Source organism: Necator americanus, chromosome III (assembly GCF_031761385.1).
Source record: "Necator americanus strain Aroian chromosome III, whole genome shotgun sequence".
Lineage (NCBI taxonomy): Eukaryota > Metazoa > Nematoda > Chromadorea > Rhabditida > Ancylostomatidae > Necator > Necator americanus.
Window position 1 is genome coordinate 38,031,275 of NC_087373.1, and position 70,858 is coordinate 38,102,132.

The 70,858-nt window shown below is 39.0% G+C and overlaps 12 protein-coding genes across 14 annotated transcripts in view; 5 read left to right on the top strand and 7 right to left on the bottom strand.

The window, feature by feature from the left end:
- Positions 1–17,613: 17,613 nt before the first annotated feature.
- On the bottom strand, positions 17,614–18,405 carry RB195_012244 (uncharacterized protein; the record flags this gene model as incomplete). The annotated part of the gene is made up of 4 exons (XM_064194016.1): positions 17,614–17,921; positions 17,993–18,013; positions 18,084–18,170; positions 18,309–18,405. 4 exons carry the CDS (start codon positions 18,403–18,405, stop codon positions 17,614–17,616), a joined length of 513 nt encoding a protein of 170 aa, XP_064051599.1.
- Positions 18,406–26,988: 8,583 nt separating this feature from the next.
- RB195_012245 (uncharacterized protein) lies at positions 26,989–27,219 on the top strand (the record flags this gene model as incomplete). Its single annotated transcript, XM_064194017.1, has 1 exon — positions 26,989–27,219. The coding sequence occupies one exon, from the start codon at positions 26,989–26,991 to the stop codon at positions 27,217–27,219; it is 231 nt and encodes a 76-aa protein (XP_064051600.1).
- A 2,300-nt stretch (positions 27,220–29,519) lies between these two features.
- Positions 29,520–30,044, bottom strand: RB195_012246 (uncharacterized protein; the record flags this gene model as incomplete). The annotated part of the gene is made up of 4 exons (XM_064194018.1): positions 29,520–29,572; positions 29,644–29,664; positions 29,735–29,809; positions 29,948–30,044. The coding sequence occupies 4 exons, from the start codon at positions 30,042–30,044 to the stop codon at positions 29,520–29,522; spliced, it is 246 nt and encodes an 81-aa protein (XP_064051601.1).
- A 1,839-nt stretch (positions 30,045–31,883) lies between these two features.
- On the top strand, positions 31,884–32,393 carry RB195_012247 (uncharacterized protein; the record flags this gene model as incomplete). The annotated part of the gene is made up of 1 exon (XM_064194019.1): positions 31,884–32,393. The coding sequence occupies one exon, from the start codon at positions 31,884–31,886 to the stop codon at positions 32,391–32,393; it is 510 nt and encodes a 169-aa protein (XP_064051602.1).
- Positions 32,394–33,490: 1,097 nt separating this feature from the next.
- RB195_012248 (uncharacterized protein) lies at positions 33,491–34,044 on the top strand (the record flags this gene model as incomplete). Its single annotated transcript, XM_064194020.1, has 2 exons — positions 33,491–33,605; positions 33,815–34,044. 2 exons carry the CDS (start codon positions 33,491–33,493, stop codon positions 34,042–34,044), a joined length of 345 nt encoding a protein of 114 aa, XP_064051603.1.
- Positions 34,045–35,588: 1,544 nt separating this feature from the next.
- On the bottom strand, positions 35,589–36,325 carry RB195_012249 (uncharacterized protein; the record flags this gene model as incomplete). The annotated part of the gene is made up of 4 exons (XM_064194021.1): positions 35,589–35,638; positions 35,712–35,732; positions 36,018–36,092; positions 36,229–36,325. 4 exons carry the CDS (start codon positions 36,323–36,325, stop codon positions 35,589–35,591), a joined length of 243 nt encoding a protein of 80 aa, XP_064051604.1.
- Positions 36,326–37,002: 677 nt separating this feature from the next.
- Positions 37,003–37,452, bottom strand: RB195_012250 (uncharacterized protein; the record flags this gene model as incomplete). Its single annotated transcript, XM_064194022.1, has 4 exons — positions 37,003–37,137; positions 37,271–37,291; positions 37,339–37,372; positions 37,436–37,452. The coding sequence occupies 4 exons, from the start codon at positions 37,450–37,452 to the stop codon at positions 37,003–37,005; spliced, it is 207 nt and encodes a 68-aa protein (XP_064051605.1).
- Positions 37,453–39,196: 1,744 nt separating this feature from the next.
- RB195_012251 (uncharacterized protein) lies at positions 39,197–40,348 on the top strand (the record flags this gene model as incomplete). Its single annotated transcript, XM_064194023.1, has 5 exons — positions 39,197–39,238; positions 39,512–39,525; positions 39,579–39,603; positions 40,146–40,250; positions 40,328–40,348. The coding sequence occupies 5 exons, from the start codon at positions 39,197–39,199 to the stop codon at positions 40,346–40,348; spliced, it is 207 nt and encodes a 68-aa protein (XP_064051606.1).
- Positions 40,349–41,133: 785 nt separating this feature from the next.
- RB195_012252 (uncharacterized protein) lies at positions 41,134–55,962 on the top strand (the record flags this gene model as incomplete). Of its 2 annotated transcripts, none has more annotated exons than XM_064194024.1 (19): positions 41,134–41,304; positions 42,192–42,245; positions 42,345–42,416; positions 42,468–42,591; positions 42,829–42,914; positions 42,993–43,178; positions 43,231–43,356; positions 43,425–43,554; positions 46,819–46,902; positions 46,959–47,112; positions 47,189–47,284; positions 50,656–50,780; positions 51,210–51,313; positions 51,617–51,691; positions 51,794–51,919; positions 51,996–52,080; positions 52,603–52,755; positions 52,816–52,951; positions 55,911–55,962. In XM_064194024.1, 19 exons carry the CDS (start codon positions 41,134–41,136, stop codon positions 55,960–55,962), a joined length of 2,139 nt encoding a protein of 712 aa, XP_064051607.1. The 2 variants fall into 2 exon arrangements, with proteins under 2 accessions (XP_064051607.1, XP_064051608.1); XM_064194025.1 differs by having other exon boundaries at positions 42,345–42,410.
- On the bottom strand, positions 48,265–48,927 carry RB195_012253 (uncharacterized protein; the record flags this gene model as incomplete). Its single annotated transcript, XM_064194026.1, has 1 exon — positions 48,265–48,927. The coding sequence occupies one exon, from the start codon at positions 48,925–48,927 to the stop codon at positions 48,265–48,267; it is 663 nt and encodes a 220-aa protein (XP_064051609.1).
- On the bottom strand, positions 49,550–50,383 carry RB195_012254 (uncharacterized protein; the record flags this gene model as incomplete). Its single annotated transcript, XM_064194027.1, has 3 exons — positions 49,550–49,746; positions 49,895–50,104; positions 50,194–50,383. The coding sequence occupies 3 exons, from the start codon at positions 50,381–50,383 to the stop codon at positions 49,550–49,552; spliced, it is 597 nt and encodes a 198-aa protein (XP_064051610.1).
- A 13,216-nt stretch (positions 55,963–69,178) lies between the features above and the next one.
- RB195_012255 (uncharacterized protein) overlaps positions 69,179–70,858 on the bottom strand; it is a gene marked incomplete at both ends in the record, with an annotated part of 19,593 nt that continues 17,913 nt past the window's right edge. For both annotated transcript variants that reach the window (XM_064194029.1, XM_064194028.1), the window contains one exon: positions 69,179–69,280. In XM_064194029.1, coding sequence (XP_064051611.1) covers positions 69,179–69,280 — 102 coding nt within the window. The remainder of the gene's footprint in view (positions 69,281–70,858) is intronic.

A 70,858-nucleotide genomic window follows, 5' to 3' on the forward strand; every position in this document is an offset into this window, starting at 1 on the left:
TGTTTGTGAACAAACAAATAAAATTAGCAGTGACGGACCACCACGGTGTGTAATTCTACCCCCGACCTATTGTCATGCTCGATTAATATGAAGCCGAACGAATTTCTATATATTGTTGGTGGATTCTCAGTTTTTTCTTTCTTTGTTCTTTTTTTTCCTCCAATATATTAAAACGAAGCCTAAAAAATGCATATTTCATGCTAGAATTTCATACGCTCACCATTCGAAACAAAACAAAAGCACTTATGTAGATTGTGTCTTCAAACCACAAAAAATTCGTAATCAGACATAGAAAAATTGAGGTATTCAAATCGTCGAATATTCGAATGAATAAGAACTCAAATTTGGGAATTCTTGATATCGATTAATCTATTAATTTGATGACGCTAATGGATCCAGAGGAAAACTCCATTCGCAGAGTTTTATGCCCTCCGAGACTCATCATTTATCTGAAGAAGAAAAAAGCCTGGAAATCAGGCACTTGCTGGAACTCATCCGTTCTTACCATAAACTTCAGAAGAGACTTTTTTTTCAAATTTAAGCATGTTCGAATTCTCGAAATATTCGAAAATATAAATATTCGAATTGATTTCCACGGACACGCTTTCTCGGATATTCAAATATTATGATTTTTTCTGGAAAAAAAGTCAATAGTTCTGAAATCATCAATCGCAATGAAGTGTTGATGTCGCTATTGATCGATCCTAGGTGTGACAAACACGGAAATTTCTTTTTTTTTTATAAAGTGATGAGGAGAATTCATATCAGATCTAGGCGCAAATATGGAAAATGGTTGATTTTCACAGTGAGGAAATATTTCTACGAAAAGTAAGCAGCTATCGAGTACAGACAAATCAATTACATTCTTTTTTCCTTCTATTTTCACATTTCCTCTCATTTACTCAAACAACAGCTGACGGCCGCAACCGATAATGAACGATCCTTGCGTCCGTCAAAACTGCTGCATCGTGTCTCCCCCATCAATCGTTCGGTGCTTGGTTGGAAGAGGAAGGATGAACCGATAAACGATTAGTAACGTAAAAATAGATGGAATTAATTCGTAAAACGTTATGACTACGGTAATCGAAATGGGACCGCAAGAAGAGAATAAACGCTTTTTTTCGAATAAAAATTAATGCAAGGTTCAATAAGTAATAAAAGTTCGATAAATAAAATAAGTAATATTAAGTTATATGTATAAGCGACAACAATAAATAAAGCGAATCATAGACAACAAACATGGGAAAAAAATTCCTATATCGAATCCGAAAAGTTCAACACATTCTCGAATATAAGTTTTGGTCCCAAGAAATAATGGACATTTTGAAAGTCGCAAAATACAAGAGAAGATGGAAGTCAAAAACATTTCTGACAACAACAAAAAAATTCTCAGAGAGAGAGAAAAAGGACAATATTCAGAAATAAAAATCAATAATAAAATAAGATCAATCATTAAGTGTTTATTTATTTCATTCGAACTTTATTTATTTCAGTGCGAAATCCATAAATAAGCGAACTTTGATTATTTAGCTATATTAGATTATCTTCTTTTTATTTGAATATTTTTGGAAATGGACCACTGAAAAATACCTCAAAGAATCTTTACGAGGTAAAAAAATACCCTTAGAACAACAATGATCACCAAATAAGTCAGAACTATTACTACTCGAGAACGAAATACTCCGCGAATGGATCCTGGTAGGCGTTAAAGACTGCTGCCGCATCCCACACGGTGGGCGGAGCTTCCCTCCAACGATGAATAAATTTTTTCATGACGACAACGAGTTGGTGTTAAATTATGGGAATTTATAAGTGTTGCGACATATCTTCAGAGTAGGTGCTCACTTTTAGGCTTTAAATTATTATTTAAATTTATTTTGAATGTATATTAATTAGTATATTAACTGCAGTACAATATACACTATGAGTCTTATTTTAAAGAAAGTAAGAAAAATTCTTTTCTCTTAAATAAAACATTAAATATTAAGAATATCAGAAAAAGCATCTTATTTTTTTATTGATTTGCTTGAGCTTTGGTCAAGATTGGAATTGATATTTATTTAAAAAAACAACGTATTCAACACGCCAAGATTCAACGACAGTCAAACACGGGGTAGTTTTATTTTTTAGCAGCATGAAAATTTCGGAAGAAAAACAGGTGATTTCTTTAACTTCAAACTTGCACCACTTTTAAGTCTGTGCTTCATTTCAAGAAACCTTAAGTAACTACGGCAGACAGCTGACTTGATTGAATTTCCTTTGTCCTTAGTTCAAACTTTGCGGAGCGGAAATCGCTTAAGTTCCGTAGAAATTTCCCTCGCAGTCGGAAGATGATAGGAAATCGACTGAAGCAAAATCCACATTAGAAATTCAACAAATATAAGACATTCATTTCATCATTTTCTCCTGAATGTTTATCATTCCGTCGTTGAATTCAATCAATTTCGGTATTCCCGAAAATAAGAGAGTATTCGAGTAGAGCTAGCCAAATAGCTTCGATGTGGTTGTGGAAATCCACAGAATTCCGCACTCAAAAGCGTATCGGAACTACATAGTTATAACCACGATTACGTCAGCAAAAAAAAAACGGTCACCGTATGGAAACCGAACACATCCACTCCAAAAAAAAGAGAAAAGTAAAAGGCAAAATTCAGCCGTAGGGATATTGCAATCTGGAAGTATAAATTTTTCTCGAAGAAAAAAGTAACCTAAAACGCTACGATATCAGGAGCATTATTTACCACGCATTTTAAGCACTAAATTATTATTGCTATTAATGTATGGGTGCTAAATTACAAGTGCTATTACAACTAACTACCAAGTATTGCGTAACGTAGAAAATTAAATCCACGATTATTTGTAAATTTCATGAAACAGGAAAAAGTGGTGTGGAAAATTCTTTTCATTGCTCAGAACGAAGAATATGCCATTCAGAGAGACATTAGCGCTGGATTATCGGACAACTTGAATGAAGAAATAACAGCTTTGGGGAAATGTCGCAAAGTTTTCCGAGAAAAAAAAGTTGTATACGACAAGATAAACGACAAGATAAACAACATTATGGAGCGAGAACACTACAATTGAAGAGACGAAGTGAAATTTTCCATTTCTGATATTTTCTCTGACTTTTTCCAAAATGTATATAGGTAAATAATAGTGAAATTTGGTTAAATTGGCGCTTTCCAACATGGTGCACTATAAGAAATGAGATCGAAGATTCCAGAAAAAAAAAACGAATCCACAATATCTGAATGTTTGTCGCTCTCACCCAATGGAACACCGTCGTTTGTTACACAAATCAGCGAAGGAAAGCTGAAATCAACGAAGAAAAGCTGAAAAAGCGAAGCAGACGAAGAGTTATCAAATGTCAGCAGCGCAGCGCTCGGCCGTGCCGTGTGCCGGATGAGTCCTGATTTCATTTTCTGTTATGTTACACTTGTACGTGACGTGACACTACAAATGCATGCATAAAACAAGTTCAAACAACATGTCGCGGAGATGCCGCATTTTCTCAGGCGTTATTGATTATTTTCGCCAACTATAAACTCATTACCTGCACATAATTAATATCTACCCTCACTCTGTGCTTTACACTGCAAAATTTGGGAATTTGTTCTTTACATTGAATTATTAGCAAAAATTATTAGTATTACTAGTATTATTTATTGTATTAGTATTAGTAGGAATTATTATTAGTAATTATTACTTGAAAAACCAGAACACAAGCTTAAAAATTCAAAAAGAAAAACACATTCTGGGTCGAAAAATTCAACGATCCTTAAGGATCCTTAAAAAACGACATTTACTAACGTAATACGACTTCTGTGACTCTCTGTGACAATTTTAAAAACACATGGGGAACAAAAGAAAATGAAAATAAAAAAAGATAGAAATACATGGTTCGAAAAACAAAGGAGAGTGAGGAGGTAAGGATAAATAAATCCATAAACAAAAAAAAGATAAATGCGAGAATTGATAAAACGTTAGTCACGGGAACGGTAACAAACTATTTATCAAATGTTGTAATCACGAGAAATTAATTACTTCAAATGAAGACGCAGAAAACTAACAACTGCTCACGGATTGCTTAAATCTGCAAGAAAATCCATGAATGAACTTCAACGAAACAGCTGTCAGTAACCTTGATTCTAGTGAGGTCATGAAAGAAAAATAAATAAGAAGGGAAATGCATATTACATAAAATACAAAAAAAGTGAGTTTAGTGTAAAGTATCGTATAAAAAAAGGTTGATGTTGAGAAAACAGTTTGTTTTGACCAAAATACCGGTGGATACAAAATAATCCGTAAAAGGATTGCTGTTCCGCCTATTCCTCATCTCATATTTTCCGGAATTCATCCATGACATGATACGATGATGGAAGTTCAAACGTTTTCATTCCAGCATTTCCACATTTCAACCCTTTGCCTCTGTTGTCGCCCTACGTGCGACACTAAAAATCTCCGGTAGTCTCCTGGTCTACTTGTGGGACAAATAATACAGTTCGGTGTTGTACAGATGGTATAGTACGAACGATTCCGAACTAGCTGACGTTTCAAATTGTTCGGTGGTATTTCAACGACCGAAACGGAGCTATCCAAGTCTGCTCTCCTCAGACACCGTTTAATGGCAGTGCTCATTTCATCGGAGATATGAGGAAGGCAGAGAGGTATCTTATCTGTGGTGGGGTTCTCCAATTGTCGTGCTCGTTCACGTCGGTATCGTCCCGTTTCAGACGTTCGTATTTATATTTATATTTATTTATTGTTTCTAATGTATAACCACTAGAAACATCAATTTCGTGAGCCAAAGTTAACGATTCCTTTCTCTCTTCAGGTCCACTACAAACAGTTGTTGCCGTTTCTAACCACAGCTTTCTTCATATGAGATGGATGAGCAGAAAGAAAATTAACCAAGATGTTTTTATTACTAGGCTTACGATACTATTTCGTTTTGTACATACCGTTTGAGACACAATCTGGATGTTCAAAAAAGGAAGTCAGTTGCCCTGTGGTTTCTCCCTAGTAAAATTTATGCGTTCGGACTGTCGGTTCAACAAGTCAAAACATTTGTTCATCTCCGCTTGGGTGGCGCAAATGGCAAAACAATCGTCAATTTACCGAGAGTAAAACAATGGACGTAGTTCCAGAACAGATGCTTCAATTTTGGCCATAAATAACATAGCTAAGGCAGGAGCCAACCTCTGCCCCATAACTAAACCTCTAAGTTGTGCAAAGTAATTTCCAAACCATCTAAAGATAGTGCAGTCGAGGAGAACCATCAATTGAGAGATTCACAATCCATGTAAATTGATGGTTCTTATGTTTTCTTTCGGTTGTTCGAACATAGCCTGTATTGCAGTCTTTAGATACATTCGTATACAGTGCTTCGACGTCGAACGACTCCATGACACATTCTCTTGTCAGGTGTGCTGCGCGTAGGTGGTGTAGGAGCATACCTCTCAATACTTGCGCAAATATTGTGTTTAGGAACTACCCTATCCTATCCGTAGGACGTCCTACTCTACTAATTATAGGTCTTACCTTGAATGTAGCAGGGTCAGTGGAAGCCAGATCGCTGCTGGACTGGTGTTTGTGTGTCTTGATAAGAAGATAGAGCACTGGACAGGTCAATCTTAAGGCGAGCAATGAAAGAAGGAGGAGACTCAGTGGATTTTGCTACCTTAACCCATTGCTCGTTTAAAAAACGCGATTTCTTCATGAACTCACTAACGGAGAATAAATGATATAGTGAAGTATTTTGCTTTCTGTTATTGCAGCTGGTGTGGAATGACCACAAACTCCCCACCGTTATCACTTGTGGATAACCTTATTTGTTTAGAATTAATCAACTCTCGAACTTCCTTTTCTGCGGAGCCTATCTTGAACTTCATGTAGAGCACAAGTGATCTTGCGCAAAACTACAATTGAAATGGGCTGCGATGGAGAAAGACTAGCTTCCAAAAATATCATACTTCGAATAACTTCAAAATATAGACAATTTATTATTTTTACTATTTTATAAACTAAAATAAGCTAGTAATGGTGTTTAGAACAAATAAATAAATAGCATTGCAATAACTGTATTTTCTGCTTTATAAAATATGTGACCTAGGAGTGGGATAGCGTTTGTAACGAAAAAGTGCTGGAGTTGCTGACGGGTGTTCCATGTGCCAGACCAGACTGGAATGCAAAGGGTTAGTTATCGCATTAGCGATTTATCGATTTCGGAAGTATGTAGACTTACTAAATAAGAAGCCGAGTTTCTATAAATCTGTCTTTAGACACTAGACGCGACTAAAGTCAGCTGTTTAATCCAATCCTAGTTGTGACGGGTGTCATTCGTTACTGGAATTGACCAAAAAAGTGTTTAGCAGAATCACAAGCAGTTTTGCGCACCTGTCAAATGAGTCTCACATCTGGTCGCCGCAAAAGAAAAACCAACGCCACATTTCAGCTATAATCAATTCACATTATCGACTAGAAAAGATTCTTCCATATGGTTTTGGACCTGTATAGCTCCGAGATGGGTCCGACTGACTCAGATGAGTTTGATTGCCACTTGTTCGTGGTGGTTCTGCTTACACTGAATACAATCTGAGGAATTTCAGCATACGTTCTGGGCACAGGAGCACATCACTTGCACAGTTATAAGGCAGAAGTTAGCCATATATTGCAAAAAAGGTGCTGTTGTCCAGCATATCGCCAAAGCCTAACCTAAATAGGTCCCAAACCTAGAGGGAGCATGGAACCGCTGGTAACAACTCTACGTTTCAAACTGTCGGACATTGTCGCGCTGAGGTACTCTGGTCACTAGGTGCCGATAGTACACGCGAGAACTCAACTCTTGCAGAACACGAAACAGTGACGAATGGATGGATTCAATGCACGCTCTTGCGGCCGATCGAAAAAGTTGAATGTTAGGCGAGAGCTGTGTCCAAAGGACGACACGCTTCGGCGAAGGTGCCGGCAACTGCGTCAGGCTATGATACCGGCCCGCCGATTGAGTGAGTTATAATATCTCAGACGGTGTGAAATAAGAACAGCTGGATTGAAGAACTTTTTTGTCAAGAAAACAACTCTAGCAAAAGCGGGACGATAGAAAACTATGCTGTGGCGTAATGAATTGTATTTAGTATAACTTGGTAAGGGACTAGTTAATAAGTTGCTATGCGATTCTTGATTCCACTTGTTTTCTGAACGAGTATATCTATTTTTTTTTGTTTATTTATTTATTCCGCTCAATGGAGTGTCAAGAGGATGTGGGAAGGATGAATATAAATAAATACAGAAGATACAGAGTAAAAAAGCAGCAAAAAGAATAGAATTAGTCTCATGTACGATTCCGGCACGAGGATGATTTAGTACTCAAACGCACCCAAAACTTCGGAAGCTAGGTACTAAGACGTGAGGAGTGTCAAAGTGTAGGCAGGCTATAGCGATATTAGTGGCATCCATGCATTTTGACTAGTAAAATGTCCTCTTCATAAAAGACAGGTACAGCACCGGCAGTTTGGCAAGCGGGTATATACTGGGTCACACCGCTGAACTGGAGTGTAGAGATGGGAAGATGCGCTAATGTTATAGGCTTGATAAAGAAGAGGCAGGCAAATATTGACAGTGTCAGACCAAAAATTAGGCGTACGGCTCAAGGGAATATAGTACTTGTTCGATCCCTGCTAATAAAGTAGAAAGCGGATGCTATGATTCAACGTAAAGTAAAAAATTTAAAAAAAAAATCAATCTGCTAGCGACCTAAAAGCGAAAGTGAAACGAAGACAAACAGCGAAAGACTAAAGAGAAAAACAAATGAATTAAAGGCATCGGAGGTTTAATATAAAGGCGAATATACATATTTATTTATTTATTTATATATAGGAACAATTGCGTTATAAATTATTATACTAAATATGTAAATATTGAATAAAATTATATAGTATATATTGAAGAATTTATAAATTCAATAGCAGCACTACTAAAGTGGGGATATGGATGGATACTTGTCTGGTGGAAGTAGAAGGTGCCCACAGCCAAACCTAAGCTTCTAGAGATGGGCCAGCGCCCGAGAGCTACATTTGCACTTGCTTCTTCGACATATAGCAACCAAGATCTAATAAGCCATGCGACCGCAACATAAAAAAGCCACTGGCGTGTCAATCCACTTGGGATGCGCCAAAGCGTTTCACTTCGGCGGCGGGTGTAGCGTAATCGGTTGGAGGTCCGCTGTAGACGCATGGTCGATGGTTCGAAACCGGCCTAACGCAAACCAAGCTTTTCATCCCTCCGGAGTCGATAAGTTAGTACCAGAGATGTCTTTGAGGATAAAAACACTGACTTGACACATCGGCTAGCCCCCGCAAGTCATTGTATAGCTCTAAAACGTACTCCGAAACCTCAGCAATTACAAACTGCAGACCGGAACAGCCCAGCTCTTTCAATTTTCCATGCGAATCGAAAAACAGAATCATCGATTTCAAAGTTTATAAAGCAAACAATCGCTACATTCAGCATTAAAATAAACCAATGTCTGCAACAAACAACAAACAATAAACAATGGATATTTCATTCTGGTCAGTTTTGTCGACATAGCATATGTATACAGCTCGTATTTTTGCGAAGCGCATATCTAAGCGACTGAATTGTAATCGGTATGCCAGGCCACTCTGGATTTGTAGGTAACAACAAGACTCGCGATTCGCAGACGCTGCAATTAGTAAAACTCGTTGAAGCTTTTCTCGGTCGCTGGAAAAATTGCTGGAAAATTTCCCCGGGACCTGTGAACTTGAGGTGTGTGATCTACCTTCTGTGGCACCAACGATGATCCAATCACGAACGTAGATCTCTCTTGATTCCACCCGATGATTGATCTACTTATCCATCTATCACTATAGGACCGGTAGCACGTGGATTACTTGACTTTTCAGTAACTGATTTCTTTAATTGAGCCAAACACGAGGTTGTTACTATCCTTTATTCGTGGCTAACGTTTTCGTAATATCGCTTTCTTTAGAGCCTGAAAAGGTGAAATCGAACGTGATTAATCTGATCAAACGCCTTATCCGCCCAACAAAGAAAGTCCTACGTTTATTGTTGGGCCTCATAGCTACCAGCAGAAGAGAAAATCGACTACTTGACTTTTGTATAGCAAAACCTATTAATAATTCAGTTCATGCCGCGAAAAAAATGTCGCGCTATATGTCTCTGTTCTCACAAAATTATTGCTTCGAAACAATGCCTCTTCATATTTCTTAAATGATATCATTTAAATATACATTATTTGTATTTTTCTCCTGATTACTGCTGTAAATTGTTGGAGAGCAAAAATTGGTCCAATAAGCTTCGAGGTTCAAAGCGCTGGATTTCAGAGATTATTCGGAATTCTGGTCACCAATTATCCGTAACCCGTCATGGAAATGCTAAGAGAAAAATTAGTAATTAAAATGACAGTTTGAGATTCAAAAAAATTGTTCTTTTGAAATAATTGCAATTTTCCTACATGGTTCTCAAGAAATAGATTTCAAGAAAACTAAAAAATAATTTTCTTAATCACTTAGAACTCTTCTCTATCTTTCCTGCAGTTTTTAATGCCGTCATTTTCAAAACAACAACTGAAGGCATCCATTACATATTCATGGGATGACCCAATACATCATTGCTCGGGGTAGGTGTTCAGCTCCATAACTTAAACCCTCAAATTTCCAGTGTTCAGTCGTGTGCAACAATGTTAGAATGAAAATAAATATATTTGTTTTTTCCTCTAACAATGAAATGCAGAATATTGGAAAATCCGTGTGAATTCACGTCACTGCTCGTCATTCTCCCATACTCGTCATTTAGTTGCACCCAAAACCCAATTACTTTTTTTGTGGTTTGAAATAGCTCATCCCATGAAGAGGTCAGAGAAAAATGACGGATTTCACCCATCTAAAAGTTGGATGTGTTTTCTCTTTAAGACAAATTTAGCGGTTTATTTAATACAAAAAGTTCCCCACAAAATGCAATAATTGAAAACAAAATTTCATTTGAAAAAGAAACCGGGAGTGGAACTCGTGGTAATAAATAATAGTAATAATGATAATAATAATAATTATTATTATTGTAATACTTTAACCACTCCACTGTAATGCTAGAAAATTTCCAAATTTACAACGAGTATCGACACTCCTTATCAGGAATAAGTCAGTTCGCCCAAAAATAGCCAGCAATCGCCTACGAATAGCCCCGAAATAAAAATAGCTCTGGGTTAGGCACATTGAAGAGAAGCATAGGTCGTAAAGTGTGTATGTATCTATATAAGGAGCTAGAAGTGCTATCCGTGAAAATACAAGAAAAATTACAAAAAAAACCTTTGACGCTATGACGCTCACCTTGAAATCGTTGTCAAGAAAGTATACGGAGTGGACTAAACTTCATCAAAGCAACTGAATTCGAGGCAACAACAGCTTGGCGGCCGCAGCTTGTTCACAAGCAACCGCGACGCGTCCGCTGCAAACCAGAACGATAACGAACTTCAAACAATATACGGTTTATCGTTTCTAGACATATAATTCCTTATCCATATGATGTTCCTCAACACTGTGGACCTAAAAAAATATGTTTTATTTATAGTTTCGGAGTATAAAAGTATTCGAGCCAGCAGAACTTTAAAAAAAAGATTTTTTTCCAAAAAAAAAGATTATATTGCTTATAAATATAACGAGAAAGTCTATCTTCTCGATGTGAATACGTCCATTAAGCTCTTCTCTACAGCGTCAATATTTATATTTAGCTATAGGCGGAGCATTGTGACATGACGAAAGTCCATTAGTCGACTGTTGATTGTTTACAGAATATGGAATCGCTGTTTCGCGTACGTAAAGGTTTTGACAGGGCACGTAGAGATTTCCTACGAATCGTGGATTGGGTCTTCATCCACCCAATTTAACTTCGCTGAAATAATCGCTAGGAAACGACTTAATAAAATAAATAAAATAGATATAAAATGTACCTGTTTTATATGCATATGTATCCAGTAGTAACTTTTAAGAAAAAAGAAACTTAAGATCTCAGAACAACGGATAGAAAAATATGGTGGAATTCTCAATATTGCGTAGCAAAGGGTGCCTAACAGAACTCAAATTCAGAAAAAAAAAGCCAAAAAATATAACATTCGGAGACAGAAATACTTTTAAAAAAGAAAACTTAAAATACCGGGCGATGGAAAAATATAGTAGAATTCTCAATACTGCACAGCATAGCATGCATAACAGTACCAAAGTTCAGAAAAAAACATCAAGAAAAGTGAAAAAAACATAACTAAATTTAGAAAAAAAAGTAGCAAAAGAAGTATTACATTCAGAGATAGAAAGCAATCAAAAGTGCAAGTTAAACGTGACAAGTCACTTTAGAGGCCGTTTAGTAACATGATATGAGCAGTTGAGCACACAAGAGAAAATGTGACAGTGTCAGGTAATTTCGTATTAGCTACCTATGCTGCCCTGAAGGGGCTCGCTAGGCCGCTGAGCTTCTCCAGCCTTTCCAGACCTAAAGGTTTTTGGAGACGTAGAACAACGATTGCAAAAAAAAAACGCTGAGAAAAAATAAAAGATTCTACCAATTCAAAGCCGGAGAAATTCTTGTTTCTTCTATATAATAACGCGCTGGGTCCCGGTGTGTGTGTGTTTTTGTTTGTTTGTTTAAAATGCAAAAATACTCCACAATGATGCAAAAATCTGAACCGGTGAGGTGCACCTGACATTGATAGGGCAAGATAGTTCCTCTCATATGTTAGTGAGGGTAAATAAACTTTTGTATGAATGTATACTCCCAAATTTGCAAACTATCATGCTGTATAATGATGATCGTATTCTGTCACGTGTGTGCGTCTGCATATGTGTGTGTCTCAGTCAAGGAATTCCAAAAAGAGAGGGAGACGGATACCTTGGCGTCCGTTTGGCGCGCTGGAGCCTCAAGTAAAGTTGGGTGAGACAGGTCCTACGGCGTCGAATTCGTGCCCCGGAGCCAGATAACTGTAAAATGGGTTGGGACGGGTTGCCTGGAGGTCGGAATGGTGCGCCAGTGCCAGAAAGTTATACAGTGAGGAGAGACGGTTTCCACTGCGCCGGATTGGTGCGCTGGAACCCAACGCAGTAGAATGGGTTTCTATGGTTCCTTCACATATCTATTTCCCAGCACATCTCCCTAACACTGCTAACATCCTTTTTTCAAAAGGAGGAAACACGCGTGCGAACGGCTTAAATACAATACATAGTAGCCAACTGTTTACGCGACGTACATAGAACGTTATTTTTGTCCTTACGATAGTGATATTCATTTTATTTCATGTTAGCGCACCGTTCTCTGCTAATAGTTGAGAACGATGGAAACTCATACTTCGAATAATGTTTCCAAATTGTAGAGGTTTAAGGGGAACAAAAACGTAAAAACAGGTTTGATTGTTCTCCAAATATAGAGCGAGCGTTTAGGGAAAAACCGTAAAATCATTCACCTATGCTTAAATTTTAGGGTAAAAAATTGAAGAAAGCGTTGATAAAAAAAAACAATTCTAATTTCACAAAAAAAATGTCGCTACTCTTATTTTTTATTGAGTGGTGAAGGCGAACAGCAAAAAACGTCTGAAGACCGGCTTCGGCCGGACGCTCAGGCTGGTACCTCTATATTACGCGGGATTTCGCTCCCTATTTAAATGCATCACACCACGAATCTGAGGTGGTACGGATTTCAGGTGGAGTATTCGTATACGGGATGGAAGACTACGGAGAGGGGGTGATTCCATCCATTTCTTCCTAATTGCCATAAAAAACGGCCCGGAAGATGCGGCGCCGCACAAGGCTGGCGCGCTCCAGTTGAACTCCCTGTGCAAAATAGTGCGCCAAAACGTCTGAAGCCGTATCTTCCGGGCAGTTTTTTACAGCAATTAGGAAGAAATGGACGGGGTCACTCCCCTCTCCGTAGTCTTCCACCCCGTATACGAATACTCCACTTGAAATCTGCACCACCTCAAATTCGTGGAATGATGCCTTTAAGGCTGCTATTTTGAGTGCGCTAGCCGCTCCCTATCACGGGTATCTATCTGAGGCAGGAAATCCTCCGATTCTGAGGTAAGACTTACACTACTACTTGTACTAACTACATGAGACCCAACAGTAGTCTTAGGATTTCCTTTGTTGACCGGTTACAGGATTCGGTCGGATAATTACGTTCGGTTCCATCCCTAGTATTATATGAGAAGGAAATGTGTGAATAAAGAAAAAGAAAGTCATTTAAAGACAACGTACCACCAAAACTATGAGAATGGAATTTCTCCATCAATAAATAGAGCTTTGGATGTTTTTTTTACGACTATGAATGGTCTTCCCAAATCCTCAAAACAATCCAGAAATAGGAGTGTGATTCCGTATCCCTAACGATGCACAACGACGACGACTCACCAAAAATTCCACTGATTTTGTAGAAGGGGTTGAAAAGCTGTGAGGACTTAAAGATAGCGTATCACGGAAATAGAGATGTTCGGAACTCTCAACGAGTAGATGAGCGGCGGGGGCACGTTCAACTCCCTGCTAGTAATACAGGAAAAGCGCTATGAAACAACCTTCTGTGATTCCTTCTCCCGAAAGATACAACTTATCATGGGCGCAGAAACGAGGGCTCCCCGCGGCGTGTCCGCAATTTTGCGTGTGGACAGTTTCTGCTGCTCATTTGAGTTATACCTATTGAATGCTGGACGTTAGACGGCGACGGAGTTGCTTATCACGTAATAATCTGCATCGTTGGAGAGATCGGAACACATAATATCGCTATTCTCCGGATGACTAGCGAAAATGAGCGTCGTCACACTCACTACCAACGAACTACATCCAGAACGCTATTCGTGGAGAGATCGCAGTCATCGTAAGTTTCGTGATACGCTGCCTTTAGGGTAGCTAACTACTACAAACTACTCCATCCCAAAATTTCTTATAAAGGGGAGATTTGATAAGTTTTCTCGCTCGTCGCTACAACTACCATGCACAGCTGGGAGTGGAACGTGTCGCAAGGAAAATTGGTCATAATATTGCACGCCTATGTTTACTTAATGCAGTAATTATAAACAATCTGCGGAACCAGATCAGAGGGTGCGAGATCGAAAAGCAGGAGAGCACTGAACAACAAGGCAAGGGAATGGCATATGTATGTTTAGAAAGCTATGAACCTCAGTAAACATTTTATTAGTGAGTTATTGTTTGCTTTTCAAAATTCCGAGCTTAATGATCGAACATAGGGGGAGATAGATCTCACAATCAATTGATTTCTCTAATATATGTCAAAACCAAGAGCAACTCGCCGAAAAAAAAACCTTCATCACCTCGGGTCTTCGCCTCTAGTTGTTGCTAAGAATTACTTTAATTTTTCCTGGAATATTCATAGCTCACTGTCGATCTAAGCTCTTTACCGTCCCACCTCAAAACGACAAAAAAGGAAAATAAAATGTTTTCATGGGTCTCTATGTTTTTACAGTCTCCTACGAACAGAAATCCTCTTGCTATCCAAAGTAATTCGGTTCTGAAAACAGTTTAGAATAAACTAATGACAACATGATAATACTCAATAACAGTAGTGACAAGAATCAACCCTAATGATTGTTTCGCACGAATACATCAAATACAGTTCTCGTCCACGAAAAATGTAAATCCTGAGGCAGTGAAATCAAAGCGACATGAAGCTCAGTGCAGTTGGGTAAGTGGCCGCGCCTGCAGCGGTGCGGTCGAGCATAGCAGTTACGATCGAGTGAGTATCCGTGGTACCACCGTTCACTGCTGCAGCTCATGATGGTCCGATCTCGATTCCAACCGCTATCTCCATCGCGCCGCTGCGAGCGCAGCCGCTTACGCTACTGCACCGAGCTTCTATCGTTTTTCCCCTACTGTAGATTTTTCTGATAAATGCAGCGATCAACTGCACTCCTCAATCAGTCCTCGTTAGGAAATAACTCCTTATGGTTTGGATTTCGATCCAATATTGAAGCGATTAATTCAAGCCTGAAATAACCCCAATAATAATGGAATAATGAATAATAAAAAGTAGAAGTAAATAAGACAGGAATGGGGTAAAATGAAGTTGGGGGAGCCATTCAGTGGCGGCTTTATTTTTCGAAGAAAATAATTGAGTCAATCAGGGCCCTTGGGCCTAAGCATTAGTCTCAGAGGATATATAACATGTAAACTAAAGTTACTGAGAAAAAAAAGTAAATTAAAACGTCGAGAAAAAAAGGCGCCTATGAGTGGCCCCTCCCCCTTCCCTTCTCCCTTTCCAACTACATTTTTCCCACAGGCATGTCCGTCCAAGTGATCGTCAACGTCATCAAACCTTTTCGATGGAACCATACAGGAGATATGGCCGAAATCAGTTGGAAACTGCACATAAATAAGCGGCAAAGTCTTCTCTTTTGAGACTACTGGAAAATTTCTTGGCTACTCAAGAAACTTTCCACTATCTTCGTGAAATTTCTTCCCTTGTAACAAAATAAATCCAAGAACGAAAGTGTCTTAAACGCTCACTATTTGAGAAGATCCTGAATTTCTTGATGATCGCCGTCTTTCCATAGCTTGACCGATGACCTAAAGTAAAAGGAAGACAGATATGCTGATGAGGAGAATACTAATGATACTAATCAAAGACTGAAGCTAATCCGAGAGGAAATCTCGACTTGTGGGACGAGATCCAAAAGAAAAGTGGCATGTTTCTAAAGCCACTAACACCTCTAATTACATGGTTGTTTTAGGTAACGTAATAGTAATAGGTTAAAAAACCCTCATTCGAACCCTCAAAGCTAAGTGAAATACTCAAAGAAGTAGAAATATCAAGCGTCCGATATTCACATTCATCGGTAACGCAAAAGAAATAATACGGAGTTTGCTCTAAAAACACGAGAAGAATGCACTAAACAAACACAGAAGAAGAAATTGGGTTCTAAGGTAGTTGCATTGCACTCTTTGTTTTTTACTTCGGCACGCGAAAAAACGTTCATATAGCAGAAAGATTGTGGTTCATTACGTTGTTACTCATTACTCGTCGTAAAATTCTTCGTGATTTCACTCTGATTACTAATTAACCGGGATAAAATGTAGTTGGGGGTGGTGCGCATAATTCTCTTACGCGACAGAATCGAACTATGATACTACTGTATTAAAATTTCGAAAGGGTAAAATATAGAAAGGAGTTCAAAGAATGTATACAAAGTAAAATCACATAAAGTTGCTGTGCATATAGTTGCTGCAGTTGAAAGTTGAACACGAACTCGTTGAGTGGTATCGTGAGAAATGATTTCGATACTAATGCACTGCGAGTTTATGTAGAAGAGTTAGGACGTGAAATGTGTGAAATTATGAGATGTTATCCTTTCCCCTCCAGCATCTTTTTGAGATTATCTTCACTTGTGAAGATTATCTCAAAAAGATGCTGAAGTGAAATGTGAAGTTACATTGGATAGAACGATCTAATTTTTTATTTCCAATAATACCCGCTTAGTTTGCTATATCCGTCCATCAGAATTTTGTATTATTATTAATTGAAGGATCAATTGAGTGAAGGAGTTTGAGAAGGCATGGGAGTATAAGAACCAGCAGAAACCCTATGCTTCACTGAAAAAGTATTACGGTAAGATGAAAAGATGTTCTCCATTCCTCAACACTGTCAACGCTGTGGTTGTCGGTGAAGCAAGCATTTCAATTTGGAGGGATCACCTCAATTCCTTGTTGAACCGGCAAGCACCTTCAGTCCCCAAACTAGTGAACTCTCAAAGACCGACATTCATCGCGCTCAATGTCGGAGCTTCTGGATTGTGTCTGAGTTTGTTCTGCCTAGGCAGCACAGGAGCCACAATGAAAGTTTGACCTACTTAGTTGTGCATGAATGTCCTTCCATCATATCCATAGCCTTCGGTGTGTTTTGCTTTACAGTTTTGAAGCACGAAATTTCGATTTTTTTTTTAACTGGATACCTTCATTTGATTTCACCTGAGTAAGCAATCCAGATTCCGTTCACCGTTTGAAGACTGACACTTTTATGAACAATGTGGATCGTATTGAAAAAAAAAATCAAATCTTTTGTGTCAAATCAAACCTTAGCAATGCTCCTGATTCAGTTAATTACTCCCATCACATCAGAAGCAGCTTAATATAATTATAATTTTAACACTAATTTTAATACTTTTTAATTTTAATTTTTAATAACTAATTTCAATACTCAATATAATTTCGGGAACATTTATCACTGTTCATCCTAATTACACCGTTAAATTGACATTGCACTGTGTTTTGCTCGAATTCCTTTATTTTCTCCTTTACGATCACTTCTCCATCTTTTTTTGGTTTATTTTTTGCTGACTTTTGCTTGACCTCGAACAAAACGATTTCATGTTCAAGACCAGAGGACAGCCAAAGTATATAGAGGTTTTAAATTTTTTAATTTTTAATTAGTTGCAATCCTTTCATCACGTCTTTTTACAGTACTTGTTCATAGTTTGTTGTGTAGTATAGTTCTTGTAGTATTTCTACTATTACTACAAATAAATGTTGTTCAGAAAATCTTTATTTTTCACCAAGCTCCTTTATGTTCTGGTTGTGATCTTGCATTTCTCTAACCAGCGAGTCCGCCCATTCCACCACCGAGTCCGCCCATTCCACCACCGAGTCCGCCCATTCCACCACCGAGTCCGCCCATTCCACCACCGGGTGGGCCCATTCCACCACCGAGTCCGCCCATTCCACCACCGGATCCGCCCATTCCACCACCGGGTCCGCCCATTCCACCACCGGGTCCGCCCATTCCACCACCGGGTCCGCCCATTCCACCACCGGGTCGGCCCATTCCACAACAGGATCCGCCCATTCCACCACCGAGTCCGCTGATTGCAGTAGCGAGTCCGACGATTCCATCAACAAGCGCTTCAAAACCATGATAATTTGATAACGTAACTAAACAAAAAACAAACATTGAAAAGTGGTTAAAGTCTTACAACCGATGCCCATTCCAATTTCTGAAATTTTGAGTAACATTAAATTATTTAATCAACAGAATCAAGCAAAATCAATGTCAAAGTTCCTCACGCGTGCCATATGGGAATACGAGAAGCTTATGTTTTTTCATAATGACGCTCTCTCTTGCTTCCTTGGAATCCGCAACTGTTTCGTTTCCTATGAACTCACTCTTTTTAGTATGGAAGGAAGTGCTTTGGTAGTAAGTGTATCTCAAAAATCCATTAGTTTGCCCTGGAGCCCCTCACCTTTAACAAATCCTTTCAGTCAGTAATAGTGGCAAATGCTTGTACTCACCTGCAGCACCGGTGTCAAAATTGTCGGTAGTAGAGGTTTTGTTGAGCGAGAACACATCAACAACAAGGAGAAGTGAAAGCAGCAGAATGACTTTCATACTGCTTACCAACTTTGAAAATATATCATTCACATGGGCTTTAATAGCTCCGATCATCCAGCTCCACCTCTCCATTGATCAAACATGATCCAATGTTTCCATTTTCAAATGTAGAAATTCGACATTTGCACTTAGTAGATTGCGCTAATGGATTGTTCCATCATACAGCACCTTCAGCAAAAATAGATGGACTTAACACCATGATTCATGCGCCAAAACACTGCTACTGTTGAATAACCGAAAAAACACGAGAGCGAGTGAAAATGAAACCATCCTGTTTTGACTAGATAGGTGGAAACCACTCACTCATCTCTGCGAATACAAGAGATTTTTCAAGGAATTTTCAATCGGTGTATTGCTATATTTTTTTTCCACTTTTTTCGCTTTCTAGAAATTTATTTTTGCTTATCTAGCTGGACAAAACTGGCATCCAACGTCTAAGGAGGTGAGAATAATGCATCGCAGATATACATTGTACCTATATTTCGAAGATAAAAAGGTCTCTGTTCGCCACTAATACACCTAACTTGTCAATGATTGATTGACTTGATATTATGCAGAGAACAGATAGAAATAAAGCGATGAAACGCTGTTGAAAGAAGTTTAAAGAACCGTACAAAGTTTTATTGTATAAAACGTACAAGCAAGTACTATATATCACATATATGTATATTTACATATGTATACGTATATATATATATATATATATATATATATCGCGCTTAGTCCGTGTGTGTGTATGTGTGTTTGTCTGTGTGTCACGAAAATACTCCATCAGGCTGGTAGTATATATATATATATAGCTCGTATTTTCCTAATGCATACTCTTCTTATTGCGATTAGTGAAAGCAGGGCCAACAAGAGCGGTAGCAATCAGACTTGAATACATAGCCTCAGTTATAAACTTTAACTTTTATAAAAACTAAACTTGTCAAACTGCTTAACTCTTCACTTTCGTATTTCTATTCTAAAGGCGAAAGGTGAAAATGCAGGATGGAATCAATGGAATGTCAGTACATAACTTTAAGTGTCCATTAATTGCGCTGCACTCGCAAAAGTTTGTTGTTCAATCATCTAACGCTGCATGGTTACCAAACCTAAAAGAGTTCAGGAAATGAAGATCACCATCTGGGTGAGGGTCAAGAGGTACTCGTGAAAACCCGCTGACAGCTCCTGTAGTTATCTTTAGCGCCGCGCGCCTCCGCATAATTACTGCTGCCGCTCCACCAGCTCTACATCTTCCACGACCGCCTGAGATCACCTACACCCCGCCTCTCTATTGCCCTCTAATCAACGCTGCGTCGCGACGAAGCGGTGGATACTGCTAATTTAGAAGGGAGGGGAGAGAAAACGAATTTGCGCAGAAAATTCTGATGTACAGATATGGTAAAGTTGTAGTATAGTTTTATGTAGTAAAACTAACATAAGCGCGTATTATTGAAAATAAAAGAGAAAAAGTAGATCTTTCTATCCAATGTAATTTCACGCAATTAAAGATTATCTCAAAAAGATGCTCAAGCAGAAATAATAAAATGCATATATTTTCACACATCTCATAATTTCACACATTTCACGTCCTAACTCTTCTACATAAACTCGCAGTGCATAAGTATCGAAATCGTTTGTCACGGTGCCATTCAATGAGTTTGTGTTCAAGTTTCAACTGCAGCAACTTATGCACAGCAACTTCATGTGACTTTGCTTTGTGTACATTCTTTAAACTCCTTTCTATATTTTACCTTTTCAAAATATTACATAGATTTGTTTATATAGAGTGCATGCCAAATATTTCAATATTTGTTTGTACGTTTTATACAATAAAACTTTGTATGTCCCTTTAAACTTCTTTCAACAGCGTTTCATCGCTTCATTTCTATCTATTCTCTGCATAAAATCAATATGACAGGTTAGGTGTATTGGTGGCGAACAGAGACCGTTGTATCTTCGATGAATACCATTAGGTACAACGTATATCTGCGATGCATTATCCGCACCTCCTTAGGCGTTGGATGCCAGTTTTACCCAGCTAGATAAGCAAGAAGAAATTCCTAGAAAACGAAAAAAGTGGAAAAAATATAGCACTACACCGATTAGTAAGAAATTCCTTGAAAAATCTCTTCTATTCGCAGAGATGGGTGAGTGGTTTCCACCTATCTAGTCAAAACAGGATAGTTTCATTTTCACTCGCACTCGTGTTTTTTCGGCCTGCTTGAAAAAAAATCAGAAACATAAAGAAGGTGTGATTTTCCAGCTATTCAACAGTAGCAATGGTTTGGCGCATAAATCAATGTGTTAAGTCCATCTAGTTTTTCTGAAGGTGCTGTATGATGGAACAATCCATTAGCGCAATCTACTAAATGCAAATGTCGAATTTTTACATTTGAAAATGGAACACATTGAATCAAGTTTGATCAATGGAGAGGAGGAGTGATCGGAACTACTAAAGCCCTTGTGAATGACATATTTTCAAAGTTGGTAAGCAATATGCAAGTCATTCTGCTGATTTCACTTCTCCTTGTTGTTGATGTGTTCTCGCTCAACAAAACCTGGACTACCGACAATTTTGAAACAGGTGCTGCTTGTGTGTACAAGCATTTGCTACTATTACTGACTGAAAGGGTTTGTTAAAGGAGAGGGGCTCCAGGGCAAAGTAATGGATTTTTGAGATACACTTACTATCAAAGCACTTCCTTCCATAAGTGTGAGTTCTTAGGAAGCGAAACAGTTGTGGATTCCAAGGAAGCAAGGAACAGCGTTGGTATGAAAAAAAACATAAACTAAACACCTATGCTATGGGTGAGTTGTTAGGAAACGAAACAGTTTGACATTAATTTTGCTTGATTTTGTTGACTAAATATTTTAATGTTACTCAAAATTTCAGGAATTGGGGCGGGTCGGTGATAAAACTTTAACCACTTTTCAATGTTAGTTTTTTGTTTAGTTCGACGTTATCAAATTATCATGGTTTTGAAGAGCTTGTTGATGGAATCGTCGGACTCGCTGTAGGAGGCCGTTAGACGAATGCAAGACCACAACTAGAACATAAAGCAGCTCGTTGAAAAATAAAGATTTTTTGAACAACATTTATTTGTAGTAGTATTGTAATTATAGTAGAAATACTACAAATTACTCGTAGCAGGTTTTAGGAAGGTTTCCTAAGGTAAACGAGAACTCATACAACATTCTAAAAAAATAGAAGAGCTAAGAGAAAACTGAACAGCTACTAATCTCGTTAGGGTTCCTAACGTAGCGGAAGCACCTCAGCATGTTTTTGAAAGTACTTGGAGACTTCATATTTGTACCAGTTTTAAAATTAATCAGAGTACAAGCAAATTATCCGCAATTGCAAGAGAGGAGGCATTGAGAAATTGAGCGCGATCTCTGTAACATCTTACACATATTGAGTGTATCATTCAAATTCTAAAGATTTGATTGATTGCTTCCCGATCTACGATGAATGATAGCGGCATCTGTTACTCTTATGCTTCGGATCCTTGTTGTTTTCTCAGGATTCTATGTTTTAGGTCCTTAATCCTTATGAACGGGTCTTTTCTGGACCAATTAGCTTTAAATATGTGTATTACGGAACAAAAGTCAGGTGTGTGAGGCAGAAATTGGTGTGTGAATGACAAAAAGGTGATAAAACGATGGAAACGACAGGGTGGAGAGAAAAAAGTTTTGAAGAAGACGTGATGAAAGGAATGCAACAAACTAAAAATTAAAAAATTTAAAACCTCTATATACTTTGGCTGTCCTCTGGTCTTGAACATGAAATCGTTCTGTTCAAGGTCAAGCATACCGAAAAAAAATAGACCAAAAGAAGATGGAGAAGTGATCGTAAAGGAGAAAATAAAGGAAATCGAGCAAAACAAAGTGCAATGTCAATTTAGCGGTTTAATGAGGATGAACAGTGATAATTTTTTTTTCGAAAAGTAACTATATTAAGCTGCTTCTGATGTGAGTTGCTTGACTTGACTTAAAGGCATCACCCCACGAATCTGAGGTGGTACGGATTTCAGGTGGAGTATTCGAAAAAAAAAACGGCCAGGAAGAAACGGCTTCGAGGGATTCGGAGCTCTACTTTCTAGAACGAGTTCGATTGGAGCGCGCTAGCCTTGTGCACCCCCCGCATCTTCCGGGCCGTTTTTTAACAGCAGTTAGCAAGAAATGGACGCAGTCACTTTTCTCTCCATAATCTACGAACCCGCATAAGAATACCCCACCTGAAATCCGTTCCTCCTCAGATTCGTTGGGTGATGCTTTTAATCGGCGCGCTGCTGCCATCGCCTGACGCGACTACCCGCATATTCGCCGAGGTGAGCCGTCCTTCAGCATAGCTCTGCCCAACCTTTTCGATCTTCTGCGAGAGCTTGCACGGAATCAATCCATTCGTCGCTATTCCTTATCCAGCGAAATCTTATTTGCCTGAACTGCCTATCCACACCGAGTGCCCTCAAGTCCTCTTTCATTGCCTCAGTCCACAGTTTCCGTTTTCGAAGCAAGGTGGCCTCTTCCAGCTTGAATTCGACAAACTCCTCAAAACTCGTTGAACGATTTGCTTAAATCTGCATTACATGTATGTCATTATATGTATGTGAGAAACGGAGAAGGTTCTCTGTGGCCACTTTCGATTACGGTGCAAGATGTTGATAACTTCCACGTGTCATCCGCGGTTGCACCACATCGACTTTTCGCGCAAAGTTTTTCATTATGGCACTCTTTAGCCCTAAATGAACTAGGAGCCGTCTAAGCAGCTACCTTTCCCTGCAATCAAGGCTCACCATCACTCCAGACGGTGCTGCTCAAGTTTCTGATCCCTACATCATAATGGGCCAAATTCCGAATAGGAAGACGCGCAGCTTGGCTTCGTTGGTGATGGGGGTCGACCTCAAGCATTTCGTTAAGGAGTGAATGCAGAAGTGGCCTTAGTTGGTCTTTGCTGAATACGCTTCTTGTACCTGCCGTTGTTCTTCAGCATGCAGCTCAGGAAACACAACTCATCAAAGAGTTCGATCCGTTGTTTGCTCACCCTGATTCTCATTCGTAGTCTCAAAGAGATCCACGTTCATCTGTTCGCACTTATCAGGGTGTAGACGTAATCCATATGCTACAGCATGCTTCGATTGACAACATGTTAAAGTTTTGCGCTGCTTTCTGTGAATATATCAACATCGTCGACGTACTCGAGATCAGTCAAGGGGCACCCTAATGGTGCTAAGACGATGTCGGCAGGACGCTGATCGACTGTTCTTCGCATGATGTCATCGATAGCGAAGTTGAACAGAAAAGGTCCTGACACTACCTCTTGTTTTATTCATTCTACCACTTCGAACGGTGTAGTACGTCCGGCCGGTGTTCGAACCGCAACACTTGTTGTTTACTTAGAGAAGGCGATAGTTTATAAATCGAAAGGTCATTACTAGGAGTAATTAACTGAATCAGTGGCCTGAAACCTTTGCGTTAGACTTAGAGGTCACATGACATGTTGAGCAAGCAAAGAAAAGCTACTAAGAAAAAGGAAGACAGAGTTGGAATCACCACTGCTTTAACTTTACCACAGCTTCTAAACAGGCTCACTGGATGTGAATAGCTACATCATATCACGTAGCACTCTCAAAGGGAAAAAAAGAACCAAAAATGGCTTTTATAGCAATCCAATCGATCCGCAAGCATGCATGCATCAACTTTTATTCGTACCTTTTCGATTTGTATTAGAAAGTTGATGAGCCTAAAGAAGGTCGTCAGATTATTATGAAGGCTGTTCTCATTCGCCAACTTCGCGATTTTAAGATTTTCTCAGTTAAGGCAAGGTCGCACCCCCCACTGTCAACTAAGCGGTCGTCAAATTCTTCCATGGACTTTGTTTGCTCCAGCCACGGGTAAATTGTAGGTGGGGGAGGCAGGGAGGGGTGTGGAGCATTTTGACGCGAAAAAAACTGTACTACTATTGTAATAACGTGTACTGAACTGCACTCAGAGCGCGAGAAAGTTCATTCAGCACGAGCTAATTATAAACAATCTGCGGAACCAGATCAGAGGGTGCGAGATCGAAAAGAGCAGGAGAGCACTGAGCAACAAGACAAGGGCATGACATATGTATGTTTAGAAAGCTATGAACCTCAGTAAACATTTTATTAGTGAGTTATTGTTTGCTTTTCAAAATTCCGAGCTTAATGATGGAACATAGGGGGAGATAGATCTCACAATCAATTGATTTCTCTAATATATGTCAAAACCACGAGCAACTCGCCGAAAAAAAACCTTCATCACCTCGGGTCTTCGCCTCTAGTTGTTACTAAGAATTACTTTAATTTTTCCTGGAATATTCATAGCTCACTGTCGATCTAAGCTCTTTACCGTCCCACCACAAAACGAGAAAAAAAGAAAAAGAAATATTTTCATGGGTCTCTAGGTTTTTAAAGTCTCCTACGAACAGAAATCCTCTTGCTATCCAAAGTAATTCGGTTCTGAAAACAGTTTAGAATAAACTAATGACAACATGATAATACTCAATAACAGTAGTGACAAGAATCAACCCTAATGATTGTTTCGCACGAATACATCAAATACAGTTCTCGTCCACGAAAAATGTAAATCCTGAGGCAGTGAAATCAAAGCGACATGAAGCTCAGTGCAGTTGCGTAAGTGGCCGCGCCTGCAGCGGTGCGGTCGAGCATAGCAGTTACGATCGAGTGAGTATCCGTGGTACCACCGTTCACTGCTGCAGCTCATGATGGTCCGATCCCGATTCCAACCGCTATCTCCATCGCGCCGCTGCGAGCGCAGCCGCTTACACTACTGCACCGAGCTTCTATCGTTTTTCCCCTACTGTAGATTTTTCTGATAAATGCAGCGATCAACTGCACTCCTCAATCAGTCCTCGTTAAGACATCCTTCCTTATGGTTTGAGTTTCGATCCAACATTGACGCGATTAATTCAAGCCTGAAATAACTCCAATAATAATGGAATAATGAATAATAAAAAGTAGAAGTAAATAAGACAGGAATGGGGTAAAATGAAGTTGGGGGAGCCATTCAGTGGCGGATTTATTTTTCGAAGAAAATAATTAAGTCAATCAGGGCCCTAAGGCCTAAGCATTAGTCTTAGAGGATATATAACATGTAAACTAAAGTTACTGAGAAAAAAGTAAGTGAAAACGTCGAGAAATAAGGGCGCCTATAAGTGGCCCCTCCCATTTTCCTCCTCCCCCTCCAACTACATTTTTCCCACAGGCATGTCCGCCCAAGCGATCGTCAACGTCATCAAACCTTTTCGATGGAACCATACAGGAGATATGGCCGAAACCAGTTGGAAACTGCACATAAATAAGCGGCTAAGTCTTCTCTTTTGAGACCATTGGAAAATCTCTTGGCTACTCAAGAAACTTTCCACTATCTTCGTGAAATTTCTTCCCTTGTAACAAAATAAATCCAGGAACGAAAGTGTCGGAAACACTCACTATTCGAGAAGATTCTGAATTTCTTGATGATCGCCGTCTTTCCATGGCTTGACCGATGACCTAAAGTAAAAGGAAGACCGATATGCTGATGAGGAGAATACTAATGATACTAATCAAAGACTGAAGCTAATCCGAGAGGAAATCTCGACTTGTGGGACGAGATCCAAAAGAAAAGTGGCATGTTTCTAAAACCAATAACACCTCTAATTACATGGTTGTTTTAGGAAACGTAATAGTAATAGGTTAAAAAACCCTCATTCGAACCCTCAAAGAAGTAGAAATATCATGCGTCCGATATTCACATTCATCGGTAACGCAAAAGAAATAATACGGAGTTTGCTCTAAAAACACGAGAAGAATACACTAAACAAACACAGAAGAGGAAATTGGGTTCTAAGGTAGTTGCGTTGCCCTCTTTGTCTTTTACTTCGGCACGCGAAAAAACGTTCATATAGCAGAAAGATTGTGGTTCATTACGTTGTTACTCATTACTCGTCGTAAAATTCTTCGTGATTTCACTCTGATTACTAATTGGCCGAGATAAAATGTAGTTGGGGGTGAAGCGCATTATTCTCTTACGCGACAGAATCGAACTATGATAATAGTGTAGTAGCCTCTGCTGATGTGCAGTCAGAGCGCGAAAACGGCCGTGGAACACAACAGGCGCAAAGACGTCCTTGGAACACAGAAACCGTTCTCGTTGTTGGAGACAGCATACCACGAATCTAAGGTGGTGCGGATTTCAGGTGAAGTATCTGTATACGGGGTCGTAGATTATGGAGACAAAGGTAGTTCCGCTTATCTCTTCCTGCATCACTGCAAACAGCTGCCTCCAGTTTGTCCTGTTTTGTACGACGCCATCTACTGCAACGCTCCACCCCTTGCGCCGCCTCCGCCATACAATTCGTCAAAAATCAATTCGAACTGCCCTGATAGGCAGTAAGGGACGCTACGCGTGCAATTGTAGCGCGCTGCAATAGAAGGCATCGTACAAAACACTATTCAGGGGCCGGCTGCTTGCTTAGATTCACGGAGAGATGAGCGGAACCACTCCGGTGTCCATAATCTACAACCCCGTATACAGGTTCTCTGCCTGAAATCCGTACCACCCCAGATTCGTATTATGCTGCTTTTGAACCATTTAATTTGCATAGAGGCTACTGCTAACCTGCTGACTCTTCGTGACTTCACTCTGGTTACTACTTGGGCGGAGCTTGCATCGAAGTCGAACGAGGAATATGGTGTATGGCTCGCTGATCGTGGATTGCAGTGGAAGAAGCGACTTTGCCCCTACTGTGGAAGCCCCGTTAACGTCGTTAAGCAGGCGAATGTGGATAGCCTTCATAAATGCTAACCCAAAATGCTTATTGGTGCTGCCAAGTTGCGAATACAAATCGAAAATGTCTGAATAAAAGTTGTTGAATGCATGCTTGCTTGATCGATTGGTATGGAAGTCATTTTCGATCCTTTTTTTTTCTTTGAACGTAATACATAATATGACTTAGCTATTCATTTCTAGTAAACTTGTTTTGGATGAAATGTAGATGGGGGCGGGGGAGGGAGGGAGGCACCCCCTTCTCCTGGAAGCAAATAACTAAATCACTCGGAGCTCTAAGATGTAAGCATTAGTCTTAGAGGATCTATGGAATGTAAGCTAAAGTTACTTCCAAAAAAATCTACGATAGATCGTCCAGAAATAAGGGCGCCACTGGGTGACCCCCAAACTACATTTTACCCTCGTTTGTAAGATTAAACAGTAGTAGTTCCAGCTCTGCCCTCCTTTTTTTCTTATTAGCTTTAACCTACATGTCGTGGATCCTGTAGGAGTGATGCTCACGTTTTAGGGCCGCGAGCGACTCAGCTATGCACTCGTGCTGAATGACCTTTCTCGCGCTCTGAGTGCAGTTCAGTACACGTTATTAGAATAGTAGTACAGTTTTTTTCGCGTCAAAATGCTCCCCACCCCTCCCTGCCTCCCCCACCAACATTTTACCCGTGGCTGGAGCAAACAAAGTCCATGGAAGAATTTGACGACCGCTTAGTTGACAGTGGATTGCTGTGGAGGGTGTGACCTTGCCTTAACTGAGAAAATCTTAAAATCGCGAAGTTGGCGAATGAGAACAGCCTTCATAATAATCTGACGACCTCCTTTAGGCCCATCAACTTTCTAATACAAATCAAAAAGGTACGAATAAAAATTGATGCATGCATGCTTGCGGATCGATTGGATTGCTATAAAAGCCATTTTTGGTTCCTTTTTTTCCCTTTGAGAGTGCTACGTGATATGATGTAGCTATTCACATCCAGTGAGCTTGTTTAGAAGTTGTGGTAAAGTTAAAGCAGTGGTGATTCCAGCTCTGTCTTCCTTTTTCTTAGTAGCTTTTCTTTGCTTGCTCAACATGTCATGTGACCTCTAAGTCTAACGCAAAGGTTTCGGGCCCCTGATTCAGTTAATTACTCCCATCACATCAGAAGCAGCTTAATATAATTATAATTTTAACACTAATTCTAGTATTTCTTAATTTTAATTTTTAATAACTAATTTTAATACTTAATATAATTTCGAGAACATTTATCACTGTTCATCCTCATTACACCGCTAAATTGACACTGCACTGTGTTTTGCTCGATTTCCTTTATTTTCTCCGTTACGATCACTTCTCCATCTTCTTTTGGTTTATTTTTTTCGGTTTGCTTGACCTCGAACAAAACGATTTCATGTTCAAGACCAGAGGACAGCCAAAGTATATAGAGGTTTTAAATTTTTTAATTTTTAGTTTGTTGTAATCCTTTCATCACGTCTTCTTCAAAACTTTTTTCTCATTCTCCATCCTGTCGTTTCCATAGTTTTATCACCTTTTTGTCATTCACACACCAATTTCTGCCTCATACACCTGATTTTTGTTTCGTACTTCACATATTTAAAACTACCTGGTCCAGAAAAGACCCGTTCATAAGGATTAAGGGCCTAAAACATAGAATCCTGAGAAAACAACAAACATCCAAATCTCAGGACCTGAAACATGCCGCTCTCATTCATTGTACAACGGGAAGCAACCAACCAAATCTTTAGAATTCGAATGATACACTCAATATGTGTAAGATGTTACAGAGATCGCGCTCAATTTCTCAGTGCCTCTTCTCTTGCGATTACGGATATTTTGCTTGTAATCTGATTAATTTTAATAGTCTGCGCGAGCACAAAAATGAAGTCTCCAAGTGCGTTTCAAAAGCATACAGAGGTGCCTCACGTAAAGAACCTTGACGAGCTTAGCAGCAGTTCAGTTTTCTCTTAGTTCTTCCATTTTTTAGACTGTTGTATGAGTTCTCGTTTACCTCAGGAAACGTTCCTAAAACCTGCAGCGAGTAAGTTGTAGTATTTCTACTATTTCTTCGTCCACTAACTCCTCTATTAGCTGCTGCTTTAAATATCTGTCCCTTTCACTGCATGTATTTTTGGTGTGCAAAACTTCTTATGCACAAAGACGCATTCATGTAGTGCTGGATAGATCATTGATGACCACTGAAAAGGTGTTTGATGCATAGAAAATGTTTTCATGAAGACCACGTTTACGTTGAACTTGGCAAAAATTTATGGCAAATAAATGTTGTTCAAAAAATCTTTATTGTTCAACGAGCTCCTTTATGTTCTGCTTATGATCCTTCTTTCTTCTTACGAAAGAAATCGAAGACTCCACCAACAAGCCCTCCAACCACAACAATTTGATAACGTCGAACTAAACAAAAAACAAATATTGGAAAGTGGTTGAAGTCTTACCACGGATGCCCGCCGAAATTCCTGAAATTTTGAGTGACATTAAACCATTTAGTCAATAGAATCAAGGAAAATTAATGTCAAATTTCCTCACCAGCTAGAACAAAAGGGTTTAGTTTATGTTCTTTCATACCAACGCTCTTTCTTGCTTCTTCCTTTGTTTCGTTTCCTATGAACTCACACTTATTAGTATGGAAGGAAATGCTTTAATAGTAAGTATATCTCAAAAACTCATTACTTTGCCCTGGAGCCCCTCACCTTTAACAAATCCTTTCCGTCAGTAATAGTAGCAAATGTTTGTACTCACCCTCAACGCCGGTGTCAAAATTGTCGGTAGTCCAGGTTTTGTTCAACGAGAACACATCAACAACAAGGAGAAGTGAAATCAGCAGAATGACTTTCATACTGCTTACCAACTTTGAAAATATATCGTTCACAAGGGCTTTAATGGTTCCAATCATCCAGCTCCACCTCCCCATTGATCAAACTTGATTCAATGTGTTCCATTTTCAAATGAAGAAATTCGACATTTGCATTTAGTAGGTTGTGCTAATGGATTGTTCCATTATACAACAGTTTTATCAAAACTAGATGGGCTTGACACATTAATTTTTGCGCCAAAACATTACCGCTGTTGAATAGCTGGGAAACCACACCTCCTTTATGTTTTTGATTATTTTTCAAGCAGACATCCAAAGTTTTTGACATTCACGTTTCCCTCTTTCATTCTAGAACCGCCGTTGTTCCATCAGTTTAACCACCGAATAAAATTTCCATTTTAGTAGCTGTCTACTAATTTCACCACAACTTCAATCTAATAAAATGGCAACTTGACTTAAAGCTGCATTCGAGTATCAGTATATCATAGGAAACGCAAGAGCTGGTGGAAGTAGATGGTAAAGGGAATGGTCATGAGGTACCATTACGTATGAAGTGCCGCCGCGTATCCAAGAGGCTAATGATAATCGTTAATTCCTCAGCCCGTCTCCTGACACCGTCATAATCGCTAGAGTAGCCTGATTGCTCATCTTGTGCTACGTGTTCCTGAAGTTTCGCACGTCACCGTGCTCTTCCCATTTCCCCGCTTCTGCTGCTCTTATAATGCGCTTTTAGAATCGACGAGAAGGAAAGTACCTAGTATTAGATGTTGTTTGAAACTCTACATAAGGTAGTGCTTGTAGGTCAATATAAGAGAAAAAAGAATGAAAGAGGTTTATATAAGTGATACGCCATATAGAAATGCGAGTGAAAATGAAATTATCCTGTTTTGACTAGATAGATGGGAACCACTCACCCACCTCTGCGAATACAAGAGATTTTTCAAGGAATTTCCCACTAATCGGTGTAATACTATATTTTTTTCCACTTTTTTCGCTTTCTAGGAATTTCTTTTTTGCTTCTATAGCTAGATAAAACTGTCATCCAATGCCTAACGAAGTGCGATTAATGCATGGCAGATATACATTGTACCTAAAGGTATTCATCGAAGATACAACGGTCTCTGTTCGCCACCAATACACCTAACCTGTCATATTGATTTTATGCAGAGAATAGAGAGAAATGAAGCGATGAAACGCTGTTGAAAGAAGTTTAAAGAGACATACCAAGTTTTATTGTATAAAACGTACAAGCAAGTATTGAAATATTTGGCATGCACTCTATATAAACATATCTATGTAAAATTTTGAAAAGGTAAAATATAGAAAGGAGTTTAAAGAATGTACACAAAGTAAAGTCACATAAAGTTGCTGTGCATAGATTGCTGCAGTTGGAAGTTGAACACGAATTCGTTGAATTGCATCGTGACAAACGATTTCGATACTTTTGCACTGCGAGTTTATGTAGAAGAGTTAGGACGTGAAATGTGTGAAATTATGAGATGTAAGGAAATATATGCATGTTATTCTTTCCGCTTCAGCATCTTTTTGAGATCTTTACTTGTGTGAAGTTACGTTGGATAGAAGGATCTACTTTTTCTCTCTTATTTCCAATAATACGCGCTCAGTTTACTATATCCGTACTTCAGAATTTTCTGCGCAAATTCGTTTTCTCTCCCCTCCCTTCTAAATTGGCAGTATCCACTGCTTCGTCGCGACGCAACGTTGATTAGAGGACAATAGGGAGGCGGGGTGTAGGTTATCTCAGCCGGCCGTAAAAGATGCCTAGCTGGTGGAGCGGCAGCCGTAATTACGCGGAAGCGCGCGGCGCTGAAGGTTTGCAATGCGGATTCCCTCACAAAGTTCATGCAGGACGCTGCAAGGGGAACGCTTCCGGTTCTAATGCCGCGGAAAGAGTTTGTACTTGCATCTGCGGAAAACAAATCCACGTATAATTCTACATGCGCTGCCAGCAGCACCGGCTATTTCAGCCAGGAAAAGTGTCTGAGAAAGAAGTTGCACCACCAACTTCAAAAGGACCGAATTCAAATCGGATGGACGTCAAGAGTGAAGGTGTTCGAGAAGGCATGGGAGTATAAGAACCCGCAGAAAACCTATGCTTTACTGAAACAGTATTACGGTAAGACGAAAAGATGTTCTCCATTCCTCAACAGCGTCTGTGCTGTGGCTGTCGGTGAAACAAGCCTTCCAATTTGGAGGGATCACCTCAATTCCTTGTTGAAACGGCAAGCACCTTCAGTCCCACAACTAGTGAACTCTCAAAGACCGACATTCATCGCGCTCAATGTCGGAGGTTCTGGATTGTGTCTGAGTTTGTTCTGCCTAGGCAGCGCAGGAGCCACAATGAAAGTTTGACCTACTTAGTTGTGCATGAATGTCCTTCCATCATAGTCTTAGCCTTCGGTGTGTTTTGCTTTACAGTTTTGAAGCACAAAATTTCGATTTTTTTTAAACTGGATACCTTCATTTGATTTCACCTGAGTAAGCAATCCAGATTCCGTTCATCGCGCTCAACGAAGAACCACCGATGGGTTCGGAGGTTCTGGTTTGTATCCAAAAAATGTGGAATGGAACATCGCGGAGACGATGGAGTTAGAGTATAAGTGCTCATATATTTTCCTTCGTCTGGATTTGGTGAGATGACAAAGATCATACGTTTTGTATGGCTCGAAAAAAGGACACTTGATTCGTGGAGGCACACTATCATAATCCCTCCTCACAAGATATAATCCGTCACAAACCCTAGAAACTCGCGACGTGCAAGCTGGTTTTCATCATGGCCTATGTACGACTGACCAGGTGTTCATGGTTAGAAGAATGATTGAAATCAGGTAGCGGTATTTGAAACCAAAGGAGTTAGCAATTCTGGACTTTGAAGCCGCCTTCGACTCTCCTCATCGAGGCCGTCTTCTCAACGCGCTTTGCGCTGATGAAATAACAAGAAGGTTCATTCACTTACTCGATGACATATATCAACGAACAACCACTATATTTCGAACACAGCCGGACGTACAACACCGTTTGAAGTGGTAACTGGAGTAAGACAAGGGGCAGTTGCAGGACCATTCATATTCAATTTCGCCATCGGCGACATTATGCCAAGAACAGTAGATCAGTGTCCTGCCGACATCGTCTTACCACCATCAGGGTGCCCCTTGACTGATCTCGAGTACGCCGACGATGTTGATATATTCGCAGAAAGCAGTGCAAAATTTCAAAATGTTGTCAATCGAAGCAGGCTGTGGTATATGGACTATGTCTACGCCTTGATGAGTGCAAACAGACGTGGATCTCTTTGAGACTACGATCGAGAATCAGGGTGAGCGGACAACGGATCGAACTCTTTGAAGAGTTGTGTTTCCTGAGCTGCATGATGAAGAACAACGGCAGGTACAAGAAGCGTATTTAGCAAAGACCAACTAAGGCCACTTCTGCATTCACTCCTTAACGAAATGCTTGAGGTCGACCCCCATCACCAACGAAGCCAAGCTGCGCGTCTTCCTATTTGGAATTTGGCCCATTATGATGTAGGGATCAGCAACTTGAGCAGCACCGTCTGGAGTGATGGTGAGCCTTGATTGCAAGGAAAGGTAGCTGCCTAGGCGGCTCATTGTTCATTTAGGGCTAAAGAACGCCATAATGAAAAACTTTACGCGAAAAATCGATGTTGTGCAACAGCGGATGACACGTGGAAGGTATCAACATCTTGCACCGCAATCGAAAGTGGCCACAGAGAATCTCCTCCGTTTTTCACATACATATAATGCGGATTTAAGCAAATCGTTCAACGGGTTTTGAGGAGTTTGTCGAATTCAAGCTGGAAGAGGCCACCTTGCTTCGAAAACGGAAACTGTGGACTGAGGCTGTGAAAGAGGACTTGAGGACACTCGGTGTGGATTGGCAGTTCAGGCGAGTAGGGTTTCGCTGGACATGGAATAGCGACGAATGGATTGATTCCGTGCAAGCCCTCGCAGAAGATCGAGAAGGTTGGGCAGAGCTATGCTGAAGGACGGCTCAGCTCGGCGAATATGCGGGTAGTCGCGTCAGGCGATGGCAGCAGCGCGCCGATTAAAAGCATCACCCCACGAATCTGGGGTGGTAAGGATTTGAAGTGGAGTATTCGTGTACAGGGTCGTAGATTAATGAGAGTTGGGTGATTCTGTCCATTTCTTGGTAATCGGCGTAAAAAAACGGCCCGGAAGATGCCGGGTGTGCACAAGGCTGGCCCGAACCAACCGAACTCGTTTTTGAAAGTAGTGCGCCGGAACGCTCGAAGCCGTATCTTCTTGTAAAAAAGATAAGATACGGCGTTTTTTACGAATACTCCACCTGAAATTCATACCACCTCAGATTCGTGGGGTGATGCATTTATGTGAAACCAAGCAACTCACCCAGAAGCGCATAATATAATTACTTTTCGAAAAAAAATTTATCACTGCTCATCTTCGTTAAACCGCTAAACTGATATTGCACTGTGTTTTGCTTAAATTCCTTCCTTTTCTTCTTTACGACACTTCACTTCTCTTCTTCCTTCACTTCTTCATCTTCTTTTGGTTTTTTTTTTGGTTTCTTGATCTCGAACAGAACGATTTCATGTTTAAGATAAAAGGACAGCCAAAATATCTACAGATTTCAATTTTTCAATTTTTGATCTATTGCAATCCTTTCCTTCTCACTTCTCCTTTCATCACGTCTTCTTCAAAACTTTTTTCTCATTCTCCATCTTGTCGTTTCCGCCGTTTTTTCACCTTTTTGTCATTCACACACCAATTTCTGCCTCATACACCTGATTCTTGTTTCGTACTTCACATATTTAAAACTACCTGGTCTAGAAAAGACCCGTTCATAAGGATTAAGGGCCTAAAACATAGAATCCTGAGAAAACAGCAAGATCCAAAACGCAGGACCTGAAATATGCCGCTCTCATTCATTGTACAACGGGAAGCAACCAATCAAATCTTTAGAATTCGAATGATACACTCAATATGTGTAAGATGTTACAGAGATCGCGCTCAATTTCTCAGTGCCTCTTCTCTCGCGATTACGGATAGTTTGCTTGTACTCTGATTAATTTTAAAACAGTCTGCGCGAGCACAAAAATGAAGTCTCCAAGTGCGTTTCAAAAGCATACAGAGGTGCCTCACGTAAAGAACCTTGACGAGCTTAGCAGCAGTTCAGTTTTCTCTTAGTTCTTCCATTTTTTAGACTGTTGTATGAGTTCTCGTTTACCTCAGGAAACGTTCCTAAAACCTGCAGCGAGTAAGTTGTAGTATTTCTACTATTTCTTCGTCCACTAACTCCTCTATTAGCTGCTGCTTTAAATATCTGTCCCTTTCACTGCATGTATTTTTGGTGTGCAAAACTTCTTATGCACAAAGACGCATTCATGTAGTGCTGGATAGATCAATGATGACCACTGAAAAGGTATTTGATGCATAGGGAATTTTCTCATGAACACCACGTTTACGTTGAACTTGGCAAAAATTGATGGCAAATAAATGTTGTTCAGAAAATCTTTATTGCTCAACGAGCTCCTTCATATTCTGTTTATTATCCTGCAATCCTCCAACCATAGTATCCGAGGAATCCACCAACGATCCCTTCAAAACCATAGTAATTTGATAACGTCGAACTAAACAAAAAACAAATATTGAAAAGTGGTTGAAGTCTTACCACCGATGCCTGCCGCAAGTCCTGAAATTTTGAGTGACATTAAACTATCTAGTCAGCAGGATAAAGGGTAAAGTTTATGGCGTTAATCAATCTGCTTGGGATGTGCCCCTCGATGTCAGTGTTTTTATCATCCCAGACAAGTCTGGTACCAATTTGTCGACCCCAGAGGGACGAAAGGCTTGGTGAGCACTCGGGCGGGTCCGAACCTCCGATCGATCGTGCAGGAGGTGGAACCTCTAACCGCTACACAACACACACTCTATTTAGTCAATAGAATCAAGGGAAATTAATGTCAAATTTCCTCACCAAGTGCAAGCGGTGGAACTACTTTGTGTTTTTTCATACCAACGCTCTTCCTTGCTTCTTCCTTTGTTTCGTTTCCTGTGAACTCACATTTATTAGTGGAAGGAAAAGCTTTAATAGTAAGTGTGTCTCAAAAACTCATTACTTTGCCCTGGAGCCACTCACCTTTAACAAATCCTTTCCGTCAGTAATAGTAGCAAATGCTTTTACTCACCCTCAGCGCCGGTGTCAAAATTGTCGGTAGTCCAGGTTTTGTTGAGCGAGAACACATCAACAACAAGGAGAAGTGAAAGCAGCAGAACGACTTTCATACTACCTACCAACTTTGAAAATATATCGTTCACAAGGGCTTTAATAGTTCCAATCATCCAGCTCCACCTCTCCATTGATCAAACTTGATTCAATGTGTTCCATTTTCAAATGAGGAAATACGACATTTGCATTTAGTAGGTTGTGCTAATGGATTGTTCCATTATACAACAGTTTTAGCAAAACTAGATGGGCTTAACACTTTGGTTTATGCTCCAAAACATTGCCACTGTTGAATAGCCGTAAAATTACAGCTTAATCAAAAACATTAAATATTAATATTGAAAAGCTGTGGTTTTTCAGCTATTCAACAGTAGCAATGTTTTGGTACATTTCCAAATGTAGAAGTTCGACGTTTGCAATTAGTAGATTGTACTAATGGATTGTTTCATTATGCAACACCTTTATCAAAACTAGATGGGCTTAACACATTGATTTTTGCGCCAAAACATTACCGCTGTTGAATAGCTGGGAAACCACACCTCCTTTATGTTTTTGATTTTTTTTTTCAAGCAGACATCCAAAGTTTTTGACATTCACGTTTCCCTTTTTCATTCTAGAACCGCCGTTGTTCCATCAGTTTAACCACCAAATAAACTTTCCTTTCTAGTAGTTGTCTACTAATTTCACCACAACTTCATTCTAATAAATTAACAACTTGATCTAAAGCTACATTCGACTATCGGTATATTATAGGAAACGCAAGAGTTGTTTCACATAGAGGTCGGGGCTCCGCCTGCTCCAAACCCATTCGCGTGCCTTTCGTTAGGTTTCTCATCACTTTGAAGAGAGGCTCACGAGCTGACGCGTATTCCTAAACACATATTATTAGTTGTTGAACAGTAAGCGACGAAAATTATGTATAATATCCATATATATATATATATATATATATATCCATCGCTGCTATATCGCCCATCTCGCACACTTTCAATCTCTCTACTTACTACCGAGTACAATCCATCTTGCTGCGAGCGACGTCCTAGAGAAATATGAAAATTGGGATTAGGCTAACTGCGCCGCAAACTGGACATTCATTCACAGCAACACTAGAAGCATAAAAATACCACTTGAACACAAAAAAAAACACGAAGTATAAGAAGAAAACTAACTTGCGATTGACATCCATTATGTAGTTCGGAAATACATTCGGAGAGCAAAGAAAATTGTTCAACTAACTTGATTAAGAACAATCTCTGATAATGACTTCCTTGCAGTCTCACATGAAACAATGCTGTTCCTTCAGATGGCGGGGTGTAAAGAGGCGTTCTTTTAACACCACTAGGCATAAGGTATACTCGATGTATTGAGGGATCAACAAACGTTTGCGTGGACACACCTATTGGCTCATGTGCTTTATTAGGAAGAGTGTAGTGCTAATAGGTCTTCTTAGAGATTTCTAACATCAACAAGGATTGAGCTTACATATAAGCTTATGGAAGACCGGCAGTGCCCTCAGTGAGATATAATATAGAAACGTCGCAGTACACATCAAGCTTCCCCTCCAGAGCATACAATGGTTTGCATGTTCATATAGACGCGACAAAAAAGGATGACAGAAGGTACACCAAGCGATGTGAAACGAAGTGTAAAGAAGAAGAAAAATGAATGAAATTACAATATCAGATGTAATCGCGTGCATTGAAGGAGAAGACTTATATTTGAGGAACAAGCCATGAAAAAGAGCGTATATGCAGACGAACACAAACAACATACAGAAGATAAATATATGGACACATAAAATAAAAAAAATCCACGAGAAATAAAACTTACCTGTCCAGCCCAGGAAGGTTTGAAGTTCGTAGAACTCAAAATCAGAAAATATTATTTTTTTCATGTCGTAGAGTGCGCGCAGTGTGTGTAGCTACACAACACATAATATATTCGACGTCATCCACTTCCGCTTTATAATGCTCGCCCTACCATGGCACCTTACTTTCATGAAAACCATTTTGTATTTCTACCTTCTACTTCCTCCGTTTCTTCTCATTTGATAAGGAAGTGCGTGCGAGAGAGTAGTAAGGTTTCAGCTGCTAAATGTTTTCATTAGATTGCGTGTAGATGTGAACATTCATACGAAAAAGTCTGAAAGAAAAGATGATGATGACGATTATTCGTGATGGGTCCATTATATTACACTCTTTATATTTAAAAGTTTCACATTTTCTAGACATTTGAATTCACATAAGCTGGTATATAATGTAATATTATATGGTATTATATAATATAATAATATGGTTAATATTATAGGTATATAATATGGCATCATATCATGATGTTGGGTAGCAAGTCTGTTTTTTTTGCTTTGTTTTGTAGTTAGTTTTGTTTTTTCTTTTCGAGTCGAGAGCACCTTACACATAAGATTTCGTGAATTTCTCGAAAATTGAAGACTCACAGAAATATTTGGAGAATAACGTTGCGCTACTTCTACTGAATTGTCACTTTGGTCTGTGATTTTTAAAAAGGGATTTTCCTATTAAAATCGTTGCAGTGGAAGGACTTTGGACTGAAAGCTTGTGTTTTTCTTCCACAACTAATTTTGATAGAGAAGATACCAGCTTTCTTAGTATTCCTTTTAAGAAAAAAAATCAAATTTGTTCCTAATTTTTTCCAAATCCTCAGATTTCATATGTACTTCCCAGCTAACGAGTGGAGGTCCCGTCCATTCCTTGGGAACATCATCCTCAACTGGTAGCTGTAGTCAACTCTGTATTCCCGAAATGAACATTGATCTGAATTTAGGTCTGAATCGAGTTCATGCGTAGAAAGAGTCTGCTTCACAGCAAGTTGTGTTTAAGCCATATTCAATTTTGAGTGATATTTAGGATTTTACCCACCCTGTCGCTAGAACTTGTATGGTTATGCATCTCTGAATGATTTCATGTGGAACTGAGGGAAAATGTATTTGTGGGGAGGTAAGCGCTCAGTGGCGCCCTTATTTCTCGAGCCTCTAACTTACTTTTTTCTCTTAGTAACGTTAGGTCACATATCATGGATCCTCTAAGATTAATGCTTAGAGCTTAGGGTTCTGACTGATTTAATTATTTAAATCGAGAAATTAAGGTGGCCCACTAAGTGGGCCCCAACTACATTTCACCCTGGAACTGTGTTAGCTAAGGAGATTCCTTTGTTTCATTACATTCCATTTGATGTTGTTGTGGTTTTTGATATTTATATGTGATTTTTAGGCGTATAGGCTTTTGTGGAGGGGAGCATACACATCAAATACATGAGGATGTCATGAGACTTCTCCAGACGAAGAAGTCGTACACATCTCAAGGTTTTGTTCTGTTTCATCTTTCTGCTTTCTTCTACTGTTTTTTCATAAACACCATCGAGATATCCAAGAGATACGTTAGACGGACTTTTTAACGTTGGGGCTGCTGCTTTGTGTGTGTCCATGGTGACAACGAGAGAAGCTCTTTATGTAATGCGTCGTGAACGTATACGAGCTGTGAGAAAACATATCCAGAAATATGTAAAATGAGTCTATTTTTTTTTTACTTTTTCCTTTTTGAAAAGGAAAACTTCTAGCACTACTAGAGGAACAAAACTGAAGGAAAACAGCTGTCCTAGGTGATAACAGCAAGTCAGTTTTAACGCTGGCCGAAAGAGCGGATTGTTCGAATTTTGTTTTGTGAATTTTTCTGGTCACGGATTTCGAAGTGATCAGTGTGGGTGTCTACTCTTTCAACATTTCGTTTTGTTTCTCAACTCTAGTTGGAGTTTGACAACATTTTTTTTTATATTGACTCTTCTCCTTTGATGAAGTTGGTCTCGTTTACTTATCACGTATCGCATACTGAAGGAAAAACATTGCAGACTAAGTTGCGGTTCCGAATTTGGTTTTTCTACCAAAAGGGTTTTCTATCAAAAGAAGGGATCAGCATGAAATTCACTATTCACTCTGGGAAAGAAAGAAGATCGGTGTGTTCCTCTATGCTTTCAAATGCGAAAATATCGTAGGTGGACATATAAATCCCTACTAAAGTGTCTTCTTTCAGACACCATCTCAAAACTCTTGATGAAAAAGGATAACGGCTCACCAGGAAAGGGGGAATCGCCGGGAGCTTCATATACGCGAGAAGAATGAGCTGATCAAGACTGTGAAGCAACTGGACGTCTTTAAAGATGTTAACGTTCCTTTGAAAGCTAGTTATCATGAAGTTAAGCTGTTTTTTTTTTTGAAGTGTGTCAAGTGACTGTACGATGTATTTGTTTACGATTACTTTCTATCACTTTAAACAAGCCGTTTACTCAGTTGTGTATTCCTCAATCTTGATGTGATTCTTTTATTGATGTTGTCCGACCATCTCAACCGAAATTTTCTGATCTTTTATAAAGTCTAGGTGGCCCAACTTCAGTACATGCTTATCATGCTAATGATGTAGTGTTCTAGTAACTATTAGTATCATTGTAGATCAAATTTTTTCATAGTCTGGTTCTATTTTTTAAAATAAATTATTACTCGGACAGTGAAGGTTACGAACACAAATTACCAAGTGGATGAAACTTGTATTGAAGGTTACGTCTGCAGATGGAGTTTGAAGCCCTGATTATTTGAAGGAATTCTACAAAAAGTGAAGTTCAGAGCCCATATTTTGGTGCCATGTCGTGATATTTTTGTTTTTCACGTGATAGTAATTGGCACAACGTTGTGAATGGATCACGACTTTGAAGTAAACTACCATAGAAATAATAATATTCTCAGTTGTAGTTTCTCTACAGTAGTTAAGAATCTGCTATTTATAGCCCTGTATTTAAGGTAGATCAGTGCTTTTAGCTTTTTTTTACTGCGTATTCTTCCGATATGCTGGCAGATACGTTGAAATTCGCTGATCTCTGTGTTCTTCTATCGAAACTACGCGATGTGAAAGGTGCTAGTGCGCCGGTTATGCGGAAGAAACTTTTCGAAAAGTTCGTAGCCACTTGTGCAGATAAGTGTGCGAACGGAGAGGATCCTGACGCTGCATTTCACCCGGTATGCTTTCAAAGAATAATACTCTTTTCTTAAGATAAGGTTGCACAACATCAGCTATCTTGTTTATCCAAACCACGAAAAAAAAAAATCGTTGTTAAATGCGTGAAGGCTGAAACTTCCTTACTTTTCTTATTATTTTCCTTATTGTTGGTTCTATAGCGTTAAACACATCCTAGCTTGCGTAGCTAGGTTGAAATTATAGTGATGAGGGCTCTTCGGTTTCCAAACGTAGAAGGTTTTATTGATAGAAATAAAAGTGTTTTGACTCTTCAAATATTCCAGACCAACTGTATTTTTGGACTCGAATATTTACTGTGTTAAAAATTTCTTTAGGACTACCAAACAGCGTGGGGATGATTTCAACAAATATTTCGAATGCCTCGAAGGTAATGCGCGTGGTTAAAGATTCGGTAAAACATGATAGAAAATTTGGGCTTTCCTTGTCGTTTGACAATATATTGTTAGTGAACGTAATGTTTATTTACACACCATGGTGAATGTTCTGAAACTCCAGCCTCTCCTGAACTTCAGTAGACTAGTGATTGGTTTGCTAATTAAGATTAATTGCTCAAAATTGAATAAGTAGAGTCATTCAAGCTAAAAGTAATGAGAGCATTGACATGAAGTAAAATATAAAAATACTGGTATGATCTCGCTACTACTACTGCTATGTTGATCTACGGGTCGGTATGGATGGCATCCTGTGAATCTAACGTAATATCGTACTCTGATTCTAGTTCGGTTCGGTTTTTTACCCTATCGCCAAGGCAGTCAAAGTGAAATTGTTTGTATATCAATATATTTCAATTTTTCTGTAGATTGCATAAAAACACGTCGACAATATACTCTTAAATAGATATTTTCTCCTTATATTGTGCATATTTCAGGTCCTTCGCCTTGTCCTTAGTAAATTTGACACAAGAAGTTTGAATATCAAAGAGGTGAGATTTCTGATTGGTGGGCACCGTCGGTGCTCCTTGTGTTCTCAGTTACTAAGAAGATTCATATTGATTGTTATTGATTTTTGAGCCCACTTTCAGAAAAAATTGGTCGATCGTGTTTGTAAAGCTTTGGCTGTGTCATCAACAGACATTCGTGGAGCTAATGTATCGGTAACGTATTTCGTTTAATATGGGGAAAGCTTAATATTCTTTCAAGTTAAGAATGCAACGAAAGTATGCGACATTCTGGCAGCGGAAGTTTCGTCTCGAATTGCACCGGATGATTTTGAACATCTGTCGATAGCGCATATCAATGAGAAATTGGATCACATGAGTGAAAGCTCTGGTGGGATCATTTATCGGCTTGCTATTTGCTTTCATATTTTCTTTTTTTTTCTCATCTAGAAATTGTATATTCATTCAGACTAGATGAGAAATCTGTAATAGAACCTTCTCTAGGCATTGGAGTATCTAAGATACCTTTGCGTCACCGTTTAAAACTTTAAATTTGAACTGTGCACAACACAAATTTGTGGTGTTGTGAGTCCAACTGCTCTTCTCAGATTGTAATAATTTTTTTCAGAAGTTGAAGATCTCCAGTTTCTTTTCACCAACTGTTCCAAAGATGAGCTATTCTGGTTGTTCAATATTATGATAAAAAATGTTGAAGTAAGCGTTTCTTTAATTTGTTTCCTTCTATTTTGGTCACTTTTTCGGTTTTATATCCAAAGATGAAACAATGTCTAGTCAACAATTGGAGTGGCAAGAAATGTGATTTTATCCTGGCTTGGACCAGAAGCTGTAACTCGATGGAATGCAGCACGTGACCTGTCAGAAGTTGCCGACACTTCAATAGATGGTGAGCCGCGACTCGGCGCCAATTTCCGACCGATGCTGCTGGCGAGATTGCCGAAAGAGGGCTGGTGGGAAGTGGTTGGTGAGAACATCTCGATAACATTTCTCTCAAATGTATGTATATTTCCAGATAAAAGAAAATTGTGGCGATGAGTTCTTCGTAGAAACAAAATACGATGGGGAACACGTGCTTTTGCATAAGATTGCTCGCGATCAATACAAGTGGTATACCAGAAATGGTAAAGACTTCACGAAGGTTCCTTCATTTCTTTTTTTACTAGAAAAAGTATTACGTAAGAGAAAATTCTGCTATTTTTTTTTCAGGATTACGGCGGCTCGTCTTCACTAACAGACTTAGTTTCTGGAAGAATTCATCCATTTTTTCGGTCGACAGTCACTGATTGTATTCTTGATTGCGAGCTGATGTTGTGGGACAAGAAACTGAAGAAACTCTGTAAGGCAGAGAGGTAGAGAGTGAGATTTGTGAGTGTCAGGACCGCACAGGAAGAGGTGGCAGAGTTTGCCAGTAGAATTCATAAATTTTGAAGAAGTAATTTGGTTTTATAGTATTGCCAGACATGTGCACAGAGAAACAGAAAGATGAAAAGAAATATCAGTTGTTAGAGTTTGGCATTAGAAGTAACAGTTCTTCCTTATTTAGCCTATTATTCACTTATGTGTCTCAAGATTTGTAATTCTTTAACTCAGGGAATCTCTAATAATTACTTTTGTTCTGACCATTAGCACTATCTTGTTGATCTTACCGTTGCAGTGCTGAGAATATTTTTAATCCATCCCTGTTCATCTCCAGCTGCATAAGTGGCTGCGCTCGAAGCGGTACGGTGCAAATAGAAGCAAATACGAAAAGCCATCAACATGTTTTTTCCGCTGTAAAGTACCATGTAGCTGCTTTAGTGAGATGCGCGCTGTAACTGAAAGTCGGATTGTGTGGATTTATGCTATGGAAATGCAAAGAGTGCTTCAGATCATCGCTTTGTACATGTATCCGCTGGGACCCCACAACAGAGCTTGAAAGATCCTTATTTCCAGGTGAAAAAGAGCGTGAGCAGATTAAGGTTCACTGTGTGATAGTGACGGAAAATCATCTGACAGAGCACTTAAGGTTGGAGTGAATGTGTTCAGGAGATAAGAGGGAACCCGTTGCCACATTGCATGCTTTTTTAATGCTTATAACTTGTTGCCACAGCGCACGCTTTTACGCATAGCCTGGCGCAGCTTGCATCCTCAAAGTAGGTGGTTATATACCACACGGTAACACGAAATAATGTAGTGATGCACAATGAAAGGTATGCACGGTATAAACCATTCGTTCTAAAAACCAACATACCCGATTGGTATTTCTTTATCGGAATAGCCGGTAATAACAAGATCGGAATATTGTGTACTACTTTCTTAAGCTGAACCAAGATTGTTATTGATCTTTATTCGGCACGTTTGGCGTGTGCCTTCTTAGAGCCTGGAAAAATCAAGACACGTGTATCTACCCCTCAAACGCCTCGTCACCAACAAGATATGATTTAGCAAACAGATTATTTAAAAGCAACGTCAGAAAACAGACCAGCGCTCACCTTGTAGCACGAATCGTGATGTTGCGGACCACCAGTTGTGGAGTTGTAGTATTAACTAGTAACGATGCCCCCGCCTCTGACCGAGGTCAAAACCCGAAGGTCCTGTATGGCGCCGTGTTGGTGATGTTTTTTTTGTTATTTTGTGTTTTTATGTTAGGGGTGTGTTTGTTTTGCCGGGTGCTCTGCGCAACATAGTGTTTCTTTTATCCAGGTGTTGGGGCACCGCTTTGGGCTGCTGTTGGGTGGTGTGCTTGGTCAAGATCGGAATAACTTGTATTAATCCTTTGATGAATCCTGAGGTTAGCAAGGCAGTATATTTGAAATACACGCTTGGGATTACTTTGGAGTAATAAATGTTATTACCTGGCTCTATATGCGGCCCCTGTTGTCGATTGGTGACGCTGGGTCTTGAAGTCTTCCCATGCCGCCACTAGTCTCGTCCTGTTACCGTAGCACCTTGTTATTTTCAAAATTGCGTGCGACTTTCACCGCAACAAACAGCAGCTGATTTCAGAACGCTTATTCAAAATTGGAGGAACTAATTCTCCTTGTTCGGCTAACCACCGAATGCCTCGGGTGCGCAGTTCGACCTCACTGTCAATCAATTTATAAACACATACAAATAGCAATGGGTCTCAAAACATAGCATAACACACAAAAATAAAACACGTTTCACTATTTTACTGGAAGATTTATGTGCCCACAGGCAAACTAGAAATGAAATAGACTAAGCACAAACTCATAAAGTAGCTTTGACGCGCCGCATTATTGGCTCCGGAATCGCCAGCGTCTTTTTCCTCGTCCTCTTTTTGGGAGATTGAGTTCTTGTTGTGCGATTTGTTATTGCTTACTGGCGCAGGCGCACGAACTCGACGCAGCAGAACCCATTTCACAACTTTTTTTGCTGGAGTATTTGTGTGACCACAGACAAAATAACAAACAAACAGGCTAAGCATAGACTCATGAAATAGGCTTGATTTGACGCATTATTGACTGCGGACTCAGCAGCGTCGCTATTCTTGTCTATTGCGAACCTCTAGTCGGAAGAGTATAAACTTCCTTTGTGGTTCGTAGAGAAGGAAATGAACATGCTCCTTGTCGTAGACATGATGTTTTTACACGAGTAGTTTAGGAGGCTATGCACCTCATTTGAAGCTACTCGTTATTGGTGTAATGTAGTGCTCTTCATTATTCCTACTTGACAGCATGGGAGGTAAAATAGGAGCTGTTATTCGCATCCTAGGCATTTTTCAGGCTTAGTACAACTATCTGATTTATTAGGACGACGATAACATGTGTTCTCCTGCAAACAAAGAAAGAAGTTGGCTGCAACACTCTCTATTCCTTTTTTAGGATAATTCACATTTGAGGCAGCTTCTGCATTTATTTTTGTTCTAATCGTTACAATGTACAAAGAAGTTTTATGAAGGAAGGCAGTTCACGATATTCATCCTCAGCATTGATTTTCCTCTCTGACGACGTTGAATATTTTTCATAAGAATAACGTTGGTACGCATTTCGTTCCACCTCCTTCATCATATTGATATTTTTGGAAGAATTATGTTTCAGTCTCAATAGGTCCCAATTTGCCAGCAATGTTCATCGTTGCAGTCCGGGTGAAGTTAGCGACGGTTCCAACCCAATAAGAATCGCCTACTCCATTGCGTCGCATTGAACACAACCGCTTACTCAGCCACACCGATGCTCAGCCATAGTTGGGTCAAAACGACATGAAGCACGATGCAGTTGCGTAAGCAGTTGCGCTCGAAGCGACGCGGTGGAAATAGCGATTGGAATCGGGGTGGGACCGAACTGTAGCAATGGACGCTGGTAGCAAGAGTCCTCACACGATCCTAACCGTTGCGCTCCGTCGCACCGCTTCGAGCGCAACCGCTTACGGAACTGCACCGAGTTTCATGTCTGTTTGACTCTACTATAGTTTTGACCCGACTGTAATCTGTACTATTGTGCTGTAATTGTGGGTATGGCACATAACCATATCTGTTTCACCCTGGGAATGACATATATGTTGAAACACGACGATTTTTTCCGAGAGAAGAAGAGAAGATTTGTAAAAAAAAAGGTCTTCCTGAAAAAAAAACCTTGTTAACAAGACACACGCATTGTAGGTCGTCGTCAGTTCAAATCACAAAACTCTGAGCACCGGAGTCACTCTTTTCGTCATATCGATCCAAGCGACAATGTTCAACTTGGTGGATCGTTATTATATCTTATTAAAATTTGCTGTAATTGAGCTCTTCCGTTCCAGCGGTAGTTATCTTTGATCTGCTCTATCTAAATGGAAAATCTATCATGAATGCACCACTTCATCAACGTATCCGTGCGTTAGATGCGGCTATACTGAAGGATAACTCACCTATTGACACAATAGCAGTGGCGCCGAGAAAAACTGTTAGCACAAAGTATGGCAGTGCTTGATAATTTTTTTTAGTCAGGATTGCTCCGCGATGCATTTTATTAAATATTGTCAATTTTAAGAGAGGAAGTGGAGGAATTGTATTCGAAGGCATTAGGTTCCGGTGAAGAAGGGATTGTTGTGAAGCGAAAAGATGTCACATATCAACCGGGGACCAGGTTTCTTCTACATTTTCGATATTGATGCATATAAAAAACTCCTTAAGGTTTTTTTTCTTATATTTGTAGCAATATAGTAAGTGACATAATTTTTTAAGCCATTTTTATCCAATCTTGAATTTCACATTCTCAACGCGTTTATTTAGCGATGCCTTTCCAACGCAATGGGTCTCAAGAAAGAATTTGTTATAGTATTAAGTTCTGTTTTGTGTCAAGCTTGTATACCCCTGTTATACAAGTAATATGGGCACTCGAATTGTTGTGTTTTACCGCATATGTATCTTTTCTCACTTTTCCCTGTCGTACTTGCGGTTTGGTTAATTCGCGGGGAATCCAGTCCCCCCCGCCCCTGGTCCAACGGTTTTTTTTAAAGACAAAACAACCCCCCCCCCCCCTTTTTTTTTTTTTTCTTAAAAAAGGGGGGCGCCCTTTTTTTCCTTCCATCCCGAAGGAAGAAAAAAAAATCCCCCCCCCCCCCCCCTTTAAAAAAAAAAAACTAACAACAACCCCCCAATTAAACTTTCAATAACACACACCCCCTTTTTTTTCTTTTTTCCCAGGGCCCCGAGGTTTCTGAGATAAAGGAAAAAAGAAAAAAAAGGGGAAGGGGAAGGAGGGAAGGAAGGAAGGGGGGGGTTTTTTTTTTTTTTTTTTCTTCTTCAACCTTTTTAATCCCCCTTAACCCCCTCTCCCCCCAGCTCGGGGGTGTTTCCCCCGTGCGTGTGGGCGTTGTTGTTGTTGGCGTGTGGGGCTCGATCCTGTGGACATCGTCTTTTGAAGATTCGCTCAGACCGATGCATCCTGTTTCGGCGAATTCGGTGTCGTTCGCTTGGCTGTGTGGTGTTTCGTACGATGTCTGAAGCGCAATGGTGTGCTGCCGACCATCGTTTCTCCTGGTCCCTTCCAACTTTCGCATTGCGTTCTCGAGGGTGGCTGTGAATATTTTGGGTGGATTGTATCACCCGTCGACCCCTCTTCCGTCATGATGATATTCTTGTAGATGGCGAGATTCCGGTCGTGAAGTTACTGTACAACTCTCGAAGCACCTTTATGTACTGAGTGGGAACGCCTTGGTTGTCCAAGGCTTCCACGACCGCTTCCGTCTCAACTGAGTCAAGGCCTTCTTCAAGTCGATGAAGTGAGACAGGCGGCATCTTGTACTCTCGTGATACCTCGATGGTCTCGAAACAGTGTGATATGGTCGATCGTGCTGAATCCTTTTCGAAACCCTGCTTGCTCGCATGGTTGTCCTCATCCAAGACCTTTTCAATCCTATTAAGGATCACTCTTGGAGAGCTTGTAGATGACGGACGTAAGCAGATTGGGCGATAGTTGCCGATGTCTGTGGATCTCCTTTTCAGCAACACGGTCTTGCTGGTCTCACTGTTTGGGGCCTTGCATTCCGACAGGTAACGTGTGAGATCCTCGCCAGGGTGTTGATGGTACTGGCGGAAGGTTCTTCGGTGTTCTGGTTTTATTCTGTCGGGACCGGCTGCTGTACGATTTCTCACCGACATGATAGCATGTCGTATTTCGGACGGGAGAACCGCTGGAATGACATGTCCATCTCCCTCAGATGGTGAGGAGGCAAGTGGGCACGGCTGTCGAAGAGATCGGTAGAAGTCGTAGATGATTTTCTCCATTCCCCTTCTCGATGCAATGGTTGTTCCCTTCGGGTTCCGGGGCTGTCCCTTGTCTTGCGACTGGCGAAGTTCGGCGGGCTAGCGGATGTTTTTCCGCCTCTGCTGCTTCGCCAGCACTTCTGCTCTTTCTTTAGGTCTTTCTTTTCGCCTCTCGCAAAGCCTTGCGAGCTCGGACGTGAGCTCTTGGTTCCCTGCGGCTCGTGCTGCTCCACGCTGGCGTATCAGTCAAGAGTTTCAGGACGGCGTCTTTGGTTGTTTTATACTCTCAGCCTTCTTCGCGCAGTATGAAGGTGTTTGACAAGCCGGTCGTATTCCTCGTCGATGTTGTCCATTGCGGAATCTTCCCAAAGCCGGCTAACGTAGCGAAGAGATCCCAGTTGATGGTAGTTCTGGGATTTCTCTTGCTGAACTTGGCGGCTTTCTCTGCTCTCCGCGTGAAGAAATCTTCCTCGGGGAGGCGATGGTCCGATCCCGTATAGAACTTTGGTCAACAGCGACATCCGTCAGGCAGAACCTTTTATTGACGATGATGTGGTCTATCTCATTACGGTCCCTCCACCGGGTGACTCCCGTCCAGCGTAGAGAGGAGGGCTTCTGGAATTGCGAGTTCCCATGGATGGTCTTAGTCGTCATGATGAACGCGGAGAGCCTCTCCCCTGGTCATTCCATTGTAGGCCGTGGGTCCCGATGTGAAGTTCCTCCGGCGTTCTTCTTGGGCCACTTTGGCGTTGAGTCGCCAATTATGACCTTGTAAGGCATGATCTTCTCGGTAGAACTTCTCCGGTCCATATGAAAGCTTCGACTTCTTCTTCTTCGTAGCTTGATGTTGGAGCGTAAGCGACGAAGATAGTCAAGCCGGTGTGGGACCACATCTCTCTCCGCAGACGTCCGATTCGGGTCGTGAGTTGTTCGAAGAGTCGATGTTCTGTGCCATACTCGTGTTGACGAGGACGCCAACTCCACCAACCCTCTACGTCGCATGTTCCTAGACAGTTCTTCTCCGTTTCAAATACAGCGTTGAGAGAGTGACGTCGTCTCGTTCGGTCGTCCGATGACGTCGTACTTGTCTTCTTGGCTTGCACCATCAGATCTTCGATGGCCGCTTCCGATGCAAGCGTGCGTGCGTTATAAGTACGATCGTCTCCTAGTCCTTTTCCGTTTCGGTAGCCTACTGACTCTGCACCCCGTCCTACCTGGCGCTACCGTACCGGCTTTCACCGAGTCGGAGACTCTTTTCTATTACTGTTTTTTGCTGAAATTTAAAACCCACGGGCAGGTTGCAAGCCTCTAGTCCCATGGGTTTTGGGGAACTTCCGTTCTCCCAGAGTGGACATGTGGAGCTTATTTGTTGGAGGCGACTCCAAACCGCCTCCTTGCCCTCCCAGTCATTGATTGGGTTTTGGCCGGACCGACGTGCGGGTCGATTTTCGGTGTCCTGGCACGGAAGGGAGTCCATCCCGAATCCACCTGCGTCTCTGGGCAAGCACAAGGTCGCTTTTGGTCCGCGGTTAGCCCCCTATCCGCCACCTGGGGACGCGCCACGTAGCCTCGCGACTAACCGGCTGTGATCCCTCTAGTGAGGGAGATCCGTGGCGTGCGGGAGATAGTCGTAGTAATAGGGCATAAATTTTGTATTAGTACATAAATTTTATCAGACACGGTACTGTAGCGTTTCTGTTGGACGCAGTACGTGTACGGCTCTGATATCAATATTGTATTTTGTTAAAGAATGACGAAAAACGGCTGGTTCAAGCTAAAGGCATATCTCGGTGATAACGAATTGGATTTGGCTGTAGTTGGTATTGACAAAGGAAAAGACGGACGAGTCGCTTACCAGCTGGCGGTACGGGATGGTATGTGTTTCTCTTTCTATTTTTTTATTCACATTCTTTTTGTGATATTTCATGATGCGGTGATGATTTGAAGGGATCCAATTGATATTAGTACGCAACAAGCGAGTCTTTGAAAGAAAAAAAAAACCAGGAAATCCTTCAAGAATTCGGGCTAAAGTGTTGTATTCAACTTTGATTCCACATAATTTCATAATGTTGTGGTTCAATTTCATTAAGGATTTTTTTTTCATGGTTTTTTTCTTAACTCTTGCGGGGAATCCCTTTTTTCGGACGTACGTGGTACTCGTTTCGAATTCACCTAAAATCTGGATGAAAATGTTTGTTAGTGGTTGTTCTAGCTTATTTCTTTTCGTTCGAGGGCCTAACGACAGCTTTCTATGGTAGGATCGCTTTTCTTCTGAATGTCTTCAGAATTGTTTTTTGTTTTAGGAGAAAAATATCAGACAATTGCCAATTGTGCGTCTGGTCTAAGCAATGTGGATCGGGATTACATCTTTGATTTATCTACACGAGCTGACGGACCACTATTAAAGGTTCGTTTAGCTGGTTTTTGTAGTTGTTATCTTTATTATAGGTTTTCATTGCATAATTATCTACTATTAAAACTATAACTTCATGCATTTGGTATCTCTGAGTGATTACATGTGAGTGTTCACAGTAGCTAGGTTACTACGCCTTTACTACGGAAACTTAATGATGCTTTTCAATTACCTGTTAATGGCTTCTATCGATCTTCTACCGATCGATTTTCCTGGATTTCCGTTATGAGCGTCCATATTGGACTTCCATACTAGAATTTCTTATCCTCGGATTCTGAAATCTGTTGATGGATTCAGGAACCCCCTTCGGTTTTGCGTAGCTGGCAACTCACTGATCCAAAAGGAGGATTCATCAGGAGGGAACATTGGATAGTGAGTTTAACCTTAGAGTATTTTGCTGTTGGAAGCTATCATGTTGATTTTTTTAATCGGTACTACCCTACCTTACTTTTGTTGCTGTAGAAATCTCTCCAGGTCGTCGAAATGACAGCTGCAGGTGTTCGGGATGGGAAATTCATAGATCCAGTCATGAGAAGAATCCGTTACGATAAAGATGTTGAGGAAGTGGACACGCTGCAAACATTTAAAGATTATGAACAAGTAAGCTAAATTTGTTTCTTCTTTGCAGGTTTTCTCGTTGCCGCATGATGTTTTGAGGGTTTTTTTGTGCTTCCAGATCCTCTTGAACAGCAAGCTGTCGGACAAAAGTCCTGCAAAGGAAAAACCACGAAAGGTGACGAAAAGGATGATTGTAGAAGGAAGTGGGTTTTTATTTCAAATAATTCGTTGGTTGGAACTTAATTCTCTAATTCCCATAAGAAATTTGTTTCTTTTTTCTGCCGTTCATCCATTGCCCTACTGTAGTTTATGAACTTCGGCTTTACTTCGAATAGTTCTAAGTTAAATTCGATGTTAAACCAGTTGAAATAGTCTAAAACTTAATTGAAGACCATATAAATTAAATTGTCAGGTCTAAGAATATCCCCTAGGTCTGTCCAATTTCCAGAAGAATCTCAAAACCTTAAGCTTTATCGATATTAGCGTTTTGCAGGGCTAAGGTCTGTTACTTCAGGAAGAATGACCTTGTTCAGGGGAATATAATATCAGCGCTGTAATTTATTCTTCACAACAAATTTTCACTATGTAGACCTAAAGCATTAGCTATGAGGCTACCTAAGCGCATCGTAGAAGTTTACTAGTATATATTGACTAAAGAAAAATTCTCTGCCATAGTAATTTTTGGACGTGAGCCTACAAATGTTCCCTTGAACTAAATTCTTCAGGTGCTGTACCGGAAGTTGATGCTAAACAGATTCGAACCGATTCTCCTTTGGTTGGTCGAACAATCTGCGTCCTGTACGGAACAGATGAACGACTAAGAAAACACCTAATGGAAGTTCTTAAGACCTTCGGTGCCAATGTGGTAGCAAATCCGGGCGAGTCTTCCAAGAGTTTCAAACTTGCTTTCTTTGGGGGAAGATTTTCTTATTTTTCAGTGGCAGACATGAGCTTAGTTGTGGCTACAACCGACAAACATCCGAAGACCAGAGCTCAGGTTGAAGCGGCTGAAACTACGGTACTACGTTCGAAATGGGTGTTAAGATGTGAGGAGGAGGGTCACGTAGTGCCATGGTGAGTGATTTGTTTTCAAAATAATCGTTTGTGATTTCTTTTTTCTTTGGTCTTTGATGTTGGCGTCAGGAGTGTGACGCTTTTAGTATCTGTGGAAGATATGGACCCACAAAAAGTCATCCGATAATTGTATGGAATCTTTAACGGTTAATTTGATCGTTGTTAATCTTTAAATGGCGAGAGATAGTAGTTTTATGATGTTTGACAACAATAATAATGTGAATAAGCGCTGTGGTGTAGAAATTTCTCTCGAACGGTTGCGATCTAATTTGTAATGCTATGATTGAGGGGAAGGGAGCTAATTAAGTAGATCAAAGGAGTTAATCTTGATGTGATAACATTATGTGCTTCTATTAATTTACTTGTTTGAAAGCACCCTTAGTCCCATAAATAGAAACAAGAAAGAGCAGAGCTAACTAGAATTTCGCTTTAGCTTTGTAAAAAAAACAATCGGTAAAAGTAATAGAAAAGAATTTCGTTAAAAACTACGTAATGTTTTTCCTTCTACAACAAAATTCGCTTTCTTTTGCACATTTCTGTGGTGGATTGACAGGTTATTCTATTGATACAAAAAGTGAGAAATCGTGCTTTTAAAATTTCTCTCTCTTTATCCCCCCCATTGATCCCTTTTCTATATTTTCTTTTTCCTATGGATACTCCCCTCAGATACAGATTCCAGAACTCGTCGTGATCCAAAAGAAGTAGCGACAGTTGTTAGTTATTGTTGCTACGCGTAAATCAAATGTGACCCGCTCGTGGGGCCAATAGCGATTATCTTTACGACGTGTATATCGTAGACATATATCGCGTCGTTTTAGCATTTGCTGATCAGATAGTGAGTGAGGAAACGGAGCTTTTCATGTGCTCTCATTAACCAAAGAAGATCAGCTTGGGTTCGATTGATCCTGAGTACTGAAAATGGCAGTTATCTTTTTGGGAGCTATTCATATTTGGTACATATATTCCATCCGGATGAATGAGAACGGAAAACTATCAATTTAGCAACGAATATTGGGTGTTTTTTTGTTCCAAGGACTCCAAGGAGCGCCTACTGCCGTGGATATATTTATGTATTTATAATATTTATATTTCTTTTAAGATATTCATCACACATTCATTTATTTCGATTACTATAGACGTGTAGTAATGAATTCAGTTAACAGAGTAAGAATGTTTATTGTTGATTATTTGGTAGAAAAAAAAAACATCCGCAAGTTCGTGTAGTCATGCTCTGGGGAAATAAGCAGAAGTAAAATCTAAATAATAAAGTAAGCTGATAAAATCTAGAATAAAATGCGTGTAACCGCTTCTTTTTTGTAATCTCGAAGATTTGGAGGTTATTAACTAGTGAATAATTATGTAAATGATCGAACAAGCACATGTTTTGACTAATCTAACTTCTTCTCTTTTAAAAATTGTAATTATTTGGCCGAAAAAATAATTTCCTGGTTGCTGCTTGTTCTAAAAAGCGTTTTAGCCTAGGCTTAGTCTTTCGAACTTCGTTTATCCATCATAGTGTTCCTTGAACGAATTAATTTCTTGTTTACTTGTAGCTTACATTTATGGGAAATGAAAAGTGCCGGAAGCTAATTTCCTTGCGACGAACCAGGTAATTTCACGCAAACCAGGCACTCTGTAAGGAAAAAAGCCTTTTATTCTTTTTGTACAGTACGACAGGTACCTTCGGTAACGAACATATTTCTTCACTTTGGCGACCGGATCGGGAATGCTCGGAAGCTTTGGTTTTCATTTTTGCCCCGAAGTTGAGACCAACTTATGATTTTTTTTAGTAGTCTATCCGTGAGGAATCCGCGAATCGCTGTAGCAAATTGCTGAAGGGTGACCACTGAAATTTTAATAGATCCGTATAAGAGATAGGATTTAAGTGATTGCGCTGTCTCAATCTACAAATTTACAGACGAGAGACGACTTTAAATCGCTTCATACAAGCACTTATTCCGAAGCTGTAGACTCTCGGAAGCTATCGGAAACGAATTCTGGCGGTAAGCGCGAAGAAGAAAGCGCTAGTGACGAAGAATTGAAATAGTTTGTCATAACGCTGATGATATCTCCTTATTTCTACTAAAAATTTATTTTAAAATGTCAAGCATCATCTTTGGACCCCGCTTTTTTAAAAAAGTAGCCGATAAAAAAGGGGAGAGGATTCTAGATACAGGAATGGATTGAGTTTCTCCAGCCAAAGAAAAGCGTCAATTCGTTAGGTATTCAATCAAAAATCAGGCTTCGAGCGTAGCAGTAACGTCACATTAGAAACTTGTTGGTCCCCAGTTCGTTGTCGTTGTTCAACACCCGTCGAGCCCACGAACTCGCAAATCTTCTTTGGCTGCTCGCCGTGTGACACATGGTGCGCTCGACGAGAGATTTATGTATTTGCTAGTTGGCCTTCATACGAAACTCTCAAAGCCCCCTGGCCATTTCTCAGCCTATGCCATCGATTTTGACTGTGACCTGTTAGGCGTTTTGATATATGGTGCACTGATAGCAGTGGAGGTTGTTTTGTCGTAACAACAAGGATTCTGTAAGAGTACGGTACCTATAGGATGCGTACACGAATTAATCTAATGATTAGATCATGATGGATGGTTAATCATGATGGAGCTGACAGTAACAACAATGAAATACAGTAATAAGTTATTGGGAAAATAATTCTTTTGGTTTCTGATTTAGATTTTTTTATATTTTTGAAGATATTTTGGAAGATTTTTTTTTCAGATTTTTCGAATTAAATCATTTTGTTTGTTATACGGAAATTTCTTCAAAGTAAATATTTTCCCGTTAAGGATACATTTTTAACTGCATACACATAAATACATCGATTATGCAGATGTCGAAATAATTTTAACTCTTGGATTTCTGTTGGAACTCTGGGAGTATAGTGATGGTTCTTTGTGAAAAAAAAATAGCGTAATTCAACATTTGATTTGCCGTATCGTTGCAGGACCGCTGAGGAAGTATTGAACGAAGTTGAGGGAGGATTTTGTATAGTGTAGAGCTTTTTATTGTCCTTAAGCGTTCCTTGTACTCGCTGCACTAATTGATAATGTAATAAAAAAAACGAACTAAAATTGTCCGGTAGAGAGTTTTATGAATGTATAGAAACTTTGCTGAAACAATACTCGTTGTTCTTAATTTTAGAATCTTCTTATTTTGTTCCCCGGCGTGCCGGCTTTCAGGTTTTTTTCTTTTCTTTTTCATTTTCGAATATATCTTTCTCTTTCTATTTTCTACTATTCTTAGCACTCTCATAACAAAATCTGTGCTGGTTTTCTTCTTTATTTGAAAAATCCTTGTAAAGCAACATTAGCGAGTGATTTTATGATTATTTAAAGTAATATTGACATACATACATACATAGGTTGTCGGACACCAAGCGTTTAAAATTTTGAATTTTTTTCTGGCTCATGTGCTCTATTTTTATTTTATTATTATTTTAAGCTGTACTTTTTTTGTGCAGTTGCGATAGATGAAAAATCAGATTCAGAATATATGTACGTCAGAGTTTCTCAGTAGGAAATCTCGATGATCTGTAGCTGTGATCTGTATGGCTGTTTTGGTAGTTGAAACATTTTATTGTTAAAATTTTTTTGGACCTTTTTTTCTTAGTGTCGTTTTGATGTTACCCACATATATTTCATTCAAAGCTTTGTATGTTTGTGCTCTGTGTCATGATAATGATAAATTCTGTGATTTTATTTTTTTCGTTTCGTTTGCCACTGACTCTAAAAATTAGGCTGGTTCTCCTCAGGTTCGATCCGATATATTTTTTAGTTTTAGCGGCTTGACTGGTTCCTTTAAGAAATGAGCTTCTTCAAAATTTTGTGTGAAATTTCTTGAAATGAAGCAATGTGTGTAACCGAAGATATAAAAGTTTTTTTTTGATTTAGATTCTCCTCACTCTAACCGAAATTCTGACAAAAACTGCATATTTATTTATTTGGGCTCGCATAATTTTCACGTTTTCTTTGTGGATTTCGCTCCGCGGTGACCGGGGCAGGTCTTGGCGCATATCAGCAGTTGGTGTGGAGTATTCGTATACGGGAGTTGGATACAACGGAGAGGGCACAAGACTGGTGCGCTCCAATCCTTTTTGTGCAAAACGAATGAGGATAAAACACAAGGAATTTCTGATTTTTCCCCGTAAAAGAATGTATTTACAAAGAAAAAATAATGGTTTTCTTAACTTGATTCATTGGATAGCGGGTGGACATTGGTTTCTATGTATGTTTCAATTAACCATAACGATCTGAATGTGTTGTGTTAATCCCTCATTTCGATCCAGTATTTATCAGTTTCATACGGCGGTGACTGCGATTTCGCTTCGAATTTTATTGAAATCGAGATAATTGAAGAGTTAAGGAGGTGGAGGTTGTCTTTTAGCTAACAAAAACACAAAACAACAACAAGAAAAATAACAACAGTACAACACAAAAATCATAAACAAAGAAATGAATAATAGATTTTACTTTATCCAGACAAATAGTAAGATCTTTTGACGTTATTTTTGGAGTTTATTTTAGAGAAATCACAGTTACTGTACGCGGGCAATGATGATTTAACTCAGCGACTCAGCTTGAACATTTAGTTGGTACATTTCTGCTCACTTAAAAACTGTTGACCTTCTGTTTCTTCAACATGGGTCCCGTTTATTGGCAGTGTCCACTCTTTTGGTTACGTGAGCTCATTTTTTTTTTTGGTCGTGTACTTGATCAGGATGAATGCCAGCCGGTTTCATGTCAGCGTGAGCACTGTTTCTGCCCGTCTTCTTGCCCAGTTGCCGAGTGCATTCGGATCTATCCGGATCTTACCCTACGGGAGTAGGAAGTGATCACTTGAACCCTGACCGGATGTACCGTCGAAGGCGGCTTTGACGCTTCTCATCGACTTTGGGAGCTATGCTTGATCTCGTCCGGATATCGTCGTCGTCACGGATGTGATCACAACAAGTGATATCAGTCGTCATTCATAGCGTCTTTATTCCATGACTTCGAGACGACGTTCCACTTCCCCGACGGCGGGTGTCAGGTTGCGCCACAGGTTAAATAATGAGTACCGTGATGCTGTATAATGTAACGTTGACTTGAGACGGTCGGACAACTTCTCGTCACAGAAACTCACTCGTCCGATGGCTGATTTCAGCAACTGTGTGGTTTACACGAGCGGTAACCTTCACCTCGAGCGAAAGATGTACTGTCAAATCATCGATTTCCCGGAAGAGAGGTGTTGAAATCGATAGTCAGGAAGATCTATGTCGTCAGTGTCGATGGAGCCAGTTTCGTTTACGAAAGTGGAAGTGGTGGAAGTTGGTCTTTTTAACCTTGGGACGTGTCCCAAACACTGCTAGCTTCTCTTTACGCCAGAATTCAGCTGGCTGCTTCAGTTTTCTCTCGTCCTGACTGCACCATTTGCAGTACTACACACCAGAAAGACGTCATCGGCGTGTAATAACGTCAAAGGTCCAGTCTTCTAAAAATCTCCCGACATAGGTGGGACCCATGACGATTGTGAGGAGCTACGGTGGGAGGGCTGGTGCTTGATACAGGCGGATGAGGAATAACGAATCCGTTAAACTTCTTATGAAAAAGTTTTGAAAAAAAAAACAATAAGAAAAATTGAGAGGTCTATCAATCAATGCATTAACTGATTAAGCGGATCTACTAAAGATGAAGTTTCACGTCGTGGATTTATTCGTTGAGCAGCAGAAGAAAGAATTAGGATTTTTTTGAGATGATTTTTCTTCGAGAACGCATAGAACGACTACGGTGAATCATGCGCAGGATCCAGTGACATAAGACCCTTTTTTGTGCTCTGTTTATGTTGGTTTTATGTCGATCCAGAACGTGACATAGAAGAATGTGGAAGAAAACAAGTTCTGGTTACACTGAAAGAAATTTTTCCCCTTGTCACGTGCGTGCCTCTTTGATTCTCGAAAATGTTGAAATAAATGATTGATCAAACAATAATACCACTTTGTGATAAGGAGAGATTGCTCAGAATTGTTTATCGAAGAAAAATTGGTGGATGGGACAGTTCTACGGAGATTTTGGATCGTACGGGTGTGATCGGGAACCAGGAGTAACGTTGCCTGTTGTGCTTCCTTACATTGCCTCAGGTAATGAAGCTCCAAGGACTGAGCAGGGAATAAATCCACCAAAGACTGTGATTTAAAAAAGTTTTGACGACATTTCGATTGCGAAGGCATTTGAAAGGAAAATGGGAAAACAATACAGAAAATGGGAAAACTTTGGATCTTTTTTTTTGCGAAGAATTGGCCTAGAATTCTACTTTCCGGATTCCCGGATTTCAGTATCGTTTTCTACTATGCATCCTGTATTCTAGTGATATTTGAAGGAAAAGTGATGGGCAAGCCACATTTTTATTTCTTTATTCAAATATTTGGAAAATTTTGCTAATTAAACTTATGAAGAGGTCTGGTCACACCAGAAAACGATGAGTGTACATCGAAATGACCAATTCCACTTCCTGGAGGTTAACTGTTAAACTTAACCGATCTTCAGAACTGAATTGGAAATTGACTACGAAATTTGGATATTTGCGAAATGTATTCTTGGTGGAACAACAATTATTGTGATTTTAATTTTGAGAAAAAAAAAGAACTTTGAGAACTTCGATCTTGTGAAAATTTTCTAGTCTGGGTGTTTATTAGGGGGGAGAACTTGTTTAAAAAAAGAATTATTGTCTAGTGTGGAAGTAACCTGAAAGTTCCTCAACTCATGGGAAATGATTCAAAATCTCATGGAAGGTATGTTGCTTTGCATCGAGATTCTCAGGGATTTCTCCCGCACATTATAGGAATAGCTGGGATGGGAAGATATGTGGGAAACGATGGAAATAGTACGGAGCCGAAGTTCTCCCTGAAATGATAATGGTTTCGACTGTTCGACAGGATATTGTAAGGGGGAACTCAAGAAAATGTGAAAAACAATGCGGAAATAGGGGAACGTTTGATTTCTTTTGAAGAGGTCATAAATAACGTCATCAGCAAAATTTCGTTGGGAAAATAAGAAAAAAATATCGTATCGATTTTGGTAAGCTGTACACGGTTAGGTTGTTAAATAATTATAATATAATATAATTATAATATAATAATAGAAACAATAATTATAATAATTATAATTATAATATAATAAAAGAAATTCGATACGACATTCAACTATGCCGAGCGAGGTTTATTGAAAGTCGAACTTTTCAAGAAAAAAAATAGTATGTTAGTTTTTTTCCTCTGCGAAGGATTGGTTTCCGGATCGATTTTACCGATTTCGCATTTCAATATTGTTTTCTATCGTAGAAGAAGAAGAACAACAACAACAACGTTTTCTATACAAATAAAATGGGACCCATTTGCAGTCGTCTATCGGCCAGAATCAGTAATGACGTCATTTCGTCTAATTAATATGCGCTTAAACGTAACTGTAACAACGATTTATCGCGTAGCGGATTGTTTGGCGGCGATAAAAGCGCCGGCACGACGTCGCCACGTCGTAAATTAAAGGACGTGCACACATCTCCTCTCGGATCGGCTGTAAATCGTCGCCAGGAAGGATCGATCAGTCGCTGCTGATTATCATAATGTGAGCTGAAGAATTGTGCTGAGCATGACGGATCGGTTCGGGTTAGGAATTAGGACCCACTTGGGATCAAAAGCGATCACTTTATGGCCGGAGGAGAAAGGGACTCATAGAATGGTAGAAATGGAAGGAAATATTTATTTATTTATTTATTTGTTCGCTCATTGATATGCCAAAAAGTATGTCGCGCGAGGGTGAATGCAAAAAAATCCAGTAAATTCCAGGTAAAAAAAACAGCAAAAAAAACGTCAATCAGGGTTTCTTAAAAATACCGTCTACGATCCGGCATAAATGATTCTGTATTTTTAAGAAAAAATAAAGAGAAAGAATAAAGAGGATGAAATTAGTCTCAGGAAAAATCCACAGCTGGTTTTAAGGCATTTTATAGTTGAGAAATTGTGGTTCTATGAGCATATAGAATTCTGGAAGAGGTACGGAACGTCACTGAAATTCATCCAAAATCTTTAATTGTACTCTACGCTTACAAAATTGTGGTAACAATCCGGGGATTCATCCATTTTTTTCAAAAATCGGAGATTTATCGGTGTTTTCTTTGTTTTTTGCTTTATTTCTCAGAAAATGGCTTAGTTACATATTTTGCGATGTCTAAACTTTTGTCTTTATTTTTTTTTGAAAGAAAATATCTTTCTGCTACTGCTGTTTTTAATATTTTTAAACTTTCTATGTATGTATTCTGAAAATCTCCACCGTTCGCCCTCGGTTCCGAACACATATATTCTGGAATCTTGAAGGTCATACTAGGCTAAAAAAATTATATGGATTTGGTGCATTTATCTATTTTTCTTCTTTTTAAATGATTTACTTTAACATTGATTATTTGTTTATAATAAGAGTCGGATAAAATTGTTCGTCGGTCCTGAGATGAGAAAAAAAATCTCACGAAATTAACACTACGTTTTTTTCCTTCACTATGATGAGATTTTTAAGAATTTTCTTTGTGTACGGTGCCGAAATATTTACAAAATAAATCATTTCATTTCTTTCTTTTTTCTTCTAATTTCTTGCAAAACTGATCGATAACGCTGACTGTATGACTCTCATCAACATCGTTAAATCGTCGAGGAGATGATGATGCGATAAATGGTCGGTTACGGTAACGGCAGCAACGGCACTGAACTGTGTGCGTGTGTGCATCAGCCGGTTTTTTTCCCATGCGTTGGCGATGAAAACTCATCTTTTTCTGGTCGAAGGCTTTGAAATTTTATCCTTCTTATTTTTTCTATCGTTTAAAAAATAACTATTGACTTGTTGGGTTTCTAAAAAAAAAAAGCTGGACGTTCATATTTATAGAGTTTATCGTTAAAAATATGAGTTATTTTGAAGTATTTTTGATTTAATAGTCTTTTTTCCATTTTTTTCGCATCTTAATTTTTTGCGCGCATTTTTTAAAATCGTATATCCATTTTTTAAATACTAATTTCCTAGAAATAAGACGATGACGTAAGTCCTGTAAAGAACAATTTGTTGGTAGCCAAAATTCACACCTTGTACCGTACATAGCTCTGGAGGAAAATTAGCTTGGATCTTTTTTCCCTCGTTAAGCTTTTCATATATACTTTGTTTTTTTTTATATTCAACGGTGTAGGTCATATTTCCCACGGTTTCGTGGGTTTTCAGGTTTGATTTTTGGCAGATTCCCAAGTTTAGACGTCCTCCTAACATAGAAAATGTATTTCTCCTCATTAGCCTCCCTATTAAGTGAATTACCACTGACTGGCGGAACACCGCGTTGTTGAGAGAGACAATTGATTGAAAATCAGGAAAATTCATTAGATCGATGCATCGAAATCCAAGAAACTACTGTAAAACAGAACAATTTCTCCTTTTATTGTGCTTATTGATCTTTAACTCAGTGAAACTACTAACTTACCTTTTACAAAGATTATTACTACTTTTCAGCCGAATTATTTTGAATGTAGTTTTCAATTTTGCTTACCTGCTATTTCTTTTTAAAAACTACGTAGCTTTTAATCGTGAGGAAGAAAAATATGTAGGTCATTCTATTGTTTGTTTCTTTTAAGCTTTTTGTTTCCAGAACTAATCGAAATGTTGGAAATATGTTGGAAGAAAGGCGTTGGTAAGATCGTTGAGCGGGTTATAAATCAATACTAATACTTCAGTAAATAAATAAATAATAAATTTAACTAATATTCTATTTTTAATGTTCTTGATATTTTATCATATTATTCCAGTAATTTCGACTACACTATTGAATTTTTATCGCAAATCAACTGAGATTTTGGTTGACGCCTCTTATCCTCTTATCTTATGAACTAAGATTTAAAAGCATAATCGAGGAAAAATTGAAGCAGTGCGCTGATCTTTTTTAACTTTTTAATTTTTTTTATAAACTCGAAATGGGGAGTGAAGTTTGAAGTGGAACCCAGAAATTTCTAATGAACCGGTTTTTTTTCCCTCTGCTCTCATTACATTTCTTAGTTTAATCGCTTACACAATCCTTAATTAGTGTTCATGAATGTTCTCGGCTTCTCTCGGCTGGTTCCCTGGATTTCATAGCGTTCCTCTCCGATGCGGTTGTCCCTGAATCATGTTCGTGATATGTTGCAAGTGGGGAACATCGAGCAAGTGATGTGAATCGAAACGCCATAAATCGTGTAGTATCGACAAATGTTCTTAATAAATCAGTGCTATGGTACGGATGCGGCGCCTGCTACATACATGCGGCGTCAGCCGCTACCCATCCGCGATTTATGGGCCGACGTTTCCCATTTTTGTTAGGAAACAATTTTCGTCGTTCGTCCTTTTTTCCCCCATGATTAAAGTCCATTCGATATTCGAGTTCAGAGAAGTTCTGAGAAAAATATCACTGGAAAAATTCACCTGAATCCCTGGAATTTTCCCTTGCAATAGATTAGACCTTTGACTTACATGAAAAGTTTCCTGAAATTTGATGCGATTTGTTTATGATATTCTTTGAGAAATATTTAACCGCTTTAAACCCGTTGAGAATTGAATATTCTTTAAAAATTGAGCATTAGATCTATCAGAGATTGTTTTTCGTCTTTTAGTTGATACTGAAATTTTGTAGCAATAACAATATATTTTTTTTAAAAATCGATAAATAACCTACGAAGCTGGAAATGAGAACTTGAGAAGTTCTTCTTATCAATTTTTTCGAGGAAAACCTGATGAATCTTGGCGTGTCGACAACCTGCCTGCATCGAAAATCGATGCACATCTTTTTCATTCTCTCGTTTCCCCTTCCAGAAATTATATATTCTCGTGTATCTAGCGAAAAGCAAATTGTTTTCCAGTAATTAACTGAATCATTTTTTTTGGAATTATTCAGCTAATTACCTGTTTTACTCTTCAAAGTGCTCAGCAAGCCCTGGTAATCGATAAGTCGGATGGATGCTCGTATCCAAGGATGATAATCTTGAATAATATTTCCTCTTAAAGTGGGCTTATCTACTGCTTATCCGTTCAAAGATGGATATTTCAAAATTTAAAAATTGCTTTTCCAAAAGTTGTTTATTCTCCTTAGCTTCTTTCTTGATTTTTTTTTGAATGAAAATAATAATTTCAGTGATTTTATACCACGTTTCATTCCCGACAAGTTAGCCAGTTGAGTTTCAGGTTGGATCCAACGCTTTACGTAGTTTCAAATTCAATCTGGTTTCTGTCTTTGTCTGTTTCTGTCTTAGGGGATGTGGATTTTTTTAAAATTTATTTTTGTAAACATTTTTTGAATGCGATTATCCTAGAGTTAGAAGAAGGAAACGCAGAAAATCCGGAACTTAGCTTTCTTTTCTAAGCTTCTGTGTCTTTTGTGGGTTTTATATGCTATGTACTTTCGGAGAAAAATAAGGAATAGTCTTCAGGAATATTTTTTGAAATAAACTTTTTGGACTTTTCAGAGCGAAACAGAAGTGTGGGAACTTGAAATAGTTTTTTCTTTTTTCTCTTGGATTACCTGGCTTGCTCTTCGCTTATTTGAGATTCGCTTACCAAGTCCCCCGCTTCCTGAAAAATCCACTTCGAACAAAGCACCTTGAAAATTACGTGTTCGAGAAGGTAATCGCTACATTTTGAATGAGGCCATATGTTATTTTTCGCAACGACAATCGTTTGGTATAAATCACACAAACTGGAGCGACGCACGGACGGACGGACGGCGGCTGGTCGACGTCACATTCACCGATTTATCGCCGTCGTTTTGTGCGTTGCGTTCTCCGTGGCTTCCGTTTTGAATTCAATGAACATTTTGGGAGAAGCCACCGGGGCAATTATGTGCATATTATGACATTATAACAATTTTCACGGATAGAAAGCGACCAGTAGATCCTTGCCGGGAGAAAAATCCGGCCTGAAATGACCAGATGGGTATAGGAACCAAACTAGTCAGTCATGGTAGTCTTATACTATCTCAGCATGTGCAAAAGATCTAAAAACATAAACAATTAACGAGCGAAATCCATCACTCTCTTCTTAATCTTTTCTCAGCAAAAAATCTATGTTTATATAGTGTATTTTATATATTTTAGTGTTTTAGTATTTCCTCGTACCGCTAAGATTTCCAACCGATTTGACATGAGCGGAACAATTCCCCTCATCATCCAAAACATGCATAATCCAGAAAATCCTCAAATATGTTTCGCTTGGTCCCTACACACGTGTTCTCCAAGCCACTTATTTTGTCACCCGTCGATTAGGCTGATGGGCCCGCCCTTTCGGCCGCGATTGGTCGGCCGCTCATTACCGTAATCGATTTGACGCCGAAGCTCGGCAACCTGGCGGTGCGAGCTGGCATCATGAGGTGCGAGTAATTGTTTACGAACGTTTCCAATGTTGATGGCATGAGTCTTATTGTGATTAGGGTCTATTGTATTTGCCCTTAGGCTATCAAAAAAAAAGAAACGATTGTAAAAGGTGTGGTCTGGTTGTTTCGTCCTAATGAACACAGAAATCTTCATATTTTCGCCGTTTTCACTGATGTATCCAAATATTGTACACATTTTTATGGATTACCCCCGTGAAATCCTGGAATCTTCATTGTGTTTACAACACAATACATCAGCCGTCGATCAGCATTAGAGCATCCGTCGATCGTTACTGTAATAATTTATGGTCGACACTGTCACTGCGTCCTTCATCTAGTCGAACCGAAGGAGAAGAATCGCGTCGCTTGATCGGAAGATACTCATAATGGCTGTTTTTTTTTGGCGATTGTCTTGTTGCGATCTGGAAGAATGTTTTATGGAGTATTTTAGAGTGAAAGAAACTCCTTTCAAAGAACAATTTTCTGAAGGGAATTTCTCCTTTTTTTGCGAGAATGACAGTCAATAGTGTGATTTTTCTGCTCAGCAATTGATTTAAGACAGGATGCACCGTTGTGAATTCTCAAACAGCACACAGCATCTGTGGATAAAAGACATATAAACTTTATTTTTGTAAAAGCGAATCCTGGTAACGAATAATTCACAGGACTTTGATTCCGTTCAAACGTTTCTCAGGACTCAGAAACGCCTTTACTATCACTCAAATTTTAAATCATTCAACCCGGCCTCGACTATCGATTTTTGTGTTTTGTCCTTTCTCTTCCCCGTAACCTTGAAAATCCAATGAAAACAACAAAAATTATGTGCTTTTAATATACGAAGTGTAATAATTTGCCCATAAGGCGAGCATAACTGGAAGATAAGAAGAAGAAGAAGAGGAAGAAGAAGAAGAAAAAGAAAAAGAAAAAGAAATCTCGCAAAAAAATCGACATTTTCTACTCTTTTCCCTCTTACCTAAGAAATTCCTGGTTCGTTCTGTTCTCTAAGAAGTTTGGATTTTGTCAATTCTGATCAATTCTGCTAGTTAGGACCTAATGCTGCGCAGCTGCCTTGAAAATTCCGTTCATGAGAAAAATGAAGGATTCATGGTTATTTTCCACCTATCACTCCTGAGCGTAAAATTTGCTTCTCAGAAATTTTTGCTAAAAGTCATGACTTTTCTAGGCGAAGGAAAACTTCTCGGGAAAAATTCATAGCCAAATTCGGCGTTTTCATTATTTTACCTGATTTCTACCGGATATTTCAGCGAGATGAGAATAGCCGATGTAATTTATAGAACACCACAGAAAATTTCTAAGCCATGCATAGAAGTGAATGATGCCGAAAGGATTGCGATGGAGAGAACTGAATAAAATATCTGGAAAAAGTAAAAAATGAAATAAAATAAGATAAAATAAAATAAGATACATACCAACACTATAACTAACGTAGTGTTAGAAAAATCTTCTCTTAAAAATTTTATATATATATATATATATATATATATAGTGAATACTGTGGAAAAACGTAAATATTACACGGAACTACTGTAAAGTATCAATTTTGGCTACTATTTGCGAACAGTATCGCTTTCGCTGGAAAGTTGTGAATCTAGGGGTTTTTTCAACGAAATAATAACTTTTTCGAGACTCAAGTCGAGAATTTCTGAACGATATCGTAATCCCTGTATACATAGGACGATGCGCACAAAAATTAACTGCTCATTTTATATTTGAATTCAAATAGTAGTTATTTATTTATTTATTTGTTCATTTATTTATTGAAAACACCTACAAGTGTGCCATAAAACAAAAAAAAAACAAGATGGAACAGAGCTCACTAGAATTTTGCCTGAATTTATAATATAGCAGCTGAATAATAAATGAATATAATTTGACAGTTTGAATATATCTGCTGATTGATGCTGCTGAATTTTGGTGCCGGATTCTAGATTTTTCGATTTTCTGGACTTTCGTTTAGGATTAGCAGAATGCACTGTTTTTATTATTCAGTTCAGTCTCAGTGATCCATTTGAAACTGTGGTGAACTTCACAGATCGCTCGCTCTCAGAACGGAGCCTCAAAGGATGATTCCAGAATATAAAATAGATTTTATATGATTGTTTATTTCATGTTTAATGTTGTTTGTTTGTTGTTGTTGTTGTTCAATGTTTAATTCATAGAGTTTCCCGTCTTCAAATTTAAACTCGAAAATGTTTTCTGCTTGGTTGTTCAAGAAAGAAAAGAAAAGAAAGAAAGAAAGAAAAAGAAAAGAAAGCGATCATTTTAATTTTTGTACTTCTTTTTCTATTCTTTTAGATTCAGTGGAAATTTCCAGAAACTACTTGAAAGCATTTTTTTGAAATCACTTAAGCTCATTTATTCTTTATTTTTCTGACGTTTTAAAATTGAAAACGTGTCAATATTTGCTCTTCCAGAAATTGAGAAAATAACTTCACAATTCAAAATTACAGTAATCTGGAGTTACTACGATAAATATCACTGACCATTTTGCTGCTGCACTTGGAAAACTACTGAAAATTCTTCAGAATAATTTAAAATTCAAGTCTTTTCGAGGAAGAACGAGTATCAATACGCCGCCGTGATGCATTCTGAACGAGATCTGAAGATTTCACATCATCGCTGTAAAACAAGAGAAAAAATCTTCATATTTTATTCTCTGATACAATGACGAAACGACAGATACAATCACAATACCAGATGAAATGTGATGGTGAGAGAAAAATGGCGACAAAACGAAAAAAAAGAGAACAAATTCAGGAGAGAAGATGAACGTAGGGAAAAAAAACGAGGAAACAGAGAAAACCGAAGAGACGAACAATGCAGGCGCAGACAACATATAGTATAGCTTATTTGGCAATCAAAAACGAACGGAGGAAAAACATACACCTATTTTCGATTTGAGTAATCAATCGATAATCGTCAAGTTCACACAATGCACAATGCAGAATGCAATCTCTTTTTTTTTACAGTAGGATAGCGAGCGAAAAATCGAATTAGAATTAGTGAGAAAATAAGAAAAAAATCACAAACATTTTTTTGCTCTTAAAAATTACCTTCTAGTTAGGAAAAAAAAGAACCTAGACGATAGTTGCACACACGACTTCACATATACCCTGTGTTTTCAGAAAAGAAAAAAGTGTAGAAAATTGATTAGAATAGGAAATCAATGAAATACCTTGTTTGACGGGAAAAATGCTACCTTGTTTGACAACGGGGGGAACCTTGTTTGAAATTTGACCCTGTGGGCTGTGAAACACACTTCAAGACGAAGAAAAAAAAATAAGAAAATAAGAATTAAGGAAAAGAAAATGCTAGAAGAGATGGGTGGAAAAAAACCAAATAAATTCTCTCTTTCTCTCCTCTCTGGATGTCTATAAGGATAAGAAGGGACGAGAAGAAAAAATCTTAAAGCTGTATGTAAGCACATGGAATGACATACATAAAAGCGGGTACACGTGTCGCTAGAATACGCTTTAGCGTAGAAGAAAAAAAAAACGAAGAAGAAAGGAAAAATGTCATCTCAGCTAATCTGAGATGACATTTTTTTCCTCTAATATAGGCGACGGGGCTCACGGAAAAACAATACTCATTATTGTGTGAGTATTACGGTAGGATAGGCTAAGGAGCCACCACTATATCCGGGACGAGTTCTCGTGTGTGTGTGTGTGTGGGTGTGTACGGTTTTACACACGACCACGTTCCTCTTCTGCCACATATCATTTACACAGATTTCATAGATGATGAACTTATTATAGTATCATGGGGATTAGGATTAAATACGATCCTAAAATTTCGTGATCAGAATTGATTTGAGAGCAAAAAATTTCGTGGGAATCCAAGATGTGCAAACGGTAGTGGTCCGGTGGGGAACGGCATCATTTGTGGTGTGAGCGGCTTATCCTGAAATCATATCATACGGTAGGAGGTTTATTCCAGGGAAAAAGAAAACATTGTTCATTTATTTCCCTTTCAATGCCCGGCTCAGATTGATGGAAATAGGCAAAATAACTTAATACATACATATGTGATTTCCTGGAAGCGTTTAAAGCTTCAGATTTCTTCGTCCAAGAGGATTTTACCCCGGTAGTCAGAGTATTTATTTCTTATTACTTATTTATTTTATTCTATTTATTCTATTTATTTTATTTATTTGTCTATTTACGTAAGTGGTACATTGTAAAGAATTATTGTGATGTTCCATGTTTGAATCAAGAAAACAAAACAAAACAAAGGAAAACAAAAAAAAAACAAAACAAAAAACAGAATAAATTCCTAGCGGGAATGTTCGAAAAGAGTAGATCAAAAAGCACTGTTCCACTCTTTACGTATTTATCGAGGATTGGGTCATTATGCAATCTTTCAAACAAATTTAAGTCGAGTGAAAATAAAAATTTCTGTATGAGAAAATAAGCGCCTTTAGGTTTTTAATGAAATGCTTAGTTGAAGTGCAAAGAAAAAAATCCGGAACTTTGCCATTGAATTCTTTTTTTTTATAAGGAAATTCTTTTTTATTTTAGTAAATCTTCATAACGTAATCGTCTATAACATATGTAGAAGATATAAAACTATTTATTTATCCCTATCTTAAAGGATCTCTTCGTAATATTAATACCGACCACATTTCTTTGTTATTTACTAGTCTATTCAATTTATTTAATCGTTTTTTGCGCTTGAGTGATAGAAAAATTCGAGTAAATGATGACGGAAATAGGTAAAATCTGGGTGAAATCCAAGAAAAAACGTCAATTTAGAGAGTTTAAGTGACATTATCTGTGCTGTTGGATTTCTCTACAGTAACCACCACCACTCCAATTATCCTTATCTCAGCGGTAGACACGAGAAAAAAACTATTAGTTGTTGACAATGGCAGAAAGACAAAAAAAAAACAACAACAAAGAAGGGGATCAGAACGATTGATTGATCCGTCGTTGTTAAAAAATGATTTATTTCGCCTTTTTTTCAAACTTTCATTTTCAATTTCATTTTTTCAACTTTCTCTAAGATTATTAGGGACATAGGAGTCAGAAAAATAACGAAGAAAATTTAAAATATACCAAGAAGTTGCGGAAAATTTTATTTTATATTTCATTATAATTTATTTATTTATTTAATCATTTTGTATTTATAATTGTTCTCGATCTTCAATCTAAAGAATATTTTGAAAAAAAGAATATCGCGGAAAAATTGCGACTGCTAAGCGCTATATGAAGTATATGAAATTCTTCTATCAATTATAATAAAGTATTTTAGTAACAAAAAAATTATTAATTTTTTAAAAAAACATTTCTAGAAAACCAAGAACATCTTTTAAGAACTATTTCAGCGGGAGAAAATTATTCATGTTTTTAAAAAACATTTCCAGAAATTATTTCAGTGGGAAAACATTATTACTTTAAAAAAAAAACATTTCCAGAAAACCAAGAACATCTTCTAAGAACATCTTGAATAGTATAGTCACCGTTCTCCCGCTCTTCTCGA